Source organism: Tenrec ecaudatus, chromosome 1, assembly GCF_050624435.1.
Source record: "Tenrec ecaudatus isolate mTenEca1 chromosome 1, mTenEca1.hap1, whole genome shotgun sequence".
NCBI classification, from domain to species: Eukaryota; Metazoa; Chordata; class Mammalia; order Afrosoricida; family Tenrecidae; genus Tenrec; species Tenrec ecaudatus.
Window position 1 is genome coordinate 81,120,300 of NC_134530.1, and position 72,089 is coordinate 81,192,388.

A 72,089-nucleotide genomic window follows, 5' to 3' on the forward strand; every position below is an offset into this window, starting at 1 on the left:
ACATTAACAAAACTTACAGTGATGAAATAGCAATCTTATGGTTGGGAGTCACCACCACATGAGGAACTGTATGAAAGGGTTGCAGCATTAGGACCGCTGAGAACCACTGACTTAAGGGGTTCATGTAAGGCACATTAATTTCAAGAAAATGTAATGAAAAGTCAGAGGCAGCACAAGCTGATGGGCAGAGAGACAGTATAGAGCCGTGGCTAAGAAGGCCATCCAGAGTCTGCCTTCCTGAGTCAGAACGCCTGTAGTGCCACCTGTGTGACCTGGGTGGGTAATTTACCTTCTCTGTACTCCTCTATCTGCAAAACATTATGACGGTAACAGTCACAGCATCATAGGGCTTACCTGGTTTCGTACATGTGATGTACATAGAACCGTGCCTGGTGCACAGGAAATGCTCAGGAAATGTTAGCTATTGGGATTACACTGTCACAGTAAGTCCTCAAAAAATATCTTTCTGCCATTGGGTCGATTCCAACTCACGATGACCCTATAGGACAGAATAGAGCTTATAATGGCTTCCTGGGGTTTCTGAGATGGCATGTCTTTATGGGAGTTAAAAACTTCCTCTTTCTTCCATGGAGTGGCTGGTGGTTTCAAACTGCTGACCTTGCAGCCAAATGAGTAACTCCCTAAGCTGGGCTTAGGGAACTAAATTTAGTGATGAAAGAAGTTGAGAACCTCGTTACCTGTTGAGTACCGAAGTGCCACAAGAGAGCTGGGTTTCAGGATAATTAACCGGACAAGGCTTTAGTTGACACTTAGATATGAAGGATCTGATTAGCAAATTCCCCGGTCACAGGCACAAGCAAAACTCCCAGCAACTAATGACTAGTTTTTTCCTAAGGGTCAACAGAGGGATGACAACACAAAATTCTTCTTAGAATTTTATTAGCCTGGTCTCGGTCTAAAGCAGGGGTTCTCAAACTGTGGGTCACGACCCCTCTAGGGGTCAAATGAACCTTTCACAGGTGTCATCTAATTCATAAGAGTAACAAAATTAGTTATGAAGTAGCAAAGAAAATAATTTTATGGTTGGGGGGTCACCCCAACATGAGGAACTGTATTAAAGGGTCGTGGCATTAGGAAGGTTGAGAAGTACTGGTCTAAAGAATGATGGTATCAGACAGCGAGAGCCTGATGCTTTAGGAAATTTAAAATCGAAGGAATTTTGCTGTTCATGCGGTGTAGTAGCTTGTCATGGTGGAAGGTACATGGGCTGAGATTTTCCAATTTGCATGTTCTCCTAGTGTTGGCGGTCTCTGGTGAATTTCTTTATACTCTGACTCTCAGGCAGAGCATGTCAGATGATCACAGCTAGGTTTTGGGGTGTTCTAGGTCATCTAGTACAATGTGGAATCCTCAATAGCTTTCAATAGGCAGAGATTTTGAAGCAGAATATATATATATATAATTGCTGTTGCGTACTGTGTCAGGTCTGGCTCATAGTGGCATTACGTGTAGCAGCCATGAATGTCCGCACTGTGCCTCACTGTTTTCATAAGCATTGCTATGCTTGAACTCATTGTGCCACTCCATCCCATCAAGGATCTCCCTCCTTTTCCTTTTCTCTGATTCTCTATTTCACCCAACACGATGTCCCTTTTCGAAGGACTCATCACTTTTGATGAGTTCAGACCATTTGTGGTGGAGTCAATTTCGACTCATGGGGACCCATGAGGGTCAGAGTAGAAGAGACTTCAACAAGGCTTTCAGTGATGGGCTTTACAGGATCAGATGGCCAGGCCTTCCTCCAGAGGTGCTTCTGAGTGGGTTTGGACTGCCCACAAGCATGTAAACTGGGCTACCCGGGGACCCCTTATTGGATGTGCAGGTAGGCCAACTTCCCTCTGCTGTGTTTCGCCTTTCCCTTGGGGTCTGTGCTGTTGTCAGTAATAAGAGACACCCACCTGTCCCACTGTCCAACAACACAGTGAAGGTTTTCTCAGCTCCTGCCTTTTCTGGTGCCCAGGGCAGTTTTGCTGAAGCAGTTTAGAGAGATCCTTTGGGATTCCAACCACTATGCCAGCAATACTGTCTCGACTCCTTCCTCGACTCTCACACAAGCAGCTGCATGTTCTCCGGGCCCCAGCCTCTGTGTGATCTCATCTGGACACATCACCCCAAGCCCATTTCCTGGCCTGTGCTAGGCCTGTTGAGACGGTCAGCTCTTACTCCCTTGCAGTGGCTTTGCCAAAACAAGGAGGCTGCCTTGCATCATCTCATTTGCCATTTAGATTTGAAAATAAAATAGATTATCTATACAAAAATAGTTTCATTTGCCCTTTGACTTTGAAGATAAAATAGATTTTCTATAGACAAACAAGAATCACTTTTTAACTTTTTACTGTGATTTAAGGACTTTGGTGGCATAGGGGGTTAACAGATGGGTATGCATGTGCCAGCCATTCCATGAGAAGGATGAGGCGGCGTGCCTCCATAAATATTCTAGCCTTAGGAATTCCGTGGAACAGTTCTCTGTCCGGTAGGCTGAAGATGATTTGGAATTAATTGCATGACAATATGTTTATTGTGATTTGGGTGATAGTTTACCGAGCAAACCAGTTTTCCATTCAAAATTTGTACAGTTTGTTTCATGCCATTCATTACAAGCCCCATAATGTAAGAGCACTCACCTCACTTCCTCCTGGTGTTTCCTGATCCCATTCATCCGTTCTGCCTTCTGAATACTGTCCTTGGGCAAATGCTATCCTTTTGACTTCAAATGGTTGTTTACTCAAAGATGTGCTTACTTCACCTTCTGTTGGCTCCGATTCCTAATAACCTATATACAACTTAACACAATACTGGCCAGTTATAGGCCACCCTCACAATAGATAGGTTGGAGCCCACTGTGGCAGTGTCTGTGGCAGTCCACCTTGTTGAGCATCTTCCTCTTCTGTGTTGACCCTCTGCTTTACCATGCACGATGTCCTTCTCCAGGGTCTATTCTCTTCTGGTTACATGTCCAAAGTCTCACCATCCCTCCATCTAAGGAGCATTATGGTTGTACTTCTTCTGAGACAGATTTGTTTGCTCTTTGGGAAGCCTGTGGAATTTTCAATATTCTTCATCGACCCCATAATTTTAATGCACCATATTTTTCTGCCATCTTCCTTATTCTTTGTCCAACTTTCATGAGTGTATAAGAGAACTGAAAATGCCATGGCTTTGGTAAGACACACCTTAGTTCTCAAAGTGATATCTTGGTTTTTAGCTTTCTCAAGAGGGTTTTTTGTGGCATATTTACCCCGTGCACTGAGTCATTTGATTTTCTTGACTGCTGCTTCCAGAAACATTCATTGTAAATCCAAATAAAACTAAATCCTTGATGATTTTGATCTTTCCTCTATTGATCTAGTTGTGAGACTTTATGGTTTCTTTACATTAAGTCATAATCCTTTCTGAAGACTGTAGTCTTTGGTCTTCATCAGTAAGCACTTCAAGTTTTCTTGGCGTTCAGTCAGCAAGGTTGTGCCATTTGCACATTGTAGGTTCTCAATATATCTTCCTTTAATCCTGATGCTGCATTCTTCTTCAAATAGTCCAGTTTCTCAGATTATCCTCTCAACATAAAGATGATTGAATAAATATGGTGGGAGGATACAACCCTAAAGGACACCTTTCCTAAATCTGAGCCACCAGTTTCCCCTTGTTCTGTGATGGATGGCTACCTCTTGATCTATGTACAGAGTCCTCGTGAACACAGTTAATTGCCTAAACTTCCACTCTTCTCAATGTTATCCATAGTTTGTTATAACCCATATATTTGAATAATTTTGCATAGCCAATGAAGGAGCTCTGATGTACTCCTCTCCTAATTTTTTTTTTTTGCACAGAACAGGTGAGTTTATTGTTTCCGTAGCAAAGATCTAGGGGGGAGGGGGAGAAGTCAGGTCCCACAGAGGCACAGAACCTCACTCAAGGTTTCTGATGTTTCCCGCCAGAGAGAGACCAGGCTGAAGGCAGCAGGAATTGGGAGGAGATCTAATTTCAAACCATATAATTTTCCCTTGTTCTCCTCAAAGACCACCTCTTAGTCTGTTTACTGGCACAACAGGAGTACTAGTAAGGGTGCGTAGTTTATTACAATCCGTGTAGTTGAATATCTTTGTATAATCAATGAACGAGCCTTTGTGGTGCTGTTGGACAAGCGCTGGACTGCCAACCGCAGGTCAAGGGTTCAAACCCACCAACTCACCAGCTGCTTCATTGGTGAAAGAGGTGACAACCTGATTCTACAGAGATTTATAGTATTGGAAACCCAATGGGGAAGTTATATTCTGTCCTGCAGTGTTGTTAAGAGTGGAAATCTACATGACATCAGTGGATCTGGAAAACATAAAGCCCTGCAACTGGACCAACAGACAACAACATCATAATAAATGGAGAAAAGGTTGAACGCACCAGAGATTTCATTTTATTTATCTATAATTGTTCAAACACCATCCTATATTTGAATACCCGTTACTCTTTGTCACAATCACCAGACCCCTAGAAAGAACACTTGCCCATTCACTCATCAGAGTTAAATTGAGGAGTTAATTGAAGTTAGTTAGGACACCAATGACAAAGAGGTTAAGGAGGTTAAACACTTGGCTTGTAACCCAAAGGTCATCTATTAAAACTCACCAGCCATGGGTGAAAGAAGCAGCAGTCTGTATCCACAAGGATGACAGCCTTGGAGACCTGATGGGACAGTTAGTTCTATTCTGGCCGAAGGCCACTATAAGTCAGAATTGATTCAGTGGCAAGGGGTTTGGCGGATATTGGTAGCAATACAGGCTCTTATTGTTGGAGAGCTTAATACAAGAAGAGGTGATACTTGAGAACTTCATTCTTTTTTGTTGTTGTTGTTTTTGAGAACTTCATTCTTAAAGGAAAATGTTAGCTATGTTCAATTGTTTCATTAGACAAGTATTCATGAACAAATACTACTTGCCAGGCATTATTATAGGCGGCCAAGATAAACCAGGAAAGCAATAGACCAAAACATCCCTGCCGTCAGGGAGTTGATGTTGTAATGGTGAAACAGAAATTAAACTAAATAATGCCACATGGAGGAGAGCTCCTCGCTCACCTGAAACCCCTGCACTGGGCTGCTGAGCCACAGAGAAAGACACTTACGCTTTGCCAGCACCACTATATTTGCGGGATTGGTTTGCCCCCGTAGTTTAACCAGGTGGCACGGTGCTCAAGTTCGCAACTACTCACTGAGAAGTTGGCAGTTTGAAACCACCAGCCATTGCTCAAGAGACAGATGCCTGTTTCGTAGGGTTTTCCCACCTCAGGAACCCTGCGGACGGCTTCCCCTGCCCTGCAGAGTCACTGCACATCACAACGCACTGGATGGGAATTGATTTGCTGTGTTTTGTTTTTAAACCAATTTTATGGAACACTCATATAATATGATACCTTTGAAGCTAGATTACATTTATTTATTTAAGTGGCCAACTGCAGCATTTAAGTCACATGGAACACAGAGCTGTGGGAGCAGGAAAAAGGAATGTTTAATTTGGTCAGCAACAGGTGGGTGGAGGGCAAGCTGAGAAAGGTATGGCAGAGGGGATGATAGGTGAGCTGACCCCTTGGAAATAAATGCGAATTTTCTGTGAGAAAATCACTAGACATGGAAGTCACAACTAGCCGAAAAGGGCATACTTTGTGGGATTGGTTTCATTGTTGTTTTTTTCAAAAATGTTGTGTAATCAAAATGAATAAAAGTGAATCGCATTGTTTTGCATTTTGGTCCTAGTCGTCTCAAGTTGATTTCGTGCTTTCAATGTGGAAGTACATTTTCAAGCTAAACATAGTTATTAACATTTCTAAATAGACCAGAGAGGACATTCACATAGCTGCCAATTTTTTGGTTCTGTCCAAATACATGCACATTCTTAGTTGAGTTTTAGATAGTAGAATTGATTGTAAACTGACCTCTTTGAAACATGAATTCAATTGCAGTTGACATGGTTTCTAACAACGAATGTTTAGACTTCCAAAATCTTAACTAAAGTTAAAAGAATTATGTTTTTCAGTAAAGTCTCAAAGGAATATGTACTCATTTGATCATAAGAAATGTGTATCTCATTGTGCCCGACCTGATCCCACCACACCGAGGCAAAGCACTGGGGGAGTGCAGTGGAACAGCAAGGGAATGGAGCGACAAGGTCCCCAGGGAATGCTGAAAGTGGACTTTGGGGCCAGGGCGTGGTGCCCCAACAGACTGGACTGGAAAACACTCCTAAAGGCCAACAAATGATCCTTGAACTAACTACAAGCTTTTCTTTCTTGCTGTGTTTTGTTTTGTTCTTTGTCAGTGGTTTGTTGTTGTTGTTCTGCTGTATACTGTTGCTTGGTTTTCCTCTGTCTTGTTTTTGTGCATGTTATTATCTCTGCAGGTCTGTCTAAATAAGATAGGCTGGATGAACTATATGGAGGAAGAACAATGGGACCGACAGTTCTGGGGGAGGGGGGGCATGGGATAGGAGGAAGTGGGTGGTAAGGAGGTGTTGTTAACAAACCCAGGGACAAGGGAACAAGTGATTGAAATTGGTGGTGAGGTGGTTGTGGCAGGCCTGGTAGGGAATGATCAAGGGTAATGTAGCGAAGAGGTATAGCTGAAACCCAAGTGGGGATGGAGCATGATAGCAGGACAGGAGGAAAGTCAAGGGAAATAGAGGAAAGAGCTAGGAGGCAAAGGGCAGTTATAGAGGTCTATACAAAGACATGTATATATGCAACTATATATATGTGAAGATGAGAAAATAGATCTATGTGCCTATATTTATAGGCTTAGTATTTATAGGTTTAGTATTAAGGTGGCGGAAGGACATTGGGCCTCTACTCAAGTCTCCCTCAATGCATGAATATTTTCTTCTATTAAATTGGCATTCTGTGATGCTCACCCTCCCGACACAACCGCTGAAGACAAAGCGGGTGAACAAGCAAATGCGGTGAAGAAAGCTGATGGTGCCCAGCTATCAAAAGAGATAGCGTCTGGGGTCTTAAAGGCTTAAAGATAAACAAGCAGCCATCTAGCTTAGAAGCAACAAAGCCTGCATGGAAGAAGCACACCACCCTGAAGTGATCATAAGGTGTCAAAGGGATCAGGTATAAGGCATCATCAGGAAAAAAAAAATTTTACCATAGTGAATGAAGGGGGAAGTGCAAATTGGAGACCCAAAGCCATTTGTCGGCCACTGGAGATCCCCTCACAGAGGGGTCTAGGGGTGGAGATGAGTCAGTCAGGGTGCAAAGTAGCACCAATGAAGAATACAGCTTTCCTCCAGATCCTAAATGCTTCCTCCCCACAAAGTATCATGATCAAATTCTACCTTGCAAGTCTGGATAGAGCAGAGGACGTACACTGGTGCAGATAGGAGCTGGAGACACAGGGAATCCAGGGCGGATGATACCTCCAGGACCAGGGATGTGAGTGGCGATACTGGGAGGGTAGAGGGTGAGTGGGTTGAAAGAGGGAACTGATTACAAGGATCTACATGTGACCTCCTCCCTGGGTGACGGACAACAGAACAGGAGGTGAAGGGAGACGTGGGACAGGGAAAGATATGACAAAATAATAATTTATAAATTATCAAGGGCTCATGGGGGGGGAGCAGGGAGGGAGGGGAAAAAAGGGAGGATCTCATGCAGGGGGCTTACGTGGAGAGCAAGTGCTTTGAGATTGATGAAGGCAAAGAATGTACAGATGTGCTTTACACAATTGATATATGTATGGATTGCGATAAGAGTTGTATGAGTCCCTAATAAAATATTTTTTTTAAAAAAGAAATGTGTATCTAACATATTTTAATTCAAGGATCTTTGTTCTTATTCCTTCTATCCGTTTACTTTTGTTTAAAGTTGCCATTAGTAGACAATGTAATCAATTGAAAGAGCCCTGGTGGCACTTTAGGGTCAACCAAAGGTTGGCAGTTCAAACTCACCTGCCCCTCTGTAGGAAAAGATAAGGCAATCTGTGTTAGTAAATATTTATGGCCTCGGAAACTCTGCAGAGGGTCTCTAGGAGTTGGAATCTATAGCAAAGGTTTATCATTTGGGGCTAACACTTATTGAACTATGCGTATAGCACTATGCTAAGAGTTTTACACACTTTAAACCAGGTATTATTCACCAGATTTATAGATGAGAAAACTGAGATAGAGAAGTTAAGCAATTGTTCAATGTTATGTGAGTTAATGCAATTGCTAAAGCTTGGGAAGCCCTGTTTTCCCAAAGCTCACCTTATTAACAAAATATTTCCTTGTTAGCTTTTAACATTTATTTATCTTTTCTTGGGTATGTGTTTTTAAACTTTATTCAGTATTTGAGATCTGAGATCATTATTTGGGGGGGTTATATGCTTAATCATGTTTTCAAAACACCAGTCAACAATAAAAATCATTTTTCAATTCTACTCTCTGGGGCCATGCTGACCTTTCACTGAGCTATGACACTAGTATAAATAACAGTGTGCTTCAAGTATTTCACAATACCAGGCAATTAATTTCTTTGGTCAAGAATTACCTTACTAGATGACAGAACCCCAGATTTTTCAGGGTTTCTTGCCACTCATGCTTGTTTATCAGCCTAAATCACCCTTACATCTCTGAGTTAAAAGAGGTCAACCAAACAATAATATCTCCTCTAATATTGGGGTTGAGCAGGTAGTTAAACTTTGACATCTAGTGTTAGGCTATTGGTGGGTTGCATAGGAAAAGAGTGCTCAATTGTTTGTGCTAGTTGTCGGTGCTGGAGAAGTAATAAGGAGGGGGTCACTCGTATTCAGCATCAGCCTTGGACCAGGTAACATGTTTATGCTAGTTTATTCAATAATTACAAATCTATAAGGTAAACACACACCTTTCCTCTAGTTCTTTAAGGCTCCCCCCACCTCCACTATCATGACTCTAATAGTAAGGTGTCAGTGGGAGCAGGTATCAGGCATCAAAGACTCAAAAGAAAACAAACAAAAAGCATATCAATGGGAATGAGGGAGATGGCCGAGTGGAGACCCAAAGCCCATCAATTGGACACTCCCTGTCAGAACGGCCACAAGCCAGTTGGGGTGCATTATAGTACCAATGAAACACACAAACGTACACCCCTAGTATTAAACAAGTTAATGGACACAGTAAGCCAAACCCCTGAACTCACTGGCACAATTCCAATGAATAACTACACTACGTGTAGTTCTTGAGACCGTAAATCCTTACCAACAGCCTCATCTCTCTCCTCAGGAGCAGCGGATGGGTTTGAAACATTGACCTGAGGGATATCGTTTTTAGTTGATATAATTATGAGTCAATTCTGACTCATAGCAACAGTATGCACAACAGAACAAAACACTGGCCAGTCCAGCACCATCCTCCCAATTGTTCCTATGTTTCAGCTCATTGTTGCAGTCTCTGTCGATCCATCTTTCCAAGAGGCTTCCTCTTTTTCCTTGCCTCTGTTTTACCAAGCATGAGGTTCTCCAGGGACTGGTCTCTCCTGACATTATGTCCCAAGTCTGTCAAGTGAAGTCTTGCCATCCTTGCCTCTAAGAAACACTGGCTTTACATCTTCCAATACAGATCAGCTTGTCCTTTTGGAGGTCCATGGTACATTCAATATTCTCCAGCACCACACTTGAAATGTGTTAATTATGCTTCAGTCTTCCTCATTCACTGTTGAACTTTGTAAATTAAAAGATGGTTTTATTGGGGGCTCTTTCAACTCTTGCTACAGTCCATACATTCATCAGTTGTATCAGACATAATTGTATTTATATTGCCATCATTCTTTTCTAGAGATGTGCTTTCTATTGAGCCCTTGGAATCAGCTCCCCTATTCTCCCCCTACCCCTCGTGGCCCCTTGATTGATTATAAATTGTTATTATATTCTTATCTCACACTGATCGCAGTCTCCCTTCCCCTCTGGTTTCGGTTGTTCTTTGTCCTGGAAGGGTGTGTGTGGTTACTGCCTTACTTGCGATCAGTTCTCCCTTGCTCCCCACCTTTCCCCCTCTTCCCTCTATCCTTTGGTGTCGTAATTCCCATTCCTGTTCCTGGGTTCTCTGTGTTGTGAGCTTTATCTCTTGTCTATATCTATGTACATGCTCCAGTTCAGTCCAGAGTGGGAAGCAGCGCTGGGGTCATGATAGTGGGCAGTGAGGAGGCCTCAAGGGATCAGAGATCTATTGCAAGATCCATCGGTGCTCTATTGCACCCTAATTGACTCATCCCTACCCTGTGACCCCTCTGTGGAGGGATGTTCCATTGTCTACAGATGGGCTTTGGGTCTCTGCTCTGACACCCCTCATTCTCACGAATGCGTTTTTGTTTGTTTGTTGTTTGTTGTAAATCTTCTGATGCCTGTTACCCAGTCCTGATAATACCTCATGATCGCACCAGCTGGTGTGCTCCTTCCACATGGGCTTGTTGCTTCACTGTTGGATAGACACTTGTTTAACTTCAAGCCTTTAAGACCCCAGAGGCTATATCTTTTAATAGCCGGACACCATCTGCTTTCTTCACCACATTTGCTTATGCACCCATTTTGTCTTCAGTGACGTGTGTGTGTGTGTGTGTGTGTGTGCGTGTGTGTGTGTGTGTGGTGGTGGTGGTAAGAATCACAAAATGCCAGCTTGTTAGAACAAAATGTTCTTGTATTGAAGGAGGGTCTGAGCTGAGGCCCAAGGCCCATCCGCATGCTCAGTGTATTGCCTTAAGAATATATGTACATAGGCAGATACCTCTATTTTTATGGATTAGTGTATTTACATAAGTACACACCTCTGTCAATACTTCTATCTATAGCTTTGATTCTTAGAGCCTTCCTCTGTTTCCTTTTGCCTCCTCCAGCCCCACCTTCACGTTCTCCCTTCTTCCACTTTAAGAAGTACTAAGGTACATCCTCTCAGCTAGATTGCTGCTGCTCTAATACCCACGGAATCTCTACAGCCTCCTAGATGTCGGTTTTAATTCCCTCGTTGTTCCCCTGTCTACCATGCTGTTTGCTCATGACACCAAAACCCCCTGCCACCATCTCTCCCCAAGACCCTCCGTGACCAGTTGCTCTCTCCCCACGCTTATTCCCCAGGCCTGTATTATACAATCAGGAAAACCAACAATGCCCTGGGCCAAACAATAAGAAAACAAAAGATTGGAAAAAGAAGAAGAAAAATACGTAGTTCCAGGTCTGTCTGCTGACCTTTATGAATCTCTACCCCTCCTAGCCCAAAGTCTATTTTGGGGCTCTTTAGGGGCTTTATGGTTTGGCTTTGCTCCAGTTGTTGATTTGTTATGCTCCCTTCTTGGTTTGCCCCACTGCGGGGGACTCAGGACACACTATCTCCCAGCCGTGTCCATCCCATTATTGTCACAGTTCGCTCCAGTGAGGGGCCAACGTGTCTTGAGTTGGCAGCCCTATAGTCCTCTCTGTGCCTTAGCAGCTCTGTGCAGGTACATCATCCTCTGGGCTTGGTGTGCCAATATGGAGTCTAGACCGATTGTCCCTTTTCCTTTTGCTTTCTTGTTTTGCTTCTGTGTGGGCATGGTTAGTCGGCTACTTTGCTTGACCTGAAGTCTTAGTGTTGTTCTCTGTCAAGCACATATTTCTAGGGCTCTCGGTGGGGCCAGCTCTGTAGCCCAATCTTTTCATGCAATCCTCCAGGTGGTTACATTGCCCTCCTGATTTGGTGTGCCGTGGTGGGGTCTGTATGCACACTCCACCTGTGTGGGTTAGTGCCCTGCTTCCTCCATTCCATCATCTGTTTCTCCCCGATCGCTTTTCTCCCCCCTCTTCCTCCCTTTCCCCTTCTTTACTTTGGATTCACATGTACCTCCTTGGGTTTGCTCTGACCTTCTCCTGGCTGCCTCCACCCATGCAGTGTGAGATGAGTGTCTTTTCTTCTGTACCCACTGTGCTGGTTCCACTGACCTCAGGGCACTCATGTTATCTTTGTCTTTTTGCGGTTGGCTGACCTCGCTTAGCATAATTTCCCCTAGCTCTTCCCATGAAACGATGTGTTTCATGTGATTGTCAATGCTTTTCAGTGCTGCATAGTACTCCATTGTGTATATGTGCCAGAGTTTACTAATCCACTCATTGATCAATGGAAATTTAGGTTTCAAACTCTTTGCGACTGTGAATTGCACCCCAAGAAACATTGGGGCATAGACGACTGGTGTTGTTTTATTTCTTATCTCTTCTGGGAATCTTCCCAGTACAGGGAAAGCTGGGTCAAAAGGTAGATTGATTTTGATTCACTTTAAATATCACCAGATTGCTTTCCCCAGTGGCTGCACATAGCTACATGACCACCAGCAGTGGAGGAGAGCTCCTGTTTTGCCACATCCCCTCCACCATGTGTTGCTTTCTGTCTGACTTTCTGATTTGGGGTAACCTCAAGGGTGTTAGATGGTATCGCCTAGTTGTTTCAATTTGCATGTCTCTTATGGCTAATGATTGGGAGCACTTTCTCATCTGTTTGTTGGCCAAACAGGTCTCCTCCTTAGAGAAATTTATTTTCAGTTCTTTTTCCCATTTCTTCAGGGGGTTATCTGTTTTTCTCTTTTTGCAGGCCAGGAGGGTATTGTAGATTTTAGTAATAAGCCCTTTGTCTGATGTGTCATTGCTGAAAATCTTCTCCCAGTCTGTGGGTTGCCTTGTTACCCTATTGGGTGAAGTCTTTCAACATGCACAGGTGTTTTTATTCTTATTAAATCCCTCTTGTCGGTTTCCCGTTCACCTGTGTGTATACCCAAACCTATTGCAGATAGCCTTTTTATTCCCTGGGGTAGTGATATTAGGTTTGTCCCAATTCCTTTGTTGATAGTCCTAATAGTTTTAGGTTTTACGTCTAGGTCTGTGATCCAGCTTCAGTTTTGTGGAAGTTTTATATTTGTTTGTCAATTTGAGTCTCAAGAGTGTATGGGGTGGAGTCTAGCCTGTCAATCAGAACATAGCCAATGAGGCTGTGGGAATGTCCTGCCCCTGAGGATTCTGGGAAAACTCTGGAATTACCTCCTTGGAGGTGGGAGACACTATCTCTCTCTCAGCTCAATCTCTGGGAGACATTGCAGTTGACAAGACACAAGGAAGTACCTAGTGCCCTGAGCTGGAGAAGCCACATGAACCTACCCTGATGCAACCAGACCTCTGGAGCTGGAGAAGCCACATAGAGACCCCTGCCAGCACTGAGATGCTTACAACACCACTGGATTCAGACTTTCTACCCACTGGCCTGTGATCGTCCTGCACTCAGCATCATTGTCTGTGTTTTGTGAGTCTAAAGAGAACTTTATAGATTGGTATTGGACGACACATAGGCTAATATCAGACTTATAGGATTGGACTGGACTGGGTTGGGATGCTTTCTTAATGCACAATTACCCTTTATATAAAATTATCTCTTATACACATGAGTTTCTATGGGTTTGTTTCTCTAGTCTACCCGCACTAACACAAGTTTGTTCTTATGCATGGGGCAAGGTAAGCATCTTGTTTCATTTTTCTACATGTGGATATCCATTGTTTCCAGCACCACTTGTTAAAGAGGGCACCCACCTCCCACTTGATGCTTTAGGGGCCCTTATCAAAGATCAGTTATCTATCTGTTGATGCTTTTATTTCTGGGTTTCTGTTCTTTTCCATTTGTCTGAGTATCTATCATTATGATAGTACCGCACTGTTTTGACCACTATGGCGGTGTAGTAGGTGTTAAAATCAGGCAAATCGAGTCCTCTGACATTGTCCTTTGGATAATTTGGCAGTGTAGAAGATACTTGGATAGCTTTTTTTTTTCTTTCAGCTTTTGCAAGATGTTACTCCACTCTCTCCTCCTCTTCGTGGTTTTTGCTAATTGGTCTGAGCATATTCTTACCTGAGCACCTTTGTATGTGACCATATTCATTTCACTTGCTGCTCTTACAATTTTCTCTTTTTCCTCCAAGTTGGATGCTTTAACTATTATATGCCGTGGTGAGTTTCTCTTGGGGTTTAATCTAATTGGTATCCTCCCTGCTTCCTGTATGAGTGTCTGATTTCCATTCATTAAGGTGGGAAAGTTTGCTTCCAGAAATTCCCTTGCTATTTTAGCTGTTGACTTGTTCATACTGTCCTGCTCAGGTAGACCAATTATTCCAATACTGTTTCCTTCATAGCATCTGTCATTGATCTCAGGTTATCTTCTGCCTCTTTTATTATCTTATTTGATTGTCTCTCTCATTTGCTGAAGTCTTCCTGAGTGGCTTTGAGATTGCTAAAATGGTTCTCTGTCTCCTCTAGTCTAATGTTAAATTCCACGATCTTGTGTGTAGCTCCTGTTATTTCATCCATTAGCACCTAGCACCTGTATTTCCCTTTGGTACGTGGACTTCATCCCCTCAGTCATGGAGCTCATCCCCTCTGTATTAGTCTGGGTACTTTAGAGAAACAAATTCACAGAAACTCATTCATAAGAAAGAGTTTTATATAAAGGTTAAGTACACATCAAGAAAAAAATCCCAACCCAGTGCTGCCCAAGCTCACAAGTCCAACACCATTCCACAAAGTCCTCCTCTATCTCACAAAACACACACAATGATGCCGACTGCCAAAAGAAAGCCGAATCAGTGAACATGTAAGCATCTCAGCGATGTCAGGGCTCTCCACATGTCTGCTCCAGCACCCAGGGCTGCATTGGGGTAGGTCCATGCAGCTTTTCCTTGGGGATGTCTTGCAGGAAGTGAGATGGCTAAGTGGGAACTGGCTAAGGCAGCTGCACCCTGGTCTGATCATCACAAAGCAAGAGACCAGAGAACTAGAAAGGCGAGTCTCATTGACCCATTTAGCTCTCTGCCCTTCAATTAACTCCACATGTGTCTATCAGCCAGGTTGGCACAATAAACTTTAACTATATCACCCTCAATTGCTGAATTCATCTCCTCTATCACTGAGTCCTTTTTCTGCATTGCATCCTTCAACTCCTGTAGTACTCCAAGCAGCCTTCTGAGGATTTCTTTTTGTGGCAGATCTGCATCGGATTCTTCTATAAACGTCATTATATCTGCTGTTGTATTTTGTCTTTCTGGTTTGTTTTTTTTTTGTTGAGAGTGATATGGTTTGCTGCTGCTTCCTTGATCCCTTTGTGGATGTGGGCGCCATGTTTCTGAAAGACCAGAGGGCCCTGAGCTCTTTCCCTATATTACTTATAGGAGTGCTTTCAGGGGCTCCCTGTGGCCTACTATGGAGGTGGTCGAACTGCCATGGAGGCAGGATTCTACAGTAACTCAATGCCTAATGGTGGTGAGGAGTCTCAGTGACTGGAGCCTGTGTATATGCCCTTGAGCAGCTTTAAACTGGGCGGTCAGGCCACGATTTGCAGCCCTTTATCTTGTTTAACTTTAAAAAAATTTAAAAGTGCCTAATAGAAGAGAAAGGTGGGGGAAGTCTTGCTGCCATAGGAGGGCATGATGATTGAGGGCAGAAACAACCCACTGCTCTGGTGGGGTTGCCCAGCAAGAGCTTCCACAGGGTGGAGGTGCCTGGGACTCATGGAGGCAGCTGTTTTATCCCTTGGTGAGGAGTGTCACATTAGTGTGGGGCAGGCTGCTGCTGCTGTGGGTGGCAGAAGGAGAGGAGCCCCGTGTTCCATGATAAGGCTGAGGGAGGCCAATTGGTGGGCATTGGCCCTGTTGGGGTCTGAGAGTAGTGTGGCTGAGGTTGGTTGGGCAGCCCCAGGACCCGGGTTGCGTATCCCCTGAGCTCTGGAGCCAGGCTATATGTGGGAGATGTATGTCCTTCAGATCAAGAATGCATGCTCCCCTGCTCCCCGTCAGGGACAGGGAAGGGCTTTGACAGTGCAGACTGGAGTGGCATGGGCCACCTTGGGCTGTAGGGGCACGGGCTTGGGGCCACCATGGAGGGAGAGGGAAGGTAGCATGTGAGCCACCACAGATGGGGGCAATGGTGCAGGGGTCTCAGGCAAGGGTGCAGAGGGGGAGGGGGCCGCCAACTGCAGATCACCCAACCTGCTACAGGTAGAGTCAGGTCAGTTCCTGGGGCCCTGGGTAAATGGAAGGAGAGACAGGAGCTTGGCAGTGGGTTCCACCACATGGTGAGGGGAACCATGGAAGAAGGGAGCAGCTCCCCTAGGGGAGTGCTGTGGGTGGGCAGCTGCAGCTCAGGGTTCCCCTTTCCCCCTCCACAGCTGTCTAGGTCTCAGCAGTGCAACCAAGCAGCTCTTGGCTTGGTGACCAGGCTTAGGGTGGGGTGGGGCAATCAGTGCACCTGTGATCACTGCGGGGGCAGGGAAGCCATGGCATGCAGGAACAGCTCAGTGGCCATGCCAATATGTCCTAGGGATCAGATCTCAGACTTCCGGGGTGGGGGGGGGGCTCCAGCTCAAGGCAGATGTGTGGGAGTGTAGTGTCATGGACAGGGGAGGCCCTCTGGTTTGTCATATGGGTCTCCCCCCTCTAGTCCTTCTGGACACCAGGCCCTCTGTATGCCAGGAGCTCTCAGCATGTGATGTTTCCCTAGTTACTATCTTCGCAGTCTTGTCACTGTTCAACTTTTACATGCATAGAAGAAGGTCATTGAAAATACCATGGTGTGGGTCAGGTACACCTCAGTCCTCACAGTAAGCTCCCTGCTTTTCTACACTCTGTGTTGAGACCATGCGCAACAAATTTGCCTAATGATATGGGTCATGTCATTTGCGCTCTTGACTGCTGCTTCCATAAGGATTGGTTTTGGACCCAAGCAAGATGGAATCCTTGACAACTTCAATCTTTTCTCCATTTATCATGATGTTACTTATTAGTCCAGTTGTGAGGATTTTGTTACATTGAATTGTAATGCATACCGAAGGGTGCAATTCTTGATCTTTGTCAACAAGTGTTTCAATTTCTTTTCATTTTCAGCAAGCCTTCCTCCAAACCTAATATACCACACTCTTCTTCATATAACCCAGTTCCTCTGATTATCTGCTCAGCATACAGATTGAATAAGTACTACCCTGAGACGCACTTTTCCTGATTTAAAACCATGCGACATTCCTTTGTTCTATTTGCACAACTACCTGCTGATCTATGTACAAGTTCCACATGAGTACAATGAAACGTTATGAAATTTCTATTCTTATCAGGCCTATTCACACAGTTGAATGCCTTAGCATAGTCAATAAAACACAAGTAAACATATTTCTGGTATTCTCTGCTTTCAGCCAAGATCCATTTGACATCAGCCAAGTTATCCCTTGCTCCAAGACCTCTTCTGAATCCAGCCTGAACCTCTGGCAGCTGTGTCGATGTACTGCTACAACTGTTGCTGGTTGTTGCTTGCATGTGATATTAATGATGTTGTTCTCTAATTTGAGCACTCTTTTGAGTCACCTTTCTTTGGAATGGGTACAACTATGCATCTCTTCTAGTCAATTGGCCAAGCAACTGTTTTCCAAATTTCCTGGCATAGGCAAAAGCGAGTGCTTTCAGTGTGTCACAAGCTTGTTGAAACATTTCAATTTGTATTTCATCAATTGCTGGAGTCTGCTTTTTGGCTAATGTTTTCATTGCAGCTTGACCTTCTTCCTTCAGCACCACTGGCTCCTATGCATTTGCTACCTCCTGGGACGGTGGAATGTTGACTAGTACTTTTTGGTGCAGTGACTCTGTGTTCGCCCCACCCTCTTGATGCTTTTGGCACCATTCAGCATCTTGTCCATAGTGTCTTACAATATTGCAACTTGAGATTGATTTTTAAAAATTCTTTTTGTTTAATATATGCTGAGCATGTCCTTCACTTTTGGTTTTCTAACTCTAGGTCATTGCATATTTCATTTTAATATTTGACTTTGTCTTCTTGAGCTGCCCTTTGAAATTCTCCGTTCAGTCCTTTGACTTCATCATTTCTTCCATTTGCCTTCTCTACTCTATAATTAAAACCAACTTTCAGAGTCTCTTCTGACATTTACTTGGATCTTTTCAATCATTTTTTGAGTTCTTAATAAATGATGTTCTCGATATGCTCCACAGCATATCAGGTCATTTATTTTCAAAGCAGCAATGCTGTTCTTGAGATGGTCTTAAAATTCAGATGGGTTAGACTCAAAGTCATATTTTGGCTCACATGGGCTTGTTTTGTTTTCATCTCCAACGTGAACTTAATTAAATATGAGCAATTGATAGTCTGTTTCATAGTCAGCCCCTGGCCTGGTTTTAACCGCTGATATTCAGCTTCTCCATTGCCTCTTCCTACAGCTGTAGTCAATTTGATGTCTGTGTATTCCATATGGAGAAGTCTTTGTGCTGTTGAAAAACGTATTTGCTATGAACAAGGCATTGGCTTTGCAACATTCTATCATGTGATCTCCACTTTTGTATCTGTCACCAAGGACATGTTTTCTTCCTCTTTGTTTCCAATTTTTGCATTCTAATAGCCAATAATTGTTTGTATGTTTGAGCCATTTCAGACTGAAGATGTTAGATTCCTCAGTTTCTTCACCACTAGCTTTGGTGATTTGTGCATAAATTTGAATAATAGTTGTATTGATTAAGCTTTCTTTAAAATGAATAGATATTATCCCATCACAGACACATTGTAGTTCAAGATAGATCTTGAAATGTCCTTCTGGACAATGGCTGCAATGCCATTCCTCCCGAGATTGGCATTCCTAGCATAGTAAACCATGTCATTTTCTGATTCGAAATAGTCAATATCAGTCCATTTCAGATCACTAATGTCTAGGATATTGAACTTTATTCATTCCATTTCACTTAGCATCTTCAAAGTTTCTGAGATTCATACTTCATCCATTCTATCTTCTGATTATTAGATTTTCCGTTTTGAGTTGTGCACCACCAGCAAAGGAAGCTCGTGAAGGCTTTATTCCTGTAGGCTTTCCTCTGTTTCCATGAACATGGTCGATTCTACTTTGAGAAAGCAGCTCCTCCTCAGTCATATTTCAAGTGCTTTCCCACCTGAGAGGGCCTTCCCACCTTGCAGGTAGCAGCCCTAAACATGCCCCACAGTACCTGTAGGGCACTTTAATATACATCGCATGTCTCTTACATTATTCAGTTCAAAGCATTCATCTTCACATTATATTGTTAGGAGAATCCTACCTACAAATTGGAGGTAAGAATTCATATTGGGATACATTGTTGTTAGCACATGCCATTGAGTCGTTCTGAATCAGGACCCTACGTACAACAGAATGCAGCCCGACTCCACTTCACATCATCCTCCCTGATGTGATTCTGCTCGAACAGGTGTTGCAGTGACGGCATCAGACCCTCTTGTGAGGTTCACCCTCCTTTTTGCTGACCCGCTACTTTCCCAAGAATGATGTCCTTTTCCAGGAGCTGATCACTCATTATCAGGAGATAAATACTTGATGTACAAAGTCCATGAGATATGCTCTTACTCTCCTTGCTTCTAAGGAGTAGTCGGGTTGTCCTTCTTCCAACACCAATCTCTTTTGTTCTTCTGGAAGTCCACGGTATTTCCAATATTCTTTGGCAACACCATAAGTTCAATTGATTACATTTTCTGTGGTCTTCCTTATTCATTGTTCAACTTTCACGTGCATATTGGGAGTATGAACTCATTCATATTTCCTTTACAAGCAGGGATATGCAAAACTAAAGGATATGCCCCATAGTCCAGTGGTCTGCACTCACTTTACCTTTCCATTCATAACTGCCTGTAGTCTGGCCCCAGTGTGAGATTTTGGTTTCAAGTTGGGTTACTTCGATTCTTTCCACTCTTCAGTTGTACTCCCTGCGTCAGCTACACGGAGTTATTACACATATTTTAGATTCTAACACATTAAACACCGGATATAGTTTTACCATCTTACCTAAGTGGCTGTGTATTTTTTTGGCCATTAGGGGGTTTTTTTTGCATTAAATCATAAGTGAGCTTACATCTCATCAACTTTTTATCATATGTATTTATAACTTTCAGTTTTTGAATATAAGATGTCTCACATTATGAAACAATATTTTTTCAACGTATTACTTTTATGAACTATAATCTTCATGAAATTATAAACATAATCCACATGATCCATATTACTCTGACAAACAGTAAAAATAAATACAGTATATAAAAAAATTACATTCTTTGCTCCCCAGTGTTCATTTGTTGATATGCTGCTTTGTGATAGTGTACTATTGTTACTATACAACTACACTACTCAACTACATTGAGAAACAAAGCAGTGTGCAAATCTTATCCCTGAAACGCTGTGCAAAAATCATCTCCTAGCCCTTTGGTTTGATTAGTTGTGGAGACCTTGTCCTAAACAGTTACAATTATTTTATATGCTGTAGTTAGCATAGGACCTATATAAACAAAGGTTCCTAGTACCTTTTTAATGTATGGTTCTTTGTATAACATTTTTCTCCATGAAGCGGTACCTTACCAAATTTGCAAACACACCTGGTTTCACTTCTTTTTCCATGGACAGCGCAAACTCTGCAGGCTCTGGTAGGAAATTTCTTTTTTCCATTGCTTGAAGTGAACACAGGTCCATGGAGCTTCATGTCACCTGACCGCCTTCCTGGTAGGTCTTTACTTGCTGCTCTCCCTGCTCTACTAGGGGTTGGGTTGGACATCTCTCTCTGGTCCCGGAGAGCCTTCATTTTCATCATCAGTAATCCAGGATTTTGCCACTGAAAGGAGAAACTGCTTGTTCTTCATTTTTTTCACTGATTCGGGGCATTGTAAATTCTGTAACAATTGAAAAGTCCACAGTTTATGAGATACAGGACTGCTTTTTTGTCCATTTAGTTGTTTTCCTTAGAATAGGATAATCCAAGAGGTACTGATCTGCATGATCAGCTCCCTTCATGTGGCCATTCTATTGTTGTGTGCACACAGGTTTCAATGCGTCCTCTCCAGTTTTCCTATTGTTCTTTCCTGCATGGAGACAGAAGCGTCATGAAGTGTTGATCTCATTCTGACATCTCGCTTGTCTCTCCGTACGAGGAGAAGAATGTCACCTTTTCTACAGCAAACCGTGTCACCTTTCTTCATTCTTGATGCTTTGGCTTTTAGGGTTAGTGGTAAACCTCTCTTCACTCTAATAGTACCACAGACTCGAGTTTTGTTTTTTAGTAATAAATCAGCAGTAGCCGTAATGTTATAGTAATTACCCTGGTAGATATGGTGCCATATGCCAAGATAAGGGCCAAGAACTGAGAGAACAGTTTCTTCCCATTTCTTCCCTTCACCAGTATAAGTTTCCATATTGTAGATATAGCCGAGTTACTCTCGCACACCATCCTAACAAGTAAACCATACTTTGTCATCTTTGCTGGGTTGCATGTTAGAAACCTCGGGCGTCCTCTCCATGGAATCATTCCCTCGTCCAAAGACAACTGTTGCATTGGTCTGTAAAATGTCTTGAATTTATTGAGAAAATAATCCAGCACAGGTTGAATTTTTAAAGAGTGTTCCAGAGCTATTGCCCATTTTCATGTTATCATTAAAGTGCCAGAATGTCCATATTTGTTCAAATCTATTGCGACTCATAGTATGCAAAAATATTGGGGTAGCTATTAGAGAATCTGTTGACCAATCATCTTCCAGCTATCTTTTCTTGTTTGTCCCATTAGAAGAATTAGGGGTAAGGACTTCTTCATGTCTTTTAGTGTAACGGGAGACCACTGAAGCGACTTAGGTGATGTTTTACATTTCGCTGAGGTTTGATCATGTAAGTGCACAACTCCTTGCAAAACAATTCAATCAAGTCATCATCAAACATCTGGCTAGTCACAGAGGCTACAGAGTCACATTGAGTTGGAAATGTAATAACCCCAGGATGACCTTCAAACATTTCCAAATGTGGTGGAGTGCCAATTTCACACCAATCATTAGTAACATCATTACAAAATGAATCATTCACAAAGACAGAATCACTTGAAATCACTGCCACTTCATGCTCCTTTTACAGGTCTAATAACGTCACTGTCACTGGAAGCGTCCTCAGAACCATCAAACATTCATTCACAGTCATCCGCATCTCCACTTTCACCAGGAACTTCATAATAATCATCGTCAAAAACTTCTGAAAGTATTTCAGATTCGTTCATTTCCTCTGTTTTCTGAACGAGGCCATCTCTAAAAGTAGGCAGAAATTGAAGACGAAAATAGTAACTATTTGATTTAACCTAAATGTACTAAAATGCGAAATAAACAAAAAGAACATGAAGACAATCGAGTTTGATACATTCACTACGGATGTAAACACCTAAATAGATGAAGTAGTTAAAATATATCCAAGCAGATGGCATCTGAAGACAGCGTGTAGAAATCATGATGTATCTCGTGATCCGTCCTTATCAGGTGGCGCGCGAAACACTGGTAAACTCGGGATCCGTCCACAATGTGCTTAGGTGTGTTTTTATGTTATATATTCTAATGCTTCAGAAATTAGTATGCATTTCATAATTAATGTAGCCAGTCATGAGAGTAAGTTGGGCTACAGGGTTCCTACCTTGTTATCGGTTCCCACTAAACTATGTCACTCTGTCCAAGACTTCGAAAGATGCTGTGTGTGATCTACACTGACAGATTCGGCTATCTTGCCAGCATCAACTTCTTATCTCTGAAAGGATTCCAAATGGCCCTCATTTTTCATCTTAATGCTTTTAATGAATTTTTTAATAAAAGTGGAACATAAAATGAAGACCAAAAGAATGTAAGGAAGCTTTCTACTCCTGTAAAGAGTTACAGTCTCAGAACCACCGGGAGTCGGAGTTTACAGCAGTGAGATTTTAAGAGTTTAGACGGCAGTTATTCTGGAGCGCATGAATTTGTTTTTGTTGCTAACTACTCTTAGTGAACCCTGACTCTGATGCACAAGGGAACAGAAAGTGTTCATCCTCACAATTAGCAGCGTGTTCCAATAAATTGCTTTATTTATTCATCTCATCGAGGGTTACTGCGCCCTGACTGACCCTGTACTTCATCGAAGAAGACGTCTCCTTTATTCATAGCAAGCGCATTGGACAGTGTGTTATTCTGGCTCATGAGGTTTTCACGTTCTGACTTTTGGAAGCAGATCATCAGGCCTTTCTTCCTAGCCAAGCTCTACAGAAACACGTCTACCTATCGCTGAGCAAACCTGCTGGTGTTTGAATCACCGGTGACATAGCTATGAGCCTCATGCGAGCCACCGCAGTGTGGCAAACTGACACATAAGTGGTAGATGTCAGGGTTAGAACTGATTCTATTTTCCTAAAGGATCTCTGTGGCACACGAGTTAAAGTACTGGCTTCTAACTGATGTGTTGGTAGTTTGGACCCAGTGAGATAAAGATGTAGTTGCCTACGTGATGTATGTGAGAATGCGCACATCATGGTAGGTCTATCTGCGCTATTTTGTGGCATCACTGTGAGTCCTAATTGACTCAATGACAAAAGGTTTTAAAAATATTTTCTTTATACATTCCTATTTTCAGATTTTTATGGTCTCATCTCTTACTTTTTATTATGTCGTATTTCAATGATGTAGAAACTATACTCTTATCATATCAAATATAATCTATATTATGACCATATAAGTATTAAAACAGGCAGACATGTACCCATCACTCAGCTTAAGAAATAAAAGGTTATCACTGTTTTTGAAGCTCCTCCTTAATAGAATTTCTCTATTTTCTGTCAAGTTCACTACCCAAGACTTGTGTTCATTATAACTCTATTGCATTTCTTTATTTCCTTAACAATATACTGTACAGATGTCTGTGTCTCGGACATATATGGAAGGAGCGAGAGGCCCTGGTGTCATGGTGGCTAGGAGGTGGGCTCTGATCTGCAAGATCAGCAGTTCAAAACCACCAGCCACTTGTTCTTCAGGGAGAAAAAGGGACTTTCACCTTCTCAAAACAGTGTCTTGGAAAGCTCCAGGGGCAGCTCTATCCTCTCCTGCAGGGTCGCTAGTAGTCAGCATGGACCAGATGGCAGTGAGGGAGTTACTGTCTTTATTAATCGCAACTTGATTTCCTCACGCATATTATGTTTTAGAGACTGATTCACATGGATATGTAAAACTGTAGCCCATGTATTATCAGTGCTGCCTGGCATTCTGTTATGAATTCCTATTCCAATTTATACATCAGTTTTAAAAACAATGATAAGCAATTAGACCGTGTTTAGTCATTTTCTTACTATAAAAATTGTAAAAAATGCTGTCAAGAACATTCTTGTGAATTTCCTCTGTTGCACATATTCAGGAATTCCTTGAGGCCATATCCCTGGAAGGAGAATTTGGGGGCATGTGCATTTTCAGTGTGCAAAAGATAATGCCACCTTGTTTCCCAGCGTGGTTATGTCCGTTTACAATGCCACCACCAGTGTGTAATGGCATTCCACACTAGCCAGTATTGGCGATCATTTTGCTTTAACATTTTACCAATGTAAATAAAAACAGAATCAGACTGAAGTTTTAGTTTGCATTTATAAATCTCTCTCTCTCTCTACACACACACCCACACAAGCATATATTTGGATCCTGTATGTCCCCCAGTTTAGTTCTATGTAGTATGTCTGTTCATGTCTTCATGCCTTTTGTCTATTTATCTGTTAGGATACTTGTTGTTTTTTAAGTTAGAGGGCAATTCTAATATTTGGATACTAATTGTTAGTTTTTTCCTAAGGCAAATATTTTCTATTAGTTTATGTCTTATTTAATAAATTCCTGAGTCCGACAGACATTTAAATTTTTTGTGTTGTCAACTTTTAAAGTATTTTCTTCTATAGATTGTACTTCAGGGTGGTTTATAGAATTCTTCCCTATAACAAGAGGAAAGTAAAATGAAATAGAAAAAGACTGGGAGGCATTGGGTAGTTATAGAGGTTTAAGTATAGGCATGTATATATAAATACATTTATATACAGTGACAGAGTAATATAAATATATACATATATTTATTTATAAAGCATTACAGTAGCAGATGGACAGTGATCTGCCACTCAAGTACTCCCTCAATTCAAGAACAATTTGTTCTAATAACAGACACCCTGTGATGTTCACCTTCCCTGACACAATCGCTGAAGAAAAAATGGGTGCATTAGCAAATGTGGTGAAGAAAGTTGATGGTGCCCAGCTATCAAAAGATATAGCATCTGGGGTCTTAAAGACTTGAAGATAAACAAAGGGCCATCTAGCTCAGAAGCAACAAAGCCCACATGGAAAGAAACACACCAGCCTGTGTGATCATGAGGTGTCGATGGAGTCAGGTATCAAAGAACAAAATTCATATCATTGTGAATGAGGGGGAGTGTGGAGTGGAGACCCAAAGCCCATCTGTAGACAACTGGACATCCCCTTACAGAAGGGTCACAAGGAAGAGATGAGCCAGTCAGGGTGCAGTATAGCACTGTTTAAGCATACAACCTTCCTCTAGTTCCTTAATGCTTCCTTCCCCCCACTATCATGATCCCAATTCTACTTTACAAATCTGCTCGACCAGAGCATGTACACAGTACAGATAAGAGCTGGAAACAAAGGGAATCCAGGACCCATAAACCTCTCAGGACTCATATTGAGAGTAACGATACCAGGAGGGAAAGGGGAAGTTGGGGGGACAAGGGGGAAGCTGATCACAATAATTTCCATATAATTCCCTCCCAGTGTGACAGGCAACAGAAAAGTGGGTGAAGGGAGACATTGATCAGTGTAAGACATGAAATAATAATAATAATTTATAAATTATCAAGGGTTGATGTGGGAGGGAAAGTGGTAAAGGGAGGGGAAAATGAGGAGCTGATACCAATGGCTCAAGTAGAAAGACAATATTTTGAAAATGAGGATGGCAACAAATGTACAAATGTGCTTGACAAAATGGATCTATGTGTGGTTTGTGACAAGAGTTGTACAGGCCCACAATAAAATGATTAAAAAAAGACAAATGGTATAAAAGACATCAAAATTGTGATTTCAAGACTCAGATGGGAATAGGGTAATGCTTAAAAAGGAATCTATTAGAAGTAAAATTACCCTACCGTTGGTACTCTAAAGGCAACAATCATGAGAGTGTATGGCTCATGACAAGGGAAGATCGACAGTCGTCCCAGGACACAGGGCTGCTGGGCTTGTTTGCTTTTTTCTTCGTTCTAGGTTGTGTTCTGAGTAGGAAAAGAGTTTTTTATGCGTGGTATGAATAATGCAAATTTCATATTTTCCTTATGGTTTTAGCACCATTTATTAGACCACCCTTCTCTTCCCACCACCACAAGGGTGCTTCTGTTATAAACCGAGCTTCCTATTAGAATGGAATCTAGACTCTTTAGTCTGTCATATTTGTCTGTTGGACTATTATTTTACTATTACTTAAATGAATTCACACTACAATTTTATAAATTCTTGGGGAAAATAAGCATTTATACAAGACCAATAGAAATCTCAAGTTTCACAAAAATCCTCCTGGAATGATTTAACTTCGTAGGTTGCTGTAAGGAGACTGGTGGCACTTAGGTGAGCATTGGGCGATTAGTGCAAGATGGGCGGATCAAGCTCACTAGGCTCTGCAGGAGAAAGACGAGGCTGTCTGCTCTCATATGGATTTACAGCCTCGAAAACGCTAAGGAGAAGTTCTACTCTGTCCTATAGGGTCGGACTTGTTATAAATGATGTGGCTAAGAGAATTTAATTATTAATTTGATTCCCTAAAAATCACCTACTTGCTTCTTATGATTACTTGTGCTGTTGGTTTTTTTTTGAAGGTCTCTGTTTGTATTTACTTTTCAGTATTTTATACTCTTGGCTTTCCATTTAGATTACTCCCTCAAATAAGACTTGAAAAGCGAATCAGTGGCAAGTTGGCAGAGTTTCTGTTTGTTTGGGACTGTCTTGCTCTCTCTCTTATTTTTGACCAACAATGGAAATGGGTAAAGAATTATTGGTTGGGAAGTTGGGGGCAAATGGGGAGCTAATCACTAAATACAAAAATGAAGAAAACTGGAGGACTAAGAAGGCTGAGTCTGATGAAGCAAGCTCTCCTGATACACTCCTCCTAGACCAAAGGGGTGGGGAGAGCAGCCCTTACTGAGAGCACCACAGGGCTGGCTGTACCACCCAACATTCAGAACAAAAAAAGAAACAAATGGAGACAATGTTCTAAAACTGATATTGGTGGTGATTCCACAACTCTTCTTGATGTGATTGAACTACCGGATTGTATGATATTGGAACTACATGCCTATAAAACTTTTGGGAAAAAAAGCCAAAAAAAGAAAAAATATATAGTATTTCATCAAAAGTATAATGAGTTTTATGAAATGAACAAATAAATCAAACAAGCATAGTTCTGTCTAATATTTTATAACTCTGGATGCAATGCACATTACTATGGGCACTTATAATCTGCTGTTGCCTAGAGCAACGTTAAAACAGAGTGATTTCCATGTTGGGTGGGTACCCAGCTGCCCACCTTAGAGGGAACCCAGGCTACAAGAGCCATTTTAAGAATCGGTCTGCTGAACTCAACAAAAAAGGAGGCATCATTCTGCCAAATTGGTGCAAAAACTGAATCTCACCACTGGCAGAACCAATTCCTAATTTCACTGCATGTAGATGTTATAGGCAGTCACCTTCTTAGTCATGTTTAAGGATAATAGTTTGCACGACCCACTGTTCTCTCTTATTTCTCTTACTTGAATGAGCAGGTTGGCCTGGGCCTCTAGTCCACGATTGAATGGGCTGTTATTGTCTTGTTCCTTTCTCAAAGAAAGTAGTTCTAACATTGTGTTTTACAAATCATTTTTGTTAGAAACTTCTTATCATACTAAGGAAGTTATTTTCCATTCCTAGTTTTATAAGGATTTTAAATTATATATTTATATGATACTTAAAAATTGTAAATACATTTATCATTAATAACATGAATTATGTTCAGAACTTTTGAAATGATAAACCACATTTGTATTCTTAAGATACATGAAAATTTGTGAGTGCTGCCGGTGCCGATTTAATGTATAAATTTTTATTTGATCACAGCTTGAAAAGGTGTAATTAGCTATATTCTAGACAAGTAATGAACTATTAAAATCAAGCTAAAAGGCCCTGTTAGCCTTTAAATTGCAACATTTTCCCTATCTCTATCCTTTTGAGTATGCATATTCTTCTCCTCTATTTTCTCCTCCACTGTCCTACCTCAAATCTACTTACTTATTTGATGACTTTTCAAATATTCTACATGAAACCCATCTCAAAATAAGGGTGAAAGACACTAGTACAGAAACACCTTTTCTGAATTTTTGGTGTTTTCCATTAGGCTGTGAGCTTCCTCCCCCACCCCCACCCCACTATCATGATCCCAATTCTACCTTACAAATCTGTCTAGACCAAAGGATGTACACTGGTACAGATAGGAACTGGAAACACCGGGAATCCAGGACACATGAACCCCTCAGGACCAGAGGTGAGAGTGGCGATACTGGGAAGATGTAGGGAGGGTGGGGTAAAAAGGGTGAACTGATTACAAGGATCTATATATAACTTCATCCCTGGGGGACAGACAACAGAAAAGTGGGTGAAAGGAGACATCGGGCAGTATAAGATATGATAAAATAATCTATAAATTATCAAGGGTTCATGAGGGAGGGGGAGCAGGGAGGGAGGGGGGAAATGAGGAGCTGATACCAAGGGTTCAAGTGGAAAGCAAATGCTTTGAGAATGATGATGGCAACAAATGTACAAATGTGCTTGACACAATGGACGTATCTATGGATTGTGACAAGAGCTGTATGAGCCCCCAATAAAATGATTTAAATTAAAAAAAAAAGAAAAGGGATCATGTCCTAAACCTATTCATGTACCTGGTAGACAGTACCATCTCTTACACACAACAGGTGATTATATTTCAGCAAGGCCTATAAACAAAACAAACTGTGCATGTGGACATCTCCCAATTTCATAATTCTTTTGCAACTCCTCTGTCTGTGACCAGAGGATCATGTCAGAAAAAAACCTGAGTGTAAAATCCGGAGGACCCTTTATCCCCCTCCTTCTGGCTCTTCAAACTGGTAGCTGAGGGGAGAAGCATTTTCACTCTCGTGTTTTCATTGTGAGTGAAGTTGTAGATTCTTCTTGTCTGGTTGGATGCCGTTGGGGTTGGTCCCCGTGGGCCTCCGTAACCAGACCTGCGGTGTAACCTTACACCTAATTGGACAATCATGCAGCAAACCCTGGCCCCTGCCATTTGTGAGATGATTTGTTTTTCTTTTCTGGACTCAGGAAAGTAGAGTCGGCAGAATCTTATTAAAGGTCACGGTGCTGGTGTTGCCTTTCCCCCGTCCCCGAGTTAGGTACCCCACCCCTCTGACTCCATTGGCCCAATGGACTGGCACTTCCGACTGGAAGCCCAGCAACAAATCCAGGTGGCTGGCTTCATAATGTGACATTCTAAAGAAGGGCAGACTCCCTTGCTGTTCTCTGTTAAGTCCTTAACATATGTATGACGGCATCACTTTTCTACTTAAAATAAATAGATAACTGCACAAAACCCTGTAACTTAGCTAGTCCTCAAGATCCCACTCCTGCCTTCTTTTATGACCTCACCTCATGGACTAGGAAGGCCTAGGAGAAATATCACGTGCCTAGAAGGAAAAACGTCCCTCAGACAGAAACAATAACACAACCAACCAAATTCACTGTCATCCAATTAAGGCAAACTCATGGTCGCTCTATAGGGAGGGTGGTACTACGCCTGTGAGTTTCTGAGACTGAAGTTCTTTAAGGTGAGAGAGTTCCTCAAATGCATGACTCTAAATGTTCCTACTTGAAGCTTCATGCTTTTCTGAAGGGAATACTTTCTTCATGGCTCTTCATCCTACCATTCTTCAGCTCAGAGTGACTTCTCACCATTCTATTTGTGTCTCCTCCTCTTGGAAGCCTTCCATGATTGCTTGGCATGGGCTAACTTCAACTGTTCAGTGTCCTCACTGCATACTCGCACACCATACCACTCTCTAAGCATTTGTATCTTGTTGTATTGTAGTTACTGGTTTCTAAGGCTCACCTTTTCCTAGATCATAAAGTATTAGCAGAGAAAGAAAAAAAATCTGTCAAAATACCCAGAAATCGGGTCTGGCATAGAATGGTTCTCAGTCAATATGCTCACTAGATAGAGTTGGTTCATCAGGGTTGTTCACCAGGTGCTGCCTCAGATGGGGGAGAGGGACCGGAGAAATGGCAGGCCGATCATGAAGCTTTGGGTAGATGGGAAGATGCTAGGCCTCTTAAGAAAACATATTGGCTTTACTGGTGCTGATGGCTGGTGCCCTAAACAGAATTGCAGGTAGTGAAAAATCATGGGAAAATGGAACTTCTTATATTTTGGGGAGGGAATAAGTACAAAGTAGAAAATACAGTATAAGTATTGGAGAGAAAAGAGAGTGCATGTGCATTGTGGACATGGATGGTGGTCAGCGAGAACAATGCATTGAGCAATGTCCAGAGCAAGGTTGCTCGTGATGCTTTTTAATATGAGCCGAGGGAATAAAGTGACATTCATTTCAGGGAGATAAGGGTTGTGAAGAACTGAGAGGTGAACTTAGGTTAAGGAACAGAGCCACTATAGATGTGGGGTACCAGAAATATCTGGAGTTTAATGTGCATAGAAGGAGGATGCATCCTGTACAGTAGAATGCGTGGGGTATTCTTGTTGAAACGGCATGGGTAGCTTCTGCCCATCACCTCAAATGGCATACTTATCCTAGCAACCCAATCCAAATGCTTCCTAAGCTTCGGCCCACACATGCCACTCCCTCTGTTACATTGAAACCAGCTCCCTGACCTATATTTATGCCTGGTTCCCTCATGCTTTTGATTATCCTCATGCTTGATCTTGATGACATTCTCTTATTTGCCTAGCCTGCCTCTCTCTTCTGACTTGACCCCATGCACTTCACTCTGCTCCGAGCACCTGTAGACAGTAGTTCTGGAGTTCCACTTTGACCCCCTTGCCTCCGGTTGTGTCTAGCAAACATCGCTGGCAGGACACCCGATTCCAGCATACTGCTTGGGCTTTCTCCCTGCCTCTTTCCAACCATTTTATTCCAGTCTTGTAAGAGGAAACTAGATATGGAAGAACGAAGACATGTCAACACAGATGATGTTTGTATCACACACCTCACCTTCCGGCTGTCGTTGAGCGGCGTGTAGAGGAGCACTGGACTCAAGGCCAGTTTTTGCTTGGAAGAGGGCCGGGACAAACAAAATGCCCATTGAGAGCAAGTCAAAGGACATAGTCAATTGGCTATGAGTTACTGCATTTTAACCTCATTACACATTGTCTCCAAACAAAGGAATGTGAAGGTCAGAGAGTATCAGGAAATTCAAAGAACTCAAGATGGAAACAGAGCAACCATAACTAACTCGGTTGGTCCCTGTTAATTGCATGAGTTCTAGCCATTATCTATCTATCTATCTATCTATCTATCTATCTATCTATCTATCTATCTATCTATCGATCGATCTATCGATCTATCGATCTATCGATCTATCTATCATTTTCAACCAAAGCCACTACCATTGAGCTGACTCTGACTTAAACTGGCCTTATATAGAATTTCCAAGAAAACAAATCTTATATGATCAGACAGTTTCATCTTTATCCTTCAGAGTGGTTGGTATATTTGAACCTCTGATTTGGTGGTTAGCAGCCTAATGCCTAACGCACACCATCACCAGGGCTCCTTCTCTATTTCTGTCGGTCTACCTGTCTGTCTTCATAGCTCTCCTGCCTAACCTATAGTACTTTAACATCTCATCTATAACTCATAGGGCTCCTTCTCTCTCTGTCTTTGTCCTCTCTCTCTCTCTGTCAATTTTGTTACCACTATGGTTTTGCTTTGCTTTATCTACATTGAGGAAGAACTCTTTTCCTTGTAGCCCTAGGGCCTTGTCTGGGTGAGAACAGCGAACAAGGTAAAGGAGGCCAGTCAGAGGAGTGGAACATTAGAACTGAAAGTGTGATGAAATGTGAGCTCCATAGGTCAGTTTTGGGTGGAGCAGCGGGGCAGAGAATGGTGCTAATAGGCAAGAAGGAGGGCAATTGTCGTCTTCTGAAACCACGAGAGCCACCATCAGAGGCCCTGATTGTTGAGGAAGGACTGGGACAGAACGACAATGCTAGGGGCTTGACTCATTTCTGGAGCCCTGTGATTATTGCTCTAAGCTGATCTGGGAAAGTTGTTAATAAAATTACTATTTAATGAGCCACACACTGGGATGTGTTTTAGAGGCATGACTTAATGAAATTTTCTGAAGTATGGCTCATACTGATTCCTGCTTCATAGATAATGAGACAGAAATACATAGAGAATAAGTAATTTGCTCCAAACCACTCATTGAAAATTGTGGAGTCAGTATCTGAAAGTAGATCTGAATGTGCTCCTTTCCACGCATTTAGATTCCGTTTTGCCCCCTTTACATATGGGCCACAGGGCACACAGGCTGCCTCCTCCCAGTCTGATGCCCCTCCTGTTTTCCAACAGCTGCTAAAAGAATCACATATTTTCCCATGGCCTACTGCTCCTGCTCCAGCCAGGTCAAGCTGGAGCCTGGAGGTGCTTGCTGACTGCTCTCAGCAAGTGCTGCCAAGAGGCATTACCAAAATGCGCGATGATTTTTCTCTTGGAGGAAAAAAAAATGAGTCATAAGAACTAGATTCCAAAGGCAACAAGGCCTGGACTATTTTATTTTTTCTTCTTTTTAAAGAAATGTTAAAACTTGAAAGGGCAAGGCTCTTAACTTGCTTGTTTAAAGATCTCAAACTACATTTTCAGACTTTCAAACTTTAGAGGATGAGACCAGCATTTGACTATATCGCTTACACACAGTCCCTGTAACCTGGAGCAGGCAGGATGATGTAAACCACAGCAAAGGACGTATTTTCTTCTCAAGAGCGATACCTTAGCTTCTTCAATTGCAAGCGTAGCTTCAAATTTCTCAAGGGCTGAACAGTTTACTGAAAATTGAATGACTATTCACCATAATGTAAAAAAAAAATCCTTAGATGATGTAAATGTCTAAGTATCTAAGAAAACAAAGGTTAGAGGTTCAAACACAGCCCGAGGCACCTTAGAAGAAAGACTTGATGTACAGCCTTGACAAGTCCTCTGCAGTGAACTCCTGCTCACCAGGGAGCTGGGGTCTCTCTACTGAGATTAGTACTCTGTGTGTCTGAGAGCAGGTGACAGTTCATATGTGTATTCCATGATCAGCGGATGACTGCAGACAAGTTCTTTCAGTAGGATACTTGTCTTGGGCTCATTAGAGTGCTTTCAAAGAAAATGTTCAGCCAAGACAGTGACTTCTGAGGTGATGCATTGGTTTAGTTAAATTTAAGGAAAAGAAATCAGCTCAGTAAGCTATTGATGACTCTTTTGGGTGGGGGGATCTAAAGTAGTAATCTTGACAGATGCTCTTGATGGTTTATGAGGGCTTATTATGAAGACGTTTTAAGAAAATGAAAACCGGCATTGGTGAAGAAAAGTCAAATAAAATTGCACTGAAAAAAAAATGAAGGTAGTAGAGGTTGTCCTATGAGAATGCCATTAGAAAACCTGAATCAATTCTGTCCTTATTTTTCCCTTTTGAACTCCTGTTTCCCCCCCAAATTCCAGGAATGTTAAAAAGGAACAGGAGTCTTTTGAGGTCGCCCAATTTGGTATTTTGATGCAGTGCAAATTGAAGGGCACAGAATTCTTCCGGGAAGATCTGGGAGAGGAAAGTAGTGTCTTCAGAAGTATAAAGCGGGTATCCCCCCCAAACATAAAATAGCTCCGCTGGGCAGAGCTTTTGTAGGATACATTTTTCCATTAGGCGAGTGTCCAATAACACACTCTGAGTTAGTGCACCCAATGGCATCACATGGGAAGGTTCTCTGTGGTCACAGTGAATTTTTTCATAAAAGCACTTTCACTCAAACCTCATTGTGTGTGTGTGTGTGTGTGATGGCCGATTTAAGAGAATAGCATGCGGCTGTGCAATTTTGTTTCCTCCTCCGGAGGACAAATGCCGCAGAAACTGCTGTGATGTTGAACACAGCTCACAAGGACAGCACTATGAGAAAAACTCAAGTGTACGAGTGGTTTGCTAGTTTCAAAAAAGGTGAAATGTCGATTTATGACAAACCTCATTCTGAACATCTGTCAACTTCCTGAATGGATGAAAATGCCGACAAAAATTCATGCACTTGTCTTGAAGACCAAGGATGATGAATCATTCAAGAGATGGGGAAGTTATCTGGACTATCTTGGAGCTCACTTCATTGAATTTTAATGGAAGGCTTGGGCATGAGAAGGGTCACTGTGAAATTTGTTCCTCGGGGTCTGAATGATCAGGAAAAGCAGTGTCGAGTGGAAACATGCTGTGCTTTGAAAGAACAGCTCTGAACAACCCAGACTTTTTCCAAGGTCATTACTGGTGACTAGACATGGTGCTATTCTTATTACCACAAAATCAAACATCAATCAATGCAGTGGAAGAAGCCATGGCCACATCACCCCAAAAAAGCTCATCAAATGAAATCAAAGATCAAGACGAAGCTCTTTCTTTCTTTCTTTCTTTTTTTTTTTTTAAAGTGTGGGGATGGTGCATTTGGAGTTCATTCAGCCAGTTCAGACTGTTAATCAAACTTTCTGTTTAGAGGTTCTGAGAAGATTGCAGAACAGTGTGAGCCAGAAAATGCCCAATTTGTGGCAGGCGGGGTTTCGCTATGACAAGGCTCCTGCTCACGCAGCCATCTCAGTGTGCCAGGCTTGAGTAAAAACAGCATGCCTTGCTTGCCCCATGCACTGTATTCACCGGACCCCACTCCATGCAACTTTTTAGTTTTCTCAAATGAAGAGGGACATGAAAAGATAGCGGTTTGAGGATGTAGACGAAGTGAAGAAAAAAAAAACAAGGGAGGTGCTGTCAGCCATCCAAACAGATGAGTTTGAAAAATGTTTCCAAGAATGGAATAGCATATTTGACAAATGTATCCAGTGTAATGGAGACTACTTTGAAGGTGATAATGTTGTTTTGGAAAGCAAATGTTTTGAGAATGATGATGGCAACAAATGTACAAATGTGCTTGACACAATGGATGGATGGATGGACTGTGATAAGCATTGTACGAGCCCCCAATAAAATGATTTTTGAAAATTATTCCATTCTTCATTCCCCTCACATAGATCTAGTTTGAGTATATGTCTGGAAACAATAGCTTCATATTTTGATATTTTGTTTGATTTCAGTGTCTATGATTTTCTATCAATATTTTGGACTGACTCATGATTATCTGTCTGGTTCTAGTCTCCATTTTGGTTGACTGGATGTACAAAGAGAAGAAAGGCCCAATATTTGCTGGTTATCAAAAGCCCTGGAATATTGAGTTAATAATAAGGAAGTGCTTAATGTTGACTCAAGGAGCTTCAGCAATTCTGACTCATGGTTGGTGACCTTAGATGACAGAGCACACCTGCCACCGTGGGTTTCTGAGACTGCAAATCTTTGTTGTGGTTGTTGCTGTTAGGTGCCATAAAGCTGCCCACGACCCATAGTGACCCTGTGCACAACAGAGCAAAATACTGCCCACTCCCATGCCAGCCTCACCACTGCTCCTTTGGCTGAGCCTGTTGATGCAGCCACTGTGTCAACCCATCTCACTGAGGGCCTTCCTCTTTTCCACTTTACCAAACACGGTGTCTTTCTCCCCAAATTACGTCCAAAATGTCTCTCGTGACAATATGTCCAAAGTATGTAAGATGCAATCTCACCATCCTTGCCTCTAAGGAGCACTCGGATTTTATTTCTTCCAATGTGATCGGTGTGTCCTTTTCACAGCTTATGGTGCTTTCAATATTCTTCTCCAACACGGCTCAAATGCACCGCTTCTCCTTCGGTTTTCCTTGTTCAACTTCCACCTTTCCCATACAAATGACTCAATGCACAATACCCTGGCTTGGTAAGATTCCTCTCCAGGTTATCCGGTGTATTATGGGCCACATAATAGAATGCCTTTACATAATCAATGACACACAAGTAAGTGTCTTTCTAGTATGTATTCCCTGCTTTGAACCAAGATCCAGCCCACATCGGCAATAATATCCCATGGTGTGTGACATCTAACCAAACAACTTTAATGATGCAACAATAAGCATACACTTCTAAGTTTCTAGGAGAATATTTCATTCTTTTATTTATTTTATTTTGTTCAACAGTTTTATTAGCATACAATTCACATATCATACAAGTCCATAGTTTAATCACATCAAGAAAAGTTGTACAATCACCACCACTGTCGGCTTTAGAGCATTTTCTTCATTCTTTCTTTCTTTCCCTCCAACAGTTTTATTGACACAGTTTAAATGTTATACAACTGAAGAGTTCAATTTTTTCTTCATTCTTATACTCATTATTATTTAATGAATACAGCTGGATTTTCCTGGTGTCTGTTCTGTTTGGCCAATGCCTTACTAAATCCAAAGGCATCATTCTTCTTTGACGTACCTCATTCATTGCCAAGGTTCACATGCATCCGAGGCAGTGGGAAACACCATGGCTTGGGTCAGGAATGGTCTGCAAAGTGACATCTTCTGAACACTTTCAAGAAGGCTTTTGCAGCAGATGTATCCAATGCTACGTCATTGAATTTCTTGGCTGCCGAGAGTTAGTTGTTGATCCAAGTAAAACGATCTCCTGAATACTTTAGTATTTTCTCCACTTAGCACGAGATACGGTCTTTATGTTGAAGTACAAGCCACGCTTCAGGCTCTGTGCTTTGACCTTCATCGCTAAGTGCTTCAAGTTCTTTTCACTTTTAGGAAGCAGGCTTGTGTCTTCTGCGTCCCACTGCTTGTTAATGAACTTTCCTCCGAGCCTGATGTCACATTCTTCTTCATTAGCATGGTGAATCAGATTATTTGCACACAGATTGGATAAATATTGTGAAAAGATACAACCCTGATACTCATATTTCACAGTTTTTAGACCACCCAGCGTCCCCTTGGTCTGCTGGAATGACTGCCATTACTTGGTCTCTGTATAAGTTCTGTGTGAGAAGTTGTGTGCCCTGAAGTTCTCGTTTTACCAATGTTATCCATTTGTTAGGATACACACAGCTCGGTGTCTTTGTGGAGTCATTTAAATACAGGCATTTTTCTGATTTCTCTGCCGTCAGCCAATCTCTACCTGACATCAGCAGTTATACGACTTGTTCCACATCCTCTTCAATCCAGCATGGATTTCTGGCAGTCCCCTGTGGATCGCTGCACCACTTCTGAATTATCTTTAACAAGATTTTACTTGCATGTGATACTCGTTATATTGCTTGATAATTTCCATATACCATGCGGACCACTTTTCTTTGGAACGGGCATGACTATCCAGCTCTTCCAGTCAACGGGCCGGGAAGCGCTCTTCCATAGTCCTTGGCCTAGACAAGAGAGCTCTCACAGAATGTCATCTATTTGTTAAGGCAGCTCAATAGATACTCCATAAATTCTAAGAGTTGATTTATAGGTACTACTTTTTAAATGAAAAACAAATCACATTCACACAATTCATATTATATGCACAGTAAAGTTTAAAATATGTCAACATTCTTCAGTGCCCATGTATAAAAACATATACACATAAACATACATGTACATACTCTGTCTGATCCCTGCTTCCAAATTTGCCCCCTCTCTGATGCATCACAAACACACGCATAGCCAAAGAGTTCATGCAGGGTGCTAAGTGAAGTAATTGAACACTTCTGCTTTGATGTTTTATTGTGTTGTTTTGTTTTTCCTGTCTCAGGAAGCTACTTGAACAGAAGGCAATTATTGCTGTTAATAGCAATAATTTCCCCATAATCTGGTTACATGTCCTATTTCATTTTAACGATCAGAGCAGCTGTCTTTAAGCCATTCTGGATGAAACTCCAGGGATCGAGCTTCCTGAGACATGCTCTGCTAGGTCTAATTACCTCACTGCTGTTACCATGGCTGAGAAGGAAACAGAGGATGGGGGGCCAGGATGGAGCAGTGGCCCCAGCCCCAGATCTCCTCGGACATAGAACTTTCGGAGGCTTTCAAAAGCAACTCCACTGTGTTACAGGAGGGAAGACAGATGGGCTTCTGATCTCATTTCCCTCTTACACCCCCACTGAGAGCTTTCTAGAAGCAAGGCCCCAAACTGCAAGGGAACCGGGTTTCCTTGCTCATATTTTAAGCGGCAGCTGATAACATGGAAAACCAGCAACCATACCCATGCCTTGAAGCCACTCACTCAGATATTTTTCTCCCCTAAAACTTGCTTTACAGAGGAAATGAGGCTGCTTCAGATGGTTTCACTTTAAAACAAAACACAGGATTCCATGCCCTGAGCATTTGTTAAACCGTTGCCATGTCTGTTGAGTCTGGGGTCTCAAACGCTCAGCCTCTATGCGAGCTCCCTTTGGCTTCTGGTCTGCAAGCTCCCCTCAAAGCTCGCTGCTGTGGTAAATGACACGGGGTCTGCAGCCAACCAGACCTAGGCTTCCGCTCCCCTCAGCCACCCACTAGGCTCTGTGACCTTGGAAAGGTCCCTTGTCATTGTACTTCTCTGAGCTTTGGGTTTTGTTTTGTTTTTTTTCCCCTTCTAAAATTCAAATAAAATTATGTAGCTTGAGTGGTTGACCAAAGGATTAGGTAAGGTGAGTTAGGGCATCTAGGTAGTAAATGATCACTTTGGATTCGTGTTTTGCTGGTGGTCTTGGTGGGGGAGTTTTCGTGACCTGATTAAACACACCTGTCCTGCAAAATGCAACGTTCAGAAATCCAAAGGGACAGCAATAATGGCCATCTAGGACGAGTGGATTTCAACTGAAGTTCGTTTCCCCTGAGTCCCAGAGGAGCAGTGGTGACCTGCTGAAGGTCAAAGGGAAGACCCCTGTGGGAGAGGAAAGGATACCCCTGGTCTTTTCCCTCAAGCACATTGCACCTCACCAACAGATGTTTTCAATATGGTGATGATTAGGCCAAATAGTCAAAATGATACCTTGGACATTTCAGTCCCACAGCAATGAAAAGACTTGCAGGACGAGAAGGGTTGTCTTTAATTGGGTCAATTCATTTGATCCATGGTGGATTTTATTTCATTTTTAAATGAAATAAACCTTGAGAAAAATGTATTGTTCGACACACACATTTTTTTAAAATTTGCACTTCCTGTCTTACAAAGGGCTGGCTCCTTCCTCGAAACAGATATAAAATAATGTAAGACAAGAAATGAAAACCTACTAACATTACCAATGGTGAGTTCTTTTCGACAGAAAGTAGTTTCTAGAAAAATTATAACATTTTTGAGCCAAGTGAGGTCGTTTGGAGAGAATGCAAAGACGGTATCCTTTCTTTCACACCATATTGTCAATCTTCTGAGATACAAATAGAGAACAATGATTGTTGGTTGGATAGTTACTTGTTTCCCTTAAGTACTTCATCTCATTGCTGTGAGATGATGTGATGTAGAAAAAGGGAAACCAGCTTTGAAATCATACTTGAAAACAATGCTCCATAGGGGTTTATAAGTGTTAATTAATCATCTCCACTTTCCCTCCAAGTCTTTAACCATTTGAGAAATACAGCCAACCCTCAGGTTATGATTTTTTCAATGGAGAGTACAGACAACTCATACTTATCCCCGAATGTTATGCAAATCTGCCTTCACTTTGAACTGATTGCAACAAGCCCTGAACCCACAGCCATGGAGTGGATCCCAATTCAGAGCAACCCTCCAGCATGGCCCAGATGGTACATCTTTATGGACACTGGGAGCCTCCACTTCCTCCCGCGGAGTAACTGGTGAGTCTGAAGCTCCAACCTTGTGGCTAGAAGCCCAGTGTGGATCTGACAGCACCACCAGGGCTCCATTGAAGGAACCCCTACTCCCAATAAATTCTTCATCACAGTGCCCTTCACTGGCAAACTTGCACAGCTCTTAAAATTATTGATCAAGTTTTAAGGCAGCCCCCTATGAATCACATGCACCTGTTGTGACTTACCTACAACATTGACTGAAAGACACATTCTGAGGAATAGTTTTGATCTGTAATCTGGGACTGCCTATGGACACAAGAGTCAGATGAATAGAATTTTGAAAAAAGCGTCTTCATCCTAATTCTACCTTACAAATCTGGCTAGATCAGAGGATGTGCATTGGTACAGACAGGACCTGGAAACGGAATTCAGGACAGATGATCCTGTCAGGACCAGTGGTGAGAGTGGCTATACTGGGAGGGTGGAGGGAAGGTGGGGGTAGAAAGGGGAACTGATTATAAGGATCAACATATAACCTCCTCCCAGGGGGATGGGCAACAGAAAAGTGGATGAAGGAAGACGTCGGACAGTGTAAGATATGACAAAATAATAATAATTTATAACTTATCAAGGGTTCATGAGGGAGGGGGAGTGGGGAGGAAGGGCGGAGGATAATGAGGATCTGATACCAAGGGCTCAAGTAGAAAGCAAATGTTTTGAGAATGATGATGGCAACAGAAGAATAAATGTGCTCGACACAATGAATGGATGTATGGATTGTGTTAAGAGTTGTACGAGCCCCCAGTAAAATGATTTTTAAAAATTCAATAAAGAAAGTTCAACTCCAAAAAAATGGCTCCATTGCTGGTAGCATTACATTGAATGGCATGGCTTAGACCCAAGTTCAAATAGATTTCCTTTTCTCTCCACCATGATGTTGATCCTATGAGTGTAAAGTAGAATTTCCTGAAAGATTTTCCAAGTGCGGTTGCCATTAGTTGAAACTCTGAGTTGGAACTGACTTGGATGTGGTAACAACTAACAACAACAACAATAACAACTATATTTCCCTCAAGTCCAGACCTTCAGAAGATGTATTCAAGAGAGTATGTATATAGTATGTATGTATAGTATGTATATTGTATGTCTATAGAAGGGGAACTAGTTCCACAACCCACCTGTAAGTACATAAAATATAAACAGATAAAAAAAACAATACCTGAGTGTCCATTTAAAAATGGTAGAAATCAAAAAGCCAACGTATAAATACACAAGTACTATCCAGTTTAGGGAAAGGGTTATAAATAATTATTTTTAAGGCTCTTTCCAATTTTGATCATTCACTTCATTTAAAAGACTTTTATTGAACTCTAAGCCATACATTTATTTCAGGCAATGGAAATTCATAATCAAAAACACACGCAAGGCTCTGACCTCATGGAGATTATGCCCTGTTCTTAAGTGTATGATTGTATTTTTAATAAAAAATATAGTAAGTATGTGACACGTATGAGCATGCAATATGCTGGAGAAGGTGCATCTATGTTTTACATAAGTGTAGACTCAGACCTTCTCCAGAGCACTCAATGCTGCTACCCCCCAAAGCAGACTCAGAGACACTGCTTCACCTGACCAAGGTCACATTGGTACGAAAAACCAAACTCACAGACATCAAGTCCATTTTGATTCATAGTGACCCTGTAGAACAGGGTCTACCTGCCTTTGTGGATTTCCAAGACTGTAATGTTTTACCAGAGTAGAAAACCTCAACTTTCTCCTGCAGAGTGGCTGGTGGTCTCAAACTGCTGGCCTTGCAGTTAGAAGCCCAATGCATAACCGCTGTACCACCAGGGCTCTTTCACATAGTTAGTAAGTGGTGGTTAATGACCAACTCTGGCTGATTCATGCTTTTAACCCTCACTTCTAGCTAAGATAGGATTTTCTGCTTCTACTTCTATCCCTTAATTTTCAAGAGAAGCACTATGAAGCATGGAAATCTGTGTGTGTGTGTGCGTATAAATCCATTTTAAAATTAGCAAATAAAATAATTGCTGAATTTGGCCAGTTGCTTGGAAAATCTGGGTGCTTCTGGCACTCTTTGTTGGCAAGGCATCAAAGCATCCATCTTAATGCCAGGGTATCCCTGAGACATTGGGCAAGCTGTCTAAGGAGGGAGTCGGCAGAACCTTGCAGGTGCGATATTGTTGGCAGGGGTGATTCATGAGAAACTTGAAATATCTAGTTTTGGGCACAGGAAACAAATACCTTTTTTATGAAGAGGGAAAAACCCCTCGTTTGGGGTTAGATTAACGTGTTTTGGCTTCTGCATTTAAGGCAACAAACTGGGGGGAAGCTCTTAGGAGGAGTTAGGAGATGGGCAACCCAAACCACCCACCTGTCTGAGAGCCCTTAACAGACCTCCCTGCCAAACCCCACTGAGGAGCCTCTGAGTTTAAAGCAATGGCCCCTGGGTCTGGGGCAGCCGTTGCCCTTGGCTGCACTTAAAATCACAAGCAAAGGTTTCTCCTTTCATGTAGACTCCTGTTTGGTTCAAGCGGCAAGAAAAGATGAGGGATGGCTGGGCAGGCTGTTAGGGCAGCTCGGGAACTGGGTGGGTATACTTTAATTCTGCTCCCCCTCTTTGATCTGCATGCCACATGCTTCATGAATTCATCCCCTTAGGGTAGTAGACGGAGTGCCCAAGAAATTTCAAAGTGAAAAGTGAACTCGTGCCAAACGGTGGATGCCAGGATTGCTCCTGTCACAAACACTTAAATGGGAGAAAGAGAGGTGACTTCGGGGAGGAGAGCTGCGGGAGAATGAGTAAAAAGAAAAATCAAACCCACTGACATCAAGTTGATTTCGACCCACATAGTTGTGCCCACGCATTACAGAGCAGAAGTGGTCCAAGAGAGAGTATGTTTTCTTGGCCATAGTCTTTCAGTTATCAGGTTTCCAGGCTTTTCTGTGGCGATGCTGCTGGGTGGCATAACACCGCCGACCCACAGATGAGTGGTAGACCACAAATTGTCTGAACCACCCAGGGACCTAGGGCTAAGTCCTTGAAAATCAAAACCAAACTCACTGGAGTCGATTCTGATGGTAGGGACGCTACAGGACAGGGTCGAACTGGTGCTGTGAATTCCGCAGCTGTAAGTCCATGGAAGTGGGAAGCCCTGTCTTTCTCCCGAGGACCTGACACAGCTCCTAGATCTTGAGCCAGCTGCTTTCCCTTTGGGGGCGTCCATCTCTTCACCCTTCAAATGAGAATTTTAGACGATGGTCTGACCGCGTTCTTTCAATGGGCCATGTGAGTTTGTACTTCTGCAGTGGGAAATTGGATGATTCCAAACCCTGGCCTGAGTAGGGAGGAGGCAACCTGAGCTGGGGGGACAGCAGTTGGCAGGGGGACACATGGAGCACCTATTTCTTTTAGCCTGGCTGGCTGGGCTGGGACTGCAGGGCACTGGCAGGATGTCATAGGCAGCTGCGGACCTCCTGGCCACCAGGAGAAGTTGGGTCACGCTCCTTGATTCCCAGCACCCCCAAAGGGTGAGCTGAGGTTTCATCTCTTCATTCCTAGTGGGTGCCTTTCTTGAAAGTTGGGGGAAATAAGTGCCAGGATTTTTATTTCCATAAAAGAATTGAAATAATTAAAAGGCAGTCACGAATACAATCTTGATTTTATTTTCTCTCATATCTCCCCTTTTCCTGTCTCCAACACCACTCCTGCGCCTGAAGATGGTGATTCGTACCTTTAATTGGAGGCTTGCACCACGATGCTCTGAGTCTAGCAGCTGAGAGCGAGCTTGAGCTGTCAGTGGCTGAGCTGACCAACACGGGGGCCCTGAACTCGGGAGTTTGAGTCCAAGACCTTCCTCTAAGGCACAGTTTCCCAGATGTCCTCAAAACCTATTTCCACATATTTCCAACATCTCACCCATCAATACTTTTTTAATAAGAAATCATGCAACTAAATTGTTAGGGAAATAAAATGGAAGGAGAATTAAACAAGTACACGCTGTGTTTTTTAATCCTCAAATTAAACAGACAAACATCGCTTTATCAAACTGCTCTAAAAGTCTCTGAATGCTTAGTCACAGTTTCAGAGCCCGGCCCTGGACCACGAACCTCACTTCAAGTCACAGGGACCAATAGTGCTTACTTCACCTCTTCTCTCCAAGCAAGCTCCCTCAGGAGCGGCAGCACTCTGTAGAGACACAGAATGGCTTTGGGCCTTCAGGGGAGACTTGGTTCCACCCAAGGTGTCCTAGAGGGTCCTGCACAAAGGGCCTTATGTCCCTGATGCTCAGTTTTAGCAGATGTGAAGTAGGGAAACGCATGCCAACATGTTAGGACTGCTTTAAGGATTTGATGAAATAATCCTCCCCATGCAGAGAAGTTGCTTCACAGGTGCCGCTATTTTCCTACCCCATCTAGAAAGGAGCTGTGGTTCATCTTGGCTCCTGGCTTATGGTGACACCGTGCCCAATGGGACAACACCACAAGGTCCTGCACCATCTCCATAATCAGTTGTAGATGGGACACTTGTGATTCAAACCATTTTTTACACTGTCTCTTCCCTCAGTCTAGATTTCTCTTTTTCTCCTAATTTTTGTTCTGCCACACCCCTACTAACTAGTTTCATCTCCCCTCCTTTCTCAGGTTTATCACCACTACCTGTTCTAATGAGCAAGCTAGCCTATAGGGTCATGATGGCCTGTTAGGGATAGGTCATCACTGGCCTGTTATTACTCGTTTCCTTTTTCTGATATCGGTTACATCCCTGAAAGTCAGAACTAAGTCCTTTCATCCAAGGAACTCCAAGTCAATGTAAGAAAACAAAGATCCTGAAACCTCAGCTAATAGCTAACATCATATTCGAGATTGACATTCTCAAGGATTAAAGTTTTCAACATTTTAAGTTCTCAAGGAATTCACTTTACTTGGATCCACAATCAACACTCATGGAAGCAGCAGCAAGAAATCAAATGACATCTTACACAGGACAAATCTTCTGTACAAGACCTCTTTAAAGCATAACCACATGAGGCTGTGCTTGAACCAAGTCATGGCATTTTGAAACACCTCGTCTGCATGCTGGACAATGAATAAAAGAGACCAAAGGAGAATTGACACGGTTGAATTGTGGTGTTGATGCAGGCTATTAAAAGACCGTCAGAAGAACAAACAAGTCTGTCTTGGAAGAAGTCGAGCAAGGATGCTCCTTAGAAGCAAGGATGGGGAGACTTTGTCTCACATATTTTGGACATGTTATCAAGAGAGACCTATCCCTGGAAAACTCAAGAGCCAAATTCCTGGCCATCAAGTTGATTCTGACTCTCAGCCACCCTGTGGGACAGGGCAGAACTGCCCCTGTGGGTTGCTGAGATGATAACTTTTTACAACATTAGCCAAAAAAGAGGAAGACACTCAACAAGATGGATAGACACGGTGGCTACACAGTGGGCTGAATCCTCTTGTGAGGATGGCACAAGACCAGGCAGTGTTTCATTCTGCTACCCAGAGGGTCTGCGTTCATTAGAGCTGACTCAAGCAGCCCACCCACAAGCATTCTGCCAACTCCTAGCACAATGCCTACTGCATAGCAGGTGGACAGTAAATATTTACCTTTTTCAAAATGCAATATCCTTGTTGAAATCTGGGCTTGTGGCGGGCATGATAAGATAGCCTAGGTTCAATGCTTAGAAAGTTATCATTGTTATCTTCTCTTATCCAGGTCCAGTTGTGGAAGAGACCGGGCCCCAGGCCTGTTCAAATGGGATGTGAATTACTCTTCCTCTCTTGAGAGCTCTGGCCTTCTGTGGACTGAGGGTAACCGAACTATTGTCTTTTACTCTGTGTCCATAGATAAAGTCCTCGCCATGACAAGGTGCTGCATGTAGTGGCGGCCCATGGACAAGAGGAAGGCTGAAGCCAGGCTGACACAGAGGAGGAGGAGAATGATTAGATAATGCAAGATGATTTGATAAACCCATATAATTAGTACTCAGGCCAGAGGGTCCTTGTTGTTGTTGTGAGGTACTGTTTAGCCCATCTTTTGAGACAGAGTGACTGCGTGTGACAGAACAGAAGTACCCCTGGCGTTTTCTTGGGCTTGACCTTTGGGAAGCAGAGCATAAGGCCTTCCAGGACGGTCCTGCTGGATGGGTTCTACTGACCAAACTTCTAGTTAACAGTCAAGCCCTTGATGGGTGCACGACTAGGGTCCTTTAGAAGAATCTTGAGAGAGCATCTAATTTAAGATTTTCAGTGATATTTTCATGTCGTGTTAATTAACATGGATTCTGAACCCAGATTGACTGGGTTCTTATCCAGCTCTATCCATTCCTGGTGGTATCAATTTTGAGTCATATATTAACATCTCTGTATCTCAACTTTTTCACTTGTGACTAGTCATCCAGAGAGCATATCTATCCTACTGGCCTATAAGGATTGAATGCACAAACGCACGCGAAGTGCTTCGATTGTAGCTGCTGCAGAGAGAATGTGTCGAAGACCTAGCATTTGATGTTTTTTGTAGTTTGGGAAAACGGAGGCTCCCAAACTTACTTGTGATCACAGGCCACGTAGTCACAGGGCTTAGTGTCTCTGCCGACCTTTGAAATGAAATTAGAGCCGAAGAGTACCTCGGATATCAAGCTTAATGCCTTCTTTAAAATATCGGAAAAATCAACACCCAGGAAGCCTGAGTGAGAGGCGCAGTCACCGAGGGGGGAGAGCTAGGGCAAGAAGAGCGCACAGCCTACCTCACTCTGCCTCCAGGATGTGCCATTCAGAAAAGCCGCTGCTGATGAAGCATGGCGCTGGCTCCACCATCATGCTCATGTGCCACCTGCAGGCATTTTTGGGGAAATCTACCTAATTGAACAGTAGGCCCGGCTTCAAATTTCTTCCAGTAACACAGAAATGAAAGAAAAATGGCAATTTAGCTTTGGAAAATTACTAATCCGTTAGCTTTAGGAATTCATTAAAGCTTGATGGTGAACATTTTACTAAGGAGTCTGTCTAAAGTGAACAGAAGCCTAGGACTGAGTGGTAAAGGTCTTGAGTTCGGTGAACACAGAGGGATCTGAAGACTCTCTTCTCTATTTGGTCACTTCTCTCTAGCTATGTACAATCAGTAGCCTACCGGTTTGTCATGCTATGTTTTTCTAATGCTGGACGCCATGCCACCGGTATTTCACACATCTTGTCTTTTGTGAGCAGGATCAGTCAGGAGAGACTGTTTTCAATGAAGCCTCCATACTCAAACAGACTTGGAAAAAAAGGACACCAATCTATTGTTGAAAATTAGCCAAAGAAAACTGTGGGAAACAGAGGCACAGGAAGAGAGTATATGCCGAAAAATTCTTTATTGTCATATGTTAAGAAGCCTGGCAGGCCAGGACTCTGGGTGGAGGGAGGTCTTCATAAGTAAGATTGGTCCCTGCAATATCTCCCCCCACCCCCCCAATAGTGCCTCCTTGAAGTTACCTCTCACCATCACATGGCTGATTGCTCTCTGGCCAGCAGCTCTATGTACAGGAGCGGACATGTTGCCATTGCTCTCACTGCTCACGGGACAGTCATTCCTCCTTACCTGCCCCAGCACTGGGGTGAGGTTACTCCTCCAGTGAACTCGGGGACATCTAGGACTAAGGGTACAGCCCACTTTGTTACATATGTAATTAAGGAGGCTTGCATGCGCCAAGAGGATATAAACTGATGTTGGGAATACATTATCTCTCTCCCTTCGTGGACCAGGATCCTGAAGTCATGGCAGAGGTGTGTAGCCCAAAACTTTTGTCTGTCTCTTAATTTCTTCCTTTCAATTATACCACGGCCCCTTAGGATCCTTCAAGATGTGAGGCTGAATCTCATACAAAACTTATGGCTCACGACAGACTATCATCTGATAGTATATTGGTAGATGAGTCCCCTACTTTGGAAGGCACTAGAAATATACAGTGGTCACGATGATGGATTTGAGCCTACCAACGATTGTGAAAATGGCTCAGTCCCGTACATTTTATACATGGAACTGCTAACCATGAGTGGGGACTGATTCAACAGTAACTAACAACAACTAGCTAGGCAGATATTACAGAACCCATACCAGCACAATTTTGAAACATGGAATCTGTGGCATTTCCTAGCTGATGAGTATAGATGTGGGGTTAATGACTTAGGACAGTCACGTTGCTTAGACCAGCAGATAGTGAATGTTCCATGCAACACCACAGATCCAAACCATGTGACCTTCATTTTATATCCCCCCTAATATTTTTACTATCAATTAGATGGGGGCTTATATTTCAGATCAAGTTCTAATTCAACAGTTTGCTACCAATCTAATGCCTCAATAGTTTACCCTTGACCTACTACTCCTTGAGCTTTCTCTTCTGGAATGTGATAACTGCAAATACTCCATCACGCGACTGTCTGAGAGCTGTAAAACTTACTGTGGTGACACGCGTATTGAATGCTAATTATTCTCTTCAAAATGTTACTTATGTTTCATTTTTTAAATAACACAATGATGAACAAGTTTACATTAAAGTAGGGGTCAGCACACTCTGGCTTGACTGCCACATCTTAGCTTTTATAAATGAAGTTTTATTGAAGCACAAATTTCTTTATTGGAGGATGAACCCTGGTGACTTTTGCCCTTCCCTGACCGAATTGAATAGTTACAACAGAACCTCAAATATTTACTAATTTCATTTTTAAAATTCTCTGATTTTGTCCCAAATGAATGATCTTAATAGTGTAAAGGAAGTCTGCTTTAGAAAAATCTATGTTTAGGGAAGGAATGAGCCCTCATGGTAAACTTAGTGATATTCATATGTAACGATTGTTGTTCAGTGCCTGTGCGTTAATTAAAATCGATTGTAATGATCCTGTAGGACAGAACTTCCTCATGTGGTTTCACAAGCTGAAATTTTCCCTTCTGAGAATCTGCTGGTGGGTTTGTGTTAAGCTGGGTTGTCCAGAAAAACATCCAGTGGCACTCACATATGTCTAAGAAGGAGCTTTCCCCCCCTTCTTTTTCATTGTTTAACTTTATTGCTATTGCACCATTTATACAGTTACATATAATTTCAATGCATTCATTGTACATTTTATTTGTGTTTTTTTTTATTTTTCCCTCCATTTTCCAATGAGCAGTGTGTGGGTGTCTTGGACACAGAATGGAAGAGCAACTAGAATTGCAATGAATGCAGACTTGGTTGTTTTGTTTGTTTGTTTTGGGATTTTTGTTGTTTAATTTTTTTCATTTCCACTGACCAATAAAACAGAACTACAGGTGCACCCAACCACAGACATGCATTAATTCGTCATGAGAAATCTAGGTAGGCTAAGTAGGATGAGAGAATGTTTGTCACTCCCAAAAATATCTGGAGGAAGAATGGGGACGGAGAGAGGGGTGGCATGGAAATACATGTGGACAAGCTAAGTGGGCTCAGTCTGAAAGATGGCATTCATCCGGGACATTTAAAAAGTATCAAAATAAGAAAGGCCGTAAATTTAAAAGAACACAGAAAACACTGCTTTCTGAGAGATCTGATTGCCTTGGCACAGGCGCCGTGGGCAGAATCAAACCCGCAGTTCCAAACCCCGCTGGAGAAGAGAAGAGAGAGATGCTTGGATATTAGCGGGTGGGGGCATGGGTCAGCAGTTTGGTACAAAAGATGTATGTCACTTTCAGATGTTTATCTTTAAAATCCAAGACTGGTTGGTAAAGTTGACTGAAGGTATATTAGATATTTCCCCACAAAAATACGATTTGGATTTTCCCCACCCCTCCCTCCCTTAATGGGACCAACATTCTTCTTTTTATTTAACCTCCCCTTTGGGCAATACATATCATTACTTCCAATCAATTTGAAACGAGTTAGTAGAGCAGAAAGCGAGAGAGAGAGAGAGATAGAGAGAGAGAGAGAGAGAGAGAGAGAGAGAGAGAGAGAGAGAGAGAGAGAGAGAGAGAGAGAGAGAGTGCTTCTGTAAGTGGTATTACCTTTTTCCATAGGCTGTCCTTTTTACTCTTTCACTGCTATGGTTTGATCTGAATTAGCTGCCAGGGTCTCAGCAGGTTTGGTGTCTTCTGCTGGGGCTGCAGGGGCCTGGGCCTTGGGAGTCGAACTGGGTGCTTCCAGCGCTGCCGGGGTCTCTTTGGAAGTGGGCGCAGCCTCAGTGCTGGTAGGTTTTGAGTCTGAGTCGGAAGCTGGGGCCCCTTCACTTTTCGTTTCCTGGGCGGCTGGCGCTGTGGGAGCCTCAGTCTTTTTGGATTCCCCTTTTTTTCCGTGCCCTTGTCATCGCCTTTGGTGGGTGCTGTGGTCTCAGGCTTGGCCTGGGCACTGGCTTTGGGTGCTGGCAGGGGCAGGAGCCGAGGCCTGCTCCGGCTCTGCATCCTTCTGGGGCTCAGGCTTGGCCTCGGCTACCCCTCCGTCTTCTCAGGCACTGCCTTTGGTTCTACTTCCTTGGCCCTCGCCCTGTCTTTGTCACCTTCCATCTCTTCGGGCTGGTTTGTGGGGTCCTGGGCTTCTTTCTGGGTCTTCTCCTTCACCTCGGTGGTCTCAGCCGCCCTCTGGGTCTCATTCTCCTTCAGGGTGGCCTCCTCTTAGGTCCCTGTCCCCTCAGCCTTCTTATCTTTGTCCTTGGCCGTCTCGTCGTTCACGTTGTACCCCTTCTTCTTCTTGCTCAGCTTGCCTCCCATCGTCGAGTTCGGCTCGGGGTGCTTGTGCCGCCTTGGGTGCGCACAGTGCCTCAGAGGGACCCTGGTCGGGGACATCATCGTTGACCTGGCTACTGCCTGGGGTCGGAGGCGCTCTCCCTGACTCAAAGGCGGCGCCTGGAGCGAGGAGCTAGAGGGAGCGCTGCCACCACCGCCCGCATGGCCGCTGCCGCTACTAAAGAAAGAGCTTTATATTAAAAAGTAATTATATTTCAAAAAGGTCCAACTCAAGTTGGTAAGCCCAATGCCAGTCTGTATGCCCCCCTGCAGACACATGGAGCTCCAGTAGGATGATGCACAGAGGTGACTCAGGAAGCAGAAGATCACAGGCCAGTGGGTGTTGAGTTGCCTGTGTCCAAGGTCGATGGAAACATGGCAGTGCATGGGAACTCTGCATCAGGTGGGCCACAAGGGGCCACGCATGGAAGCAGGGAGGAGCCCAGCAAGCAAGAACACAGGGGGGAGAGAGAGAGAGAGAGAGAGAGAGAGAGAGAGAGAGAGAGAGAGAGAGAGAGAGAGAGAGAGAGAGAGAGAGAGAGAGAGAGAGAGAGAGAGAGAGAGAGAGAGAGAGAGAGACTTTCTTGGTTTCTTCTTCATAAGAGGCCACATCCCCAAGAGGTGTCATCAGGCTGTAACCTGATTGACAAGTTGGATTTCACCCCTACACTTTCATATAAATTAAAATTGACATGAACTCATCCAACTTCCACTTGGCTCAACCCACCAGCCTTTTAGTCAGCAGGGTAGGAAATCCAACGGAGACGTTTTACTCTAGCATATGGCGCTGCTACTGCTATCTGAACCACAGTGATTATACATGGGTTAAAAAATGCACTGAAATGGACATGTCTCAATGGGACCTAGTTGAGGCACTAAAAGGAGAAGGCATCGCTTGAAGAGAGAGCCTCTGGGAGCCACATGAGTTCTGTGAACAAGGAAGCAAGAACAAGCTTCAGATGCATGGTCAGGTTTGGGCGAAGAATGATGAAATTACTGATGCTTTGTAACAAATGTATGGAGAAAAGCCCCAAAGAAATCAGCAGCTTACAGACGAACAGCCCGTTTTAAGAACGGATGAGAGGGTGTTGAAGACGAAGCATGAAATGGCTGAGCATCCGTTTCAATTGTCGAGCAAGCAGCGAACCCTGTGCCCGCTCTGACTAGCGCAGCCAAATAATGGACAGCAGCAGCCCCAGCCGGTACCAAAGGCGTCTCAGTTGGTTCAGTTTCCACAAGCTTGACTGAAGAAAGGTGACCGAAGATGCTGCTCGGTGGATGACAACTCTCTTATACTCAGATCACCTGCAGCCAAGAGCATAGGTCTCCAAGGGAGAAAGATCCTGAAGCATTTCTTGGAAGAGTTGTAATAGATAAAAGATGACTTTAACAATATAATCCTAGAGATAAAACACAATCAAAGTTATGGCTTCTGAGGTGGAAGGGGGCTGGTCAAAGCTAAAGTCTGGCAATAGTTTTTTGGTAACTCAAGGCATTTTGCTTCTTGACTTTTTGGAGGGTCAAAGAAAGTGTTAGTCTGGGTAGACTCAAGAAACAAACCATAGAAACTCATATGTGTATAAGAGAGAGTTTTATATAAAGGGTAATTATACATTAAGAATGTATGGGGAAAAAAAAAAGAGGACCTGATGCAAGGGGCTTAAGTGGAGAGCAAATGCTTTGAGAATGATTGGGGCAGGGAATGTATGGATGTGCTTTATACAATTGATGTATGTATATGTATGGATGGTGATAAGAGTTGTATGAGTCCCTAATAAAATGTAAAAAAAGAAAAGAGGAGAAAAAAAAAAAAAGAATGTATCCCAACCCAGTCCAGTCCAAGCCCAGTAGTCCGAAATTAGTCTATATGTCCTATACCAATCCATAAAGTCCTGTTTAGGCTCATGAAACACATGCAATGACACCGAATGCAGGATGATCACAGGGCAGTGGGTAGAAAGTCTTCAGAGCCAGTGGCAGTATAAGCATCTCAGCACTGGCAGGGGTCTCCATGTGACTTTCTAGTTCCAAGGGAATGGGGTCTATCCGTGTAGTGCCACGTGTCTTGTCAGGTCTTGTCAGTAGAGTGTTGTCTCAGGGAGTGAACACAGAGGGAGAAGCATCTCTCTTCCAAGGAAGGAAAATACAGGATTTCCCAGAATTCTCAGGAGAAGACCATGCCCACACAGAGACCTCATCGTTTAATCTGATTGACAGACTGTACTTCACCCTTTCACTTGTAATCCTCTCAAGTCCCGAATTGACACCGGATTAGGTAACGACCACAAAGAAGAGTAGCACTCAACACGCTTTAGCAGGAAAGCACCATGGAAAGCTGCTTGGAGAGCCCTCCTCCGCCAGGACAGTGCTCCTGCTCACAGCGCTCATCGACAAGGGCAATTTTTGGAGAGCTTTGAAATTAGTTATACACTTTAAAATCCTAATTTGATCCCTTTTGACTTTTGTGTGTGTGTGTCCTAGTCTTAAAAATTTTTTTAAGGGGCACCGTTTTGTTAAAAAAAAAAGTTAATAATGTAAAATAACTTCGTTGACATGATTAAAATCCCAGGATACTCAGGTCTATATAACTGGACTGAATGGATGGTAAACTTGCTTATGAGAGTGTCTTGAACTTGATAGAGACTATGTTGGGACATAAAATCCACACTTTATTTTTGTATTTTAGCTGCATTATCCACAATTTGTTATGTCCTTTGCCCACTCCCCAGTTCCATTATTTTAACTCTGTCTCCCATTGCATGATCTACTTTTCTAGTGGATTCTACAATTCATTGTAATAACCACAGAGCACACAGACGATGCTCACAATTGTGGGGTTTATGAGGGAAGTTAACAGATTACAGTCCAGACGAGAACGCCTCAGTATAGCTGTTTAGTCAGGATAGTTTCTTTTCTGTCATGGCCACCGACAAGTTTCTTTCTGGCTTTAGCCCATTGGCCTGGCCTTTGTCCTTCGCAGGCAATGCTACAAAGCCCTTTGGGGTTGCTAATAAATGCTCGAAGGGCATGCCAGGCCACCATGAGTCACAAGCTGAAGGCACTCAGCTCCAGTTCTGGGGTTAGCACGCTCAGCTTCCCCAAAGAAAGTGTCCAGCTACTCTTCTGCACAAGCCAACCTCTTGCCTTACCCACTGTGGCCTGGGAAGTGCCCCACTCTGATTTGAGCTCTGGATCTTGGTTCTGCTGCTGTTTGTCTGCAGCCCTTCTGGTATCAAAGTTGTCTCCTGGATCAGAGACACTCAATGGGCTCTTCTTTCTTCTTGGCCGCAAGAACCCCACTTCCTACGTCTGAGCTGGCTCATTGCATACCCAGCAGGATGGCGATCACAATTCACCCTGTGACCAGCCACGTGTGGCTGAATCATACTGTATGAGCGGTATATGCCCCCATCTTCTTACTCAGACCCATAGAAAAACGAGCGGAGTGGGTTGTGTCGTGGAAGTACCAAAGGCTACGGTAGAAGAACCACATTAACTAACTCGCTGCATTGCGGTCTTTGACATGCTCAGTGCTTCTTTTAAAGAGCGCTCTGAAGGAGAGAGGAGCAAAGGGGAAGATAACAGGACCAAGTCTAGCCCTGAGACTTTTGTTAGCTTGATCAGGAGCCATTCAAAGGGTCTGTTTTCACTGATATCTATGCCCCTTATTTTAAAAAACTTTATTTAGGCTTCAAGACTCTGTTACATTTAAGTTCCATTTACTTTATCAGAAATATTTTGTCCTAGGCACGAACATAAGATTAGAGGAAAAAACACTGGGCTGGGAGCCCAAGGCCTGGGTTCTAAGCCTATTTTTCTCACGAACTTGATGATGACCTTGGGCAAAATGTTTCCAGTTCAGTCGCAGGTTTTCTGTGTGGTCTGAGACCAAATTGTTTTCCTTCTCCAGAGGGTTGCTATCGTCTCCCTGCCTCTCGGCCTTCCAATCATCTGTTCTCTCCGACATTCAGATTCTGGACTCCAGCTCCACGGATGTCACTCCCTTTTCCCGACTTTGCATAGGTCTCCATTTTCACATTTTTAATCTTTCAGAGACTATGCTTCTCTTAACAACACTGGATCATTGTGACGTTCTGATGTTATGGATAATATATTGTTCTAAGTGCAAGAGATTACTGCTATCATCTATCACTCCCACCACCACCGTCTTCCTCACCTCCTCATCGTCCACTTCCATCTCCATCTACTCTTATCACAACTTCTACCATGGTCACCAATTCCACCACCTTTTTTATAACTTCACCACTTCACCACTATCTCTACCACTTATACTACCACAACCACCATCACAATCAGCACCTCCACCACCAGTTCTAACCTCTACCACCTTCAGCACTACCTCTAGCACCTCCATCACCACCCTCTCCAACACCACCAACTTGACCACCATCACAATCACCACTCTACTCCAAAACTCATCAAATCTTCACTACCACTACTACCAGTATCACCACCGTCTCTAATACCACCACCTTCATTACCAGTATGACTGTCACTACTACCAACATCTTCACCACAACCATAGCCACCACCACCTCCACTATACTCCCCACCTCTCCCATGATGAAACTAGTCCTTGAAGAAGGATTTTTTTAAATGAAATACTTTCATTGGGGACCCTTACATCTCTCATCACAATCCATACATTCATCCATTTGTATCAAGCACATTTGTACATATGCTGCCATCATCATTTTCAAAGAATTTTCTTTCTACTTGAGCCCTTGATATCAGCCCTCATTGTCCCCCTCCCTTCCCTGACCTCCCTCATGAGCCCTTGATAAGTTATAGATTATTATTTTCATATCTTACATCATCCTCTGTTGTCCTTCACCCACTTTTCCATTATTCGTTCCCCTGAAAGGGGGTTATCATTGATCCTTGTGATCGATTGATTCCCCCTTTCTCTCCTCACCTTCCCCTTATTCTCCTGGTATCTCTATTCTCATTGTTGTCCCTGAAGGGTTTATCTATCCTGGATTCCCTGTGTTTCAGGCTCTTATCTATAGCATTGTTCATGTTCTGGTCTAATTTGATTTGTAAGGTAGAATTGAGGTCATGATAGTGGGTGGGAAGGAAGCATTAAAAAACTAGAGGAAAGTAGTGTGTTCCTCAGTGCTATACTGCGCCCTGACTGACTCATCTCTTCCTTGTGACCCTTCTGTGAGGGGATGTCCAATTGTCTACAGATGGACTTTGGGTCTCCACTCCATGCCCTGTCCCCCAAACATTGGGTATGATTTTATTCTGGGTCTTAGATGCATGTTACCTGATCCGATCAACACCTCATGATCACACAGGCTGGTGTGCTTCCATGTGGGCTTTGTTGTTTCTCAGCTTGATGGCTATTTGTTTATCTTCAAGCCTTTAATCCTCCATACTGTATATTTTGATAGTCTGGCACCATCAGCTTTCTTCACCACATCTGTCTTCAGTGATCGTGTTGGGAAGTTGAGCATTACAGAATGCCAGATTATTAGAACAAAGTGTTCTTGTGTTGAGGGAGTACTTGAATCAAAGCCCAATGACCACCTGCAACCTTAATTCTTTTTTTTAGTTTTTTAAACCATTTTATTGACATATAATTCATACATATCATAAAAATCAGTGGTTCAAATACATCACAAAGAGTTATGCAATCATTACCACAATTAATTTTGAAACATTTTGTTTTCTTTTTTTAAAAACATTTTATTAGGGACTCATACAACTGTTATCACAATCCATACATACATCAATTGTATAAAGCACATCTGTACATGCTTTGCCCTAATCATTTTAAGCATTTGCTCTCCACTTAAGCCCTTTGCATCAAGTCCTCTTTTTTCCCTCCCTCCCTCCCTCCCTGCTCCCCACTCCCTCATGAGCCCTTGATAATTTATAAATTATTATTTTGTCATATCTTGCCCTTTCTGGCCTCTCCCTACACCCACTTTTCTGTTGTTCATCCCCCAGGGAGGAGGTCACATGTAGATCTTTGTAATCGGTTCCCTCTTTCCAACCCACTTACCCTCTACACTCCCAGTATCGCCCCTCACACCCCTGGTCCTGAAGGGATCATCCACCCTGGATTCCCTGTGCCTCCAGCTCCTATCTGTACCAGTGTACAGCCTCTACTGTATCCAGACTTGCAAGGTAAAATTCGGAACATGGTAGTGGGTGGGGAGGAAGCATTTAGGAACTGGAGGAAAGCCGTATTCTTCATCTGTGCTACATCGCACCCTGACTGACTCATCTCCTCCTCTAGATCCCTCTGTGAGGGGATCTCCAGTGGCCGACAAATGGGCTTTGGGTCTCCACTCTGCACTTCCCCCTTCATTCACTATGGTAAGATTTTTTTTTGATGCTGATGCCTTATACCTGAGGTATAAGGCATCAACCTTTATTGTTAACATGTAGATATAAGTACGTAGATCTATTCCCCACATTATATATAAATATATTTACATATGCACATGCCTGTATTTAGACCTCTATAAATGTCCTTTGCCTCCTGGTTCTTTCCTCTATTTCCTTTTACTTACCTCTTATCCCGCCATCGTGTTTGGCCTTCATTTGGGTATATTAATTCCTCACTGCTGCATTGCCCTTGATTAAACCTCAGTGGGCACCCTATGCTCTTCTCTCCATTGATGTTAGTTCACTTGTAGTTCCTTGTCCCTCGGTTGGTTCCCCCACCTCCTCTCCCCACCTCCCCTTCTCCTGTATCCCGTGGGAACCATTGGTCCGGTTCTTTTCATCTCCAAATTGTTTATCCCGCCTATCTTATCTCGATAGACATGAAGAGACATTAACACACACAAAAACCCAGGAAAAGCCAATCAAAGCAAAAAAGGAAGTCGAAAGAAACAAAACAATAACAAAAAAACAACAACTAATGCACAACAACAAGAAAGCCACTGACAAATATGGAAAAGCCTATAATAAATAGTTCATTGTCTGTTTGTTGGCCTTTATGCGTGTTTTCCAGTCAAGTCTGATGGGGTGCCACACTCTGTCTCCAAAGTCTATTTTTGGTATTCCCCGGGGATTTCATCACTTTGTCCCCTTCCGGCTCTGTTGCATGCCCTTAGTGTTTCGCTCCAGTGTGATGGGGTCAGATCGGGCACAATTCCCTCACTGTGTCTCCGGTGTTGTCCCCCGTAGTGCTATGGTTCAGTGAGGGACATCGTGTCTTGTGGTGGGACCAGCCCAATGGTCCTCTCTGTGCAGTCTGCTCTGAGCAGAAATATCGTCCTCTGGGCTTGGTGGGCCAGGATGTGTTTCCCTCCCTCTCCATCCCTCTTTGTTGGAGAAGGATCTTATGCTTGGTAAAGTAGAGGGGCAGCAACAAAGAGGAAGGCCGTCAGCAAGCTGGATTGACACGGTGGCTGCAACAACGGGCTCAGACGTGAGAGCAACTGTGAGGCTGGCACAGGACCAGGCAGTGTTTCCTTCTGTTGGGCATAGGCTTGCAATGAGTCCGAACTGACTTGAGGACAATGAACTGATGAAATAAACTCCAACCTGCATCTCAAAGGGATGGATTCTAACAGCACTGCCCTCTTGAAACATTGGCCAGAAACTCAAATGCTGGAAGGTCTTCCTCTCCTTTTTCTCAATCCAAACTTCTGCCTCGTGGCCTGCCCCCGTGAACAGATTTCAGCAGGCAGCTGGCATGTGGGTCTGTGCCTGTTGCTGCTTATCCAAGGTTACTTGGCAAGACTTAATTCTCTGAAGCTCCCACTTCCCACACTTCCACTTTTAAAGACCTTCATATTGTCAAAGGGCATCTACTTATAGACTCCTGTTTCATCTTTAACGAGCTTTAGATAGAGGCATGTCATATACGATTTCTCTATGAATGAAGAAGGAACTAAGGCCTAGAGAGGCGACATGAAATTTCCAAGGTCACACAATAATTTTGTGGCTCTTGTGGAAGCAAAAGGAAGATCTTTTCACTTTATGGTTCTAGGTTTCCTCCTCTACAAATAGTTTTAATTTGGTTGCTTGTTTGTTTGGTTTTTTTGTCTTAAAACTTTCCACACCTGGCCTTAACTCCAAGTAAAAATTTTGTGTAAAATGTCCATATTGTAGAGCAAAGGAGAAAATTGTTGGGAAAGAACTCTTATGTTAATAGGCTTTGATGTTAGACAGGAACTTTTGAACCAAGAGAAGAAAAATGCTACAGATGAAATCTCCATAGAGCAAAAGAAAATCATGTTTGACTTATAAAAGAGAAGGAGAAACGAAAATAAAAAAGGAAACGGCCTCATTATCAAGGTGTTCAACTCTGAGATGTTAAATTCAAGGGACATAAAGACTTTTCACCTGAGAACTTCTGCATGGATGCAATGAAAAACAAAACACTTTACTAATATTCTAAAGAATGAAGACAGTTTCATTCCTTCCCCTGGAGCTCAGGTTTTTGTTTTGTTTTGTTTGTTTGTTTCCATCCTGGTTTAGGCTAAGTTTGACTATAGTAACATACTAGCCTTCGGATTGTAGTGCTCTGTAACAACAAAGATTCATCTTTTGTGCTCTTCATTGGTTGTGATTCTATTCTGGGTTTTGTCTTGGACAAAAGCAATAGTCCTTCCCTGGGACATATCTGTCTTATGGTGGAGGGAAAAGAACTGTACAGACCCAACATTTGACCACGAAAGTTTTCACTTGGAAACGGTACCATCACTCTTAGTTGGTCAAAGCAAGCCAAGTCCACTGTGAGGTGGGAAGCATGATAATCCTCAGGGACAATCACTATAAGAAAGAGCCCTTTAAGAGGAGCCAGAACATAGTTTGACAACACAATCTACCGAAATAGAGTGAGAGTTAGAATATGCAACTATTTCTCTCTTAATTAAAAAAATTGAATTAGGTGGTGGAATATATTTTAGATCACTAACACTAAACCAAGAGTTCAAATCACTTATCAGCATACACACATGCTATTCTATCACATTCCCATCCCCTGATTCCTCTTCTCCCTCTTATGGATCCTTATTCTCCTTTTTACGCAAGTCTGTCAACCTTTGACTTTGTTGCTTCTTCTTGCCATTCTGCTCATCCGCCCCCTTGGCCCCTTCACATTCTATTCCCTTTGGCATGCAGGTCTTGGTTTGAATCCTTATAGGATGGTGCCATATCATATTTGTTCTTCGTGTTTAATAATCTTCACTCAGGATAATGTTCTGCAGGTCCATTCATTAGGTGCTTCATGGTTTCATCAATGTTTTTCAGCAGTGCATCATAAGCTGTTGTATGTCTGTATGTGCCAAAGTGTGTTTTATCCATTCTTATATGATGGTCTTTGGGGCTGTTCCTAAATTCCTGCTATTGTTAACAGTGCTATGATGAGCATGGGGATGCTTATGTATGTTCACGTTATGGCTTTTCTTGCTTTAGGTTACATACCCAGCAGGGGTGTGGCTAGCTCATATGGAATTTGTGTTTTCAGTTGTTTGAGGTAGCACCATATTGCTTTCCATAATTGTTGCACACATTTCCAGACCCACCAAAAGCATATGAGAGTCTGATCATGCCAATATTTGTTGTTTATTGGATTCTCATTGTCTCGGTGAGGTGCTAGCTCATCGTTGCTTTTATTTAACTGTTTCTTGAATATTTACATCTGGATGTCTCACTTCCAATGCCAAATGTCCAAAATTGGGCTCATCACCTTCATTCTCCAAAATGTACCCTCTGTTTTCATTTCTTGACCACATAAACGGCACTCTCCTCTATTACTCCATAGTACAAAGCAGAAGAAAGGAATCACATAGACTATCCTTCTTCGTGTTCACTGTGCACCTCCAATTTTCAACCGAGTCTCATGAATGGGGCTTCTGTATCCTCTCTCCCCTCATCCCTTCAATCCACATCAGAGTTGATGAAGGTCTGACTCACCATTCCTGCCTCTGGTATCCAGCATAGGCTATGCATTAGAACTACAGAAGGAATTTTTTTTGAACTCCCAAAGTGATCACAAGGCCAATACATTATTCCTAAGTAAATGACTGGTAAATTTTTCATCCATGTGTTTCTATCTTCCTTTTTCTTGACAAGAGGAAGGGTAAGTAGAGTGGACATCTTCCCCCATTAAATAAAACAGTAAATTCTTTATTCTTGTATTTTAAGGGTAAATACAAAAATGACGAGAAATGGAAATCCTTCAAAAAGCATAAACCGCAATGATGTGAGGCAACGTATTAGAACGGTCTGTTCACCATGAAAATCCACGCACTTGAACCTTTCTTGTTCTCTCCATATCTGTTAACTGGCCTCCCAGGTAATTGGATCTCCAACCACAAAGATGGAGCAGGCAGGACAGAGGATGGATGGGACCTCAATCTGCAATCGTGAGTCTGTGGGCAATTCAACTCGAGCCTCTTCTCCAATGGTTAGAGTGACGAGTGCAACGAATGTATAAGGGTGCTTTGCTCAATTGATGTATGTACAGATTGTGATAAGAGCCTTATGAGCCCCAATAAAAAGATTAAAAAAAATAAAATGCCCTTACAGAAGAGATGCTAATTGCCATAGAGCCCCATCCCCATATGTAAAGGGGAAGGATTAAGGGTTAAGAGGGGGGACGTGACTTTGTCCAGGACTGTTCAGTAAGTTATAAGGAGAACTGGGGTTAGAATGCAGGACCCTGCATCATTTAATCGTGCCGCCACCCTTCCGCAGTGACAGTTTGTAAGGTGGTGTTAGACTGTGCCTGAAGAGATCTTGTATATTGGACTCCTTTGGGGCTATCTTTATCATCATTGATCTTAACACCTTTGGGCATTTTTCAAACCCCATCTATACTTCTAGAAATTTCCAATGGTAAATGTATACTTGGGCTGAGAGGCAGGAAATCCACATTGTTGGAAAGACCGGCTTCTGTTGTTTTCTCTCTCCGAACCTCAGCATCCTTCTTTAGAAAATGCGTGCGCTGGTAACAAATACATCTTGGCCTGCTTCTTGGGAAATTTAAATAGGAAGTATGTGAAATGGCCCAGCATTGAATTTTTGAAACTTCTATAGATGTGTCTACTTAGTAACACACACCACAGCAAGTGACTGAGGGATTTTTAATCCCGATTGAGGTGTGACATAGCACTCTCCTTACCTACCCCTGGTTTTCTACTTGTTTGCGTTCCTTACCTGGACCTTGAATGCACATGAGCTTGAGAGCTTTTCAGCAAAGCATAGAATAGTGTGAAAGGAGTTTAAGATTGAAGTCTGAGACTGGATCCAGCATGGATTATAACAGAAAATGCTGTTGACCACGAGTTCTTCTAGGAGACCGTTGCAGTAATTCACTTGGGCGATGACAAGCTCCTGGCCTCAGACTGTGTCAGATATATACAGAAGTGAATAAATCTGAGAACTGTTTGTGGGCAGAATCCACTGGACTTGGTAATAAATTAAGGTAAGGCATACAAGAGAGGGAATTAGAATGAAGTAAAGGCATATGGTCGTAGGACCATGGTCTCCCTGGTGTCCAGCTCAGAGTTTGATGAAACATGCAGCTTCTATAAATAATTCTTGACTAAAATAAATGAGCCAATATTATTCTTGATGTTCTAACTTAAAAGGATGTGCATAGTACGTATTTAATACATCTTCATTGAATGTGAGCAGCCTGATTCTACTAATAATACAATTTTGGATCCTATTCTATATTGAATACCATTTACTTAAGATACAGAGAGCCTGTGGAAGCCCCCTGAAGGAACTTGGCTGGCTTTTGAGAAGCATGAATTAGAGGTACTTGTTCAGGGGGGGGGGGGGGGGCTGCTGTCTGGCATTTCCCTTAGGAGAGCGCTGGGTCAGAAGAGTCCCTGCGTCGAGTGCTTAGCTTTTGGAGAGCACAGTTAGAGAATATCCAAATCTGGAACTACCAGGAGGCTGGGTGCCTTTTTCTTACTGAGCTTTCTCACCACTCACGCAAAAACAACGATATTACCAACAAAATAAATATGTGTTCTGTGGATTGGAGCGATAATCATTCCACTGGCCAAATATTAAAATGTTAAAGGTCCAGAAACGGATACAGTCATGGACCTTTGATGTAACCTCAAGGCCCATTTCATGCATCAGTTGGGAGCAATTTAGGGAAAAGATGGAATGATATTTTATGTCACCTTTGAGACATCAAGGGCATTTTGTGAGTCAAAGGAAGCCAGTTCTCAAATGGCCGGAGATGGGCAGATAACTAGTAGCTCAAAATTCAAAGATAAACCAGGATGGGGATTTTGAAAATTCCAAAATTACTTCCTTCGCCATCTGTCCAAAGGAGTTTTGCTCAGGTTGCCAGAGGCAATGAGTGAGAAGGAGTACCCATTGCCACGCAAATGAAACCGTAACTGGCATGACCACCATTAGTACAAGGAGATAGAATGCTGTACCAACGGATGGACCCAGCCTTCCTAAGATGTGAGGAGCAAGGAAAGACCCTCATCCTTGAAGATTGGGAAACAACAGAGACACATGGAAATACCAGGCTCTCAGCAAATGCTTGCTATGTGAAGAGTTTTATCTCAATATCTCTGCTGGAATATTTCTTCCTCGGCAAACTCATTACAGTCTAGCTCTTTCCCTCTTCCAGGTTTCTTCATTGATAAATGATATAATACCAAGAAATGCTTGACATTCAACTATTTCAAAAGGTAACATATGATCCATAACTGATGCCATGGAATGAAGAAGTCCAAGTTGCATTCAAGGCATTGACAGATAAGAAGGCTTCAAGAATCAACAGGAGAACAACTGAAATGTTTCAACAGGCTGGTGAAACACTGGAAATGCTCACTCGTGTATATCAAAAAATCTAAAAGACAACTACTTGGTTTCATTACTGCAAGAGATCCATATTTGTGCCTATTCCAAAGAAAGGTGACCAAACTGAGTGCAGAAACTATAGAATACTGTTACTAATATGACATTCAAGTAAAATTTTGCTGCATTTCATTCAACAACAGATGCAGCAATACATCAATAGGAGCTGCCTTGCTGCACGCTGGATGCAGAGAGGACAGGCAGGAAGGATATCACCACTGATGTCAGATGGATCTTGGATTAAAGCAAAGCATTCCAGAAAGACGTTTAATTATGTTTCACTGACTAGAAAAGGCATTTCACTGTGTGGATCATAATAAACTCAGTAGAACATAGAGAAGAATGGAAATGTCGGAACACTTAATTGTGCTTATAATGGACCTGCACATGGACCAAGAGGCAGTCATTGAAACCGAACAAAGGAACTATGCGTAGCTTTAAAGGTGTGTATCCGAGTTGCATCCTATCACCATACTTATTCAATCAGCATACCGAGCAAACAGTCCAAGAAATTGGACCATAGGAAGAATACAGCATGAGGAAACTTCTTAACAACCTGTTATCAGATTTGGATGACACAATTTTGCTTGCTGATTTAAAAAAGTTACTTTCTTTGAGTCAATTCTGACTTATGGGACACAGTAGAACTGCTCCCAGGGGTTTCCAAGATTGTAACTCTTTACAAGGGTAGAAAGCCTTGTCTTTCCCCATGGGAAAACTGATGGTTTTGAACTGTTGACCAGACTGTTAGCAGCCCACTATGTTCGTTGCTGCTGCTAATCAAAGAATCCAGCTTTCAGTATGGATTACAACTCAAAGTAAAGAAAACCCAAACCCCCTAAAGTAGAGAGCTTGTAAGCCCACTTGCTTCAAGACACTAAATTTATCTTTAGATATGTTCCACCGGTGCTTTGGAATACTCAAGAACCAGTGATCTTTGTCAGAAGCTGGAAAAATATTCATGGAACCATGAAGGTAACTCCTCTTTAGGACTGAATGTTACAGGGAGCCTGTGGGCAGGCTGAAATGCTTGTTAGGTGACCACCTGGATCTACTTGTTGAGTGGAAGTGGGAGAAATGCAGCAATGAAGGGACGGGTTGAGTTTGGCTACTGACACCTGTGGACTTGGTTTACACGAAAAAGAGGAGAAACCGAGAGAGGGTTGACTGGTCTAAAGTTCATGACCCAGCATGAGGGGGCTAGGCTTGGTATGTGTGAGAGCCCATGGTCTAAAGGCAAGGCGACCAATGGGCACCCTGTGGAGGCTGAGTGAGGCAGCCAACATTGAGTTGACTAGAACCCAACCAGATGGAGATTTTTGAGCCTGTGAACTGGTGCATATTGCTGCTGACTTCATGGATGGCCTGTCTGGATTTGACTTTACTTATGGATGCAGATTTCACAAGGTTCCAAATGGAATGAAGATTCTTCATGTTGAAAAAATATGATTGTTTCCTCAGAGCACTGGGATTGGTGTAAATGGGCACTATAGATATTGGAGACCCAAAATTGGAGGGATAAAAGCATGAAGTGGTTGTCTTACAAACTTCCACAGGTGGGGGAATATAGTCATGGGATTGTAGGATAAAGCTATAGGTGTTACTTAACTGCAATTGTTAGGCTAAAGAATTTGTACAGGTAGCAAGATGTTGAAGGGTGGGTTGAGATAGTTAAGGTTTATTGTGCCAAACTGGCAGATAAACACATGTGGGATTAATTGAAGGGCGGAGAACTAAATGGCTCAGTGAGTCTCGCCTTTTTGGTTCTCTGGTCTCTTGTTCTCTGATGGTCGGAGCAGTGTGCGGCTGCCTTAACTGGTAAGGCTCACTTCCTGTGAGACCTCCCTGAGGAGAAGACACATGGACCTACCCTGATGCAGCCCTAGGTGCTGGAGCAGCCATGTGGAGGCCCCTGCCAGCGCTGAGAGGCTTACTTGCTCACTGATTTGGCTTTCCTTCTGTAGTCAGTGTCATTGCGTGTGTTTTGTGAGATGGAGGAGGACTTTGTAGATCAGAGTCGGACATATGGGCTAATGTTGAACTTATAGGCTTGGATAGCACTGTGTTGGGATGCTTTCTTAATGTATACTAACTCTTTATATACAACTCTCTCTTATACAAATGAGTTTCTTTGGATTTGTTTCTCTAGTTTACCCCAATAGGTACCATCATGATAGAGAAAAGATAGAAGTTGTCAAGGATTTCATCTTGGTTGTCCTGTAGTCAATGCTCATGAAGGAAGCAGTCAAGAGATCATAGGAAGTCATTACTCCTGTTATTGTTTCTGAGGGGCTTGTCTGTCCTGAATTCTGTAAATTGAAAGCTCTCATCTATACCCATCTGTTTAATATAATGGATGTTGGACTATTATGGTATATGCAAGAGTTCCCAATAAAATGTTTCCTGATTTTTTAAAAAAGAAAAGAAATCAAAGGACATATTACACTGGGTAAACCTGCTGTACAAGACCTCTTTAAAATGCTGAAAAGCCAGGATGCCACTTGGAGGACTAAGTCATGCTTGACTTAAGTCATGCTATCTTCATTCACCTCACATGCATGTGTAAGTTGGATAATGGATCATGGAGACAGAATATCAATTGACCTGCTTGAATTATGGCAACAAAGAAAAATATTGAAAGTACCAGGTGCTTCCAGAAGAACAAATCTGTCTTGGAAGAAGCATAGCTGGAAAGTTCCTTCGAACTGAAGATGCCAAGACTTCATCTTACATACATGTCATCAGGAAAGACCAATACCTGGAAAAGAACATCATGCTTGGCAAAGTAGAAGACAACTATAAAAGAGAAAGATGATCGAGGAGCTGGATTCACATAGTGGCTAGAACAATAGCATCAGATATAACAATAATTGTAAGGATGGTCAGGACCAGGCCGTGCTTCATTCTCTTGTGCATAGGATTTCCGACAGATGGTGCACACTGGACGACATCTGACACCACAACCAAGATTTGATGCGTGCTATTTATTTCTCTATTGTCTCTTCCACCACAGAATAGAAACTCTGTGGGGACCTGCCCTATAGATGGCTCTTTGCAATAGAGTCTTACGTGATGCCAAGAAGGCACTCAGAACATGACTGTCTAATACATGAATGTCTCCATTTATGTGAAGGCCTAGATAATTCAGACCTGATACCGCTCCTCCTGGTCTTCTCCATCTAATGAGAGAGATGAACACTGTGTTGTTTTGAAATATTAGGATCAATGTAGAGCAATATGCAGGAGTCTCTGGGTAATAAAAATGGCTGTTTGGCTACCAACCAAAATATTGGCAATTGAAATACACCCGAGTCCCTCAGAAGAAAGGCTTGGAGAGCTCCTTCTGAAAGATTATGCTCTGCACCCACTGCCTTGACCAAGTCAATGCTGACTCATAGCCAACCCCAAACACAGGCCCTCCCCGACCCCACCCCATGGCCGTCTGAGACTGGGACTGTTCATGGGAGTACAAAGCTCAGTCTTTCTTCCTGTCAAACTGTAGACCTTGCAGATGGCAGGCCACCACCTAACCACTACACCACCAGTTAGCGGAAACTCTGGCACACACTGAGGTTCCTTTTTTTCTTTGTTTTAACTAAGATGCAAGGATGGCTAAAATAAAGCAGGCTCCTGGAGAGTACAGGAAAATGATCCTAGAGTGAACCTAAAGGATCCTAAAGTGATGCTGCCACTGAGATCTGAAGGGGGTGGGAAAGGATGGCAGGAGAGTTTCCTCAATAGAAGGAATGGTTCGTGCCAAGTTAAAACGCACTGCACCCCGCGGCGGAGTAAATGTATGTTGAATGAATACCTAACATTTGCCCATCAGCAAATCCTTCAACATTTGCAAGAACTTATTTTCATAACCATTCATACCAAGAGCTAGTCAAAAAGAGCCATTTTTTTACTAATGTGCCAGTTGACTGAATTATGTTTTGGCCTATTTTATTTTTCCCTCAGAAATAGAAACACTCCCAGGAGCAGGTTGACATAGGAACTTGGAAAAAATAAATCAAAACAAGACAGGAAATGGACCATCTAAAATTGATTCCCCCCATGAATATACATGGTTTGGGAAAAGAAAAGGATTTTAAGTAATACATAGTGAGGTGCGATGAAAAGAACCAGAATTTGGAATTGTAAGACAGCATTCATGTATGGTACCAGGACTGACCAGTAACGTCATTCCATGTCTTTACGTTGTAGTTTGGGGACTGTGAGAATTACATGACAGTGCTCAGGTCAGACAATAAATAATAGACACATCAGAGTAACTTGCCATTATTGGCCCCACTCGATTTATTATTTTCATTTATTAATTTTAGTTGATAGAGTGAAGTGGATTCTACTCTAACATAAGTAACTCACTGCTGTCAGGTTGACTCCAAGTCAAAAGAATCCTGTCAATAGAGTAGAACAGCCCCATCGAAGATGTCCCACAGCAGATATCTAAGTAATCACCACCGCAATCAGGACCTAGAACAAGTCCAGCCCCCACAAATCCCTCCCTGTCCCCCGTTGTTGCTTTGTAGTTACACTTTTCCTCCCACCTTCAACACTTAGAAATCACGGATCTGATTTGTACCATAGTTTTGTCATGTTAAGAATGGAGAATGAGAGATGAGTGGATTCAAAGAACATGCAAATTTTCTAGACTGGCTTTTTTTTCATTCAGGAGCCCCAAACTGCTACCAGCTGGTCAGTTTGACTCCTAGTGACCTTACAGGTTCTGAGGCTTTTAAACATTAATGGGGGCTGACAGGCTCGCTTTTCTCAGTCAAAACAGCTGGTGGTTCTGAACCCATCTCTTAGTTAACAGTGGAACACCGCCAAGGCTCCTTCTCATTTATTTCATTCGACATTATGCCTTTGAAATCTGTTTAAGTTATGATGTGTATCAACAGGCAATTCCTTTCAGTTGCTGAATAGCAGTCCACCGTCCAGACATTCCAGCGTTTCTCCTCTCAGCCAAGGAAGGCTACATGGGTTATTGAAGTTTTTGTTGATTACAGAGAGAACTACAATAAACATTTACATAGCACAAGTGTTTGCGTAAACATAAGTCCCTGTTTTTCTAAGACAGATTCCAAGAGTGGGATTATAATATGTTCATGGGGCTAGTTTTGTAAGATACAGCCAACCTGCTTTCAAGACTGGCTGTACCATTTTACACGTCTATTAGTTCCATTTATCTTTGAATAGGAGGCACCTGAGGCTCAGATACATGAAGAAACTTCCTTTAGGTTGAAAAGCAAATGAAGAAATGTGGGTGCAAGTCTGAGTATAGTGATTTTGATTGAATTGTCACTTGACACTATGAGTTTCACCGAACAATTCCTTGTGATGGCATCAATTTGGCTGTTTATTTGTCTCCCCCTCCCCCCCAAAAGACAACACAAACAACTTTAAAAAGTTACATGACCTGCCCCAAGAAGTTATACAACTCCCAAGTGGTGGTTGGAATTTGATTCCAAACTCTGGACTCCTCCCACCACACACACTTCTCTGGGTTGCTGAAAGCTGGAGCCAGAAGTTCATTGTAAATGAATCAACATTTCCACCCTCATGGTTATGCTATGTTACGTAGGAAAACTTTCCATGCTTTCATAGCGCAGACTGTGTGTTTATTAATAACCGTTTCTCAATTGCTTCAATTTTCACATTATTAAAAAGCTAAGGCTTGGCTCACTGGTCATTTTCTTTTCTCTGCTTGAAATAGGTTTATTCACCGGGTTGGGGCTGAGAAGTGAATAGAAGGATTTAGGTCTGGTGCCTGCGGTACCTGCTGGGCAACTCGTGCTGCTGGGGCTCCTTCCTGTTGGCATCTTTGACAGGAGCCATTCCCAGCTTGCTCTAGGCAGAGCGTCAATCTGCTTCCCGAGTCTCAGGAGTGCCCCATATCCGGTTTCATTTCTAAAAGGTGTTCAAGATGTTTTTCAGTTCATGGTTGCCGGGTCAGATGGAAACAAAACTAAACAAACCAACAAAAAAAATCCCTGATGGATCACTTTTCAGAAATCAACTTCCATGAGAGGCTTTAGGTTAGTCCAGGGCTCCAACAGGGAACTCTGATCCTGGAGACCAGGAGAAAAAGGGAAGGAAGCAAGGCAGAGCAGAGAAGACAAGAGGAAAACAGGAGTAATGCAGGAAAGAGAATAAAGTAAAAGTAGAGGACAAGAAAAGAGGGGTATGAACTAGATAGCAAGGGAAAAGTAACAGGTGAGAAAAAACAAAATTGGGGTGAGGGAGGGGAAGACTTGGAAACTAGATCGTTTATTTTGCTTCCCTGGTGTTTGTTATAGATTATCCTAGAGTAGCTGGAAGGGAACAGAGTAATTGGACCTAACTAATTAGATCTTCGTTTGGATTTGTGTTTATTTTTTTGACCACTTAGTTTATAACCTGGTGGGGAGTTTTATCGTATATACTCAGCTAGCTGGTTTATCTAAACTGAGATTGAGCATGAATAAAATTGACCATGGATTTGTAGCTTCAGACCACACAGAAGATGAGAGAAAGCACGTTCGAGTAAACATTAGTATCAAGGTAAAGTACAGACCTGACAGAGGACCCTCATGACCTCTTGGAGACCCTGCAACAAGAGAATTGATTCACACGGGCTGTGCCACATGAGCATGAATTAAGTCCCCGGGGAACAGCCTGGGTGCCAGACAGATTTTTAAAAATTTATTTCTTGACTCAGCTACCGTTTTGTCCTTCCTGAGCTTCAGCATCCCCACTTGCAAACCGGGAGACTAATGATGCTGGTCTCCTAGGGTAGAGACCAGGATTCCATGAAATAACCGGGAAGAGGCTTAACCACAAACCCGGAGGAAAGGCTTTGTTCCCCGCTAGCTCCTTGTTTATGAAAGCCATCTTGAAAAACCAGGCAGAACACACTGATGATTCCGAAGAGATGGGCGCCGAGGTCGTTGGCTATGCCCAACCATTTCTGTCATACTAGTTGCCACCAGAATCAGGCTCTGTGGCCCTACTAAGGTCCCCTTCCTCCCTGGGTTACCCCATAGAGAATGTTTATACACCGTATTCTCCAGCATTGTCTTACAGTCTGCAGCAGTTGCAACCCCATATCATGAACTCTTTCACCCTTGGGTTCCCCATGGAGTAGTCTTGCTGCGTTGACCTCGGTGATCTACTCTTACTGGATCTCCAACTTCAGCTCAAGCGTTATCTACTCTGGTCTCTTCTCCTCCAGAGACCAGATGTTGTGCCGATCCTTGGCTCCTTCCATCCAACCGCTACTACCAGTAGTATTACACTTGGAGACTGTGTGGTGCTGTTACACACACACACACACACACACACACACACACACACACACACACACACACTATGTGTCTTTTGGAATATAAGTTCTGGGGGTCAACAACAACTTCCATCTCACAGTTCCTGGTTTCTAACACTATGCCGAGTTGTGTGACCTTGAGCTGCTTGCTGAACCTCTAGTAGCTTCAATTTCCTCATCTCTTCTATGGGGATGAGAACCACCCTTAAATAATGTAAAGTTTTTAGGACTGCAAATTACTAAGCCCTAGTAAAGTACTTGACCTATATTAGCTATTCCAAGTGGAATCCAAGAATTATTTGCATGATTAAGTAAATTCTTAAATAAGATATACTCCCAGACTGTAAGGGTTTGGGTCTAGTGGGTGTAATGTCCAAATATCTTGTAAGGAAACAAAATTATATTTAAAAAATCCATTAAGATGCAGTTAGCAAAAAAAAACAATATAAAATATCTAGCAAGCAAAGAGAAGAAAAATTCAAAACTAGTTAAGGTTGACAATCCAACAGCATGATACTGGGATAAGTATGTGTGGTGATAGTGGTGTCAAGGAGAAGAGGAAGTATAAAGTGTCATAAGGCCTATGACTTAGGCTGCAAAAGCCAACGAGGAAGAGCTTTCTGTTGGCTTTGAGTTTCCTAGAAGGCTGACTTTAAACTAAAAAGCTCTGATCCTAGCAGTGAGGGATGATTCAGTACTTACTAACAGGGTCACCATTGGTTTTATGGGGGGAGAACTTTTATATTGTGTGAGGCTGTCTTCCATATCGCAGGACACAGAACTTTCTTGGACTCTGTCCCTTAAGCATTATGTTCTCCAATCATTATGATTGGGCTACAGTCCTCAAGGTTGGTTGTTGGAAGCCACCAGCATATTTTCAGGAGACAAACTGGTATTTCTACTCCTGTAAACAGTTGGAAAGCCACGGAGGGGTTGCTATGAGTCAGCATTGACTCCATGGTAGTGAGTTTGGGTTTTTTTGAGTCCTTTTGAATATCGAAAATGCCTCACACTTTTAAAAAAGTCCTCTAGGGGGCGGTGCTGCTCCCAATTGAGAGTCACTGACCCTACTAACTCACACCCTTTCAAGTGGAAGAGATCATCAAAATTCAGAGAGGGGACTTCACTGAACACTTCATCACACAGGTCTATCTATACTGTACGTCAAAGACAGGGTGGAAACTCGGTTTCTTGACTGGCTTCATTTTTATTAAAGTCCTTTTTGACAGTGTTTACTTTATTAAAAAAAAAACAACAAAAAATAAACCCTGTGGATTTTTGTTATTTAAACCAGAACCGATGCAAACTCACCCTCTGCATTTGAAGATTGTGCTTAATTAATTTTCAGGCTGTTAACTATTATCTTGTATGGAGAAACGCTGAGGGGAAAATTACCAATAATCTTATGGGCAGAAACCAGAGGGGTTCAGTGCCCCTGGGAGTGGAGAATTTAGAGGAAGA

The 72,089-nt window shown here is 42.7% G+C and overlaps 1 non-coding gene and 1 pseudogene across 1 annotated transcript; one reads left to right on the forward strand and one right to left on the reverse strand.

Annotated features, from left to right (window-relative positions):
• Window positions 1-26,943: 26,943 nt before the first annotated feature.
• Window positions 26,944-27,070, forward strand: LOC142437816 (small Cajal body-specific RNA 4). The gene has a single exon (XR_012782331.1).
• A 22,732-nt stretch (window positions 27,071-49,802) lies between these two features.
• On the reverse strand, window positions 49,803-50,496 carry LOC142435748 (brain acid soluble protein 1 homolog; annotated as a pseudogene).
• Between the last annotated feature and the right edge of the window lie 21,593 nt (window positions 50,497-72,089).